We start from the raw sequence: 60,948 nt of genomic DNA, 5'->3' as shown, positions 1-60,948 counted from the left end.
CATGGAAACGCAATGGAGTATGCCCATAGTTTTAATTAAATTCAACCAATAAAATGTCTGGTTTATACATTAATTTCATTAAAAACAAATTCTGCCTAAGTAAGATTTATGGAATGTATTATTTGATTGAAAACTGCTTCGCATGAAAATCTTTAAATTGAATCCAGAGCCTACTACTGATAATGCAGTTCAAAATGAACCACAGTGAATTTGTTTTAAGAAGAGCTTTTTTTTCCACACTCACCCTGAATTTAGTTGTAAATCTTCAGTGGGCTTCAGTAGTCTCCACGTCTGGCAATAACACACAGAAAATCTGAATGACCTTTGTCTGTCAATGACACCATTCAATTATAGAGATGACTAACTTGAAGCCTGCAAGCATCAAAGTTGACAAACCAGTTAATGGAGGGAAAATTCACCTGTCAGGCTTTTCATAAAGAGCACTAAAGAATAACTTCGCTGGTGTAATGCATTACATTAGAAGATTTAAATGTGGATTTAGAGATGGTTTTTAATCTACTTGGTTTTGTCAGTTCAATGTTCCACCACACACATCTTTGCAAGAAGAGATGTTTCCATCCACATCACCTGAAAGCTGCAGCTTTAATACTGTGGTTATAAATCCTGGGACCCATGCTGGCACTGACAGACTAAAGGGGACCTACAGAGATGGTGAAGGGAGGGTGTGTAAAACAAACGGGGGGCGTGTAAAAACACACCATTGAACGGGTTAATTTTGAGTCATACCAGACTCCGAGAAGTAGAGAAAAAATGAGAAAAAAAAAATTCCTCCGCCGCGACAACACGGTCAACGAAAACTTTAACTTCTACTCCTTTGTGCTCGCGTCCAGGAAACTAAATACAATTCGGTTGATATTCCTTCCCCTCAAAAAAAGTCTAAGAGTCCAATTATTAGCGATGTAGGGATTCTGAAGTTACTTTTTAAAAACCCAATTCCCCCCCCCCCCCTCTCTGTCTGAATATAGTTCCTGTGTGACTTCAGCGGAAGGATACTCGTTCTCGCCTCCTCCCTCGCTGTGACTCTCATGTCTGCGGCGCTGAGAGGAGGGAGACTTTTACAGCGCAGTGTGACCAACACGAGTTATTTTATGACTACACTGGACACTTTTCTCAACATCGCAGCTCGTAACAAATAACTCAAATGTTATAACCTCCTTTTACTGATGGTGTTTATCCCTTAGAAATTTGCGTCCGCATCGAGACTTCTTTTTTTGGGGGGGGGGGGGTGTAGGTGGAGTGAAAAAGGGGGGGTTTGAGAACGAGTCGTCCACCGGAGACAGTTCAACTCTTTTGGCTGGCGACCTTATGTGGATTCTACAGAAAACATGGAGAAGATACCCGGTTTCTCCTCGGGAAAGTCGCTCGTCTTTATCTTCTGCTTCGTCCACCTCTCTCTGGGTAAGTTGAGTCACTTTCGGGAACGTGCGTTTGCGGGTTTTTTTGGGGTCATAACTCATAAGCTGCTGTCACGTCTGGTGAGTTTGACTCTTGCATCTGCGGGACGCGAGGCTGACCTCGCATCTCTTCGCATGAACTTGCGAAAAGTACGAAATCTTTTTAGAAAAGCGAGCAACATGTGACCTTAGACAGAAAGATAACTTAAGCCTGGCGTTTGAAACGTTTTTCTGTGTCTTTCTTGCTCCCATTTAGCAGGTGATAACTTCAGGTCTGGCCTCTCACCCAAAAGCCATGTATGTTTAAGTAACGTCAGATTTACGTTTATCCAGTGATTGTATTCGTGTTTAAAATACACACAGATCTTAAATGCAAGCAAAAGTTTATATTTGTCTCATCCAGAGCGGTAGGTTCTGTATAATGTGGATACTTGTGGCCTACTGCTGGGCTGATCGCACCGCTGCCCAGATGTTGATGAAGGCTGAGTTGGTTAAGGAGCTCAAATAGTAAATCATGTTTAGACTACGAGAGGCTGTGAGTGATGAAGGGCTGGATGCAGTTTGGATCTGGTCAAATATCTACCATTATCACTACTGTTGTGAGGTTAAGTTTGAAGGCCCAGAACTTAAATCGATTTTTTTTTTTTAACGTGATTTTTGGGTGAAGTCTCCATGCAAGTGGACTCTGCAGAAAATAAAGTACCATGAACCCCCCACCAAAACAATAGGGATGACCTAAAGGTGATTTAAAAAAAAAAAAAAGATCAGTAAACTTAAGCACAGGTGTTATGCACAATAAATGCATACACAATTCTAGCAACAACAAAAAGGATGTCATTGAAATCACAATATGTTGTCGCACTTAAAAGGAGACATTTATATCTGGTCTGAAGGACATATAGGCGCTGGTAAGCTGGGTTTGATTTTAAGGGTGAAATAAAAATGCCTGGAAATCACAAGAAAATACTCAATAAGTCTATTAGGGTTGAATTAAGTTTGATTCGTTTTTATAATTGTTTTGGGTTTTTTTTTGCTCGAAAAGATGTGTTTGCTGAGATTTCAAGTTTAATTAAAATACTGATCAGCCACTTAATGTGTTAATCTTGAAACTCATTTGGTCCAGCACAACAGCTCTGCCAGAAATTCGTCCTTTGCAGCATAAAACCTCTTGTTTTAAGTTGAGCCTGTCATTAGGTATTTATCAGCGTTGTAGTTTGTAATGGTGTGGAGCTGATGATATGATATAGATGTAAGTTTCTAGTATTTAGTATCTGATGTTTTCTTTGCTCCATTGCCATATGTGAGGGAAGATTGGATCGATCACATTTTCTAAGTTGTAACTAACAGAGTGGTCTGCGTAAAGAGAAAGGATTGTTTTAGGAGCACTGGTCCTCTGTTAAGCACAATTTTTAGTTCAGAACTCTGTGTATTGCATAAGTTTGCAGAAGTCAATGATTTTGAATAATAATAAAAACAAAAATAATAATTATTATATTTTGTTAATTATTACTCATATTTACAGATACAATATTTTGGGGAATGTCAGCGACCAGACCAAATTAACTGATCATGCAATATTTTTGTTACGGAATAATTTCTTGGTCATTTTTCAAATAAGTAAAAACTTTAAAACAGTAGTGATTCTACCAAGGCTATGTCCTTTTATTTTCTTGTTCCCCGGTGTTTGCATAGAGCTTATCCTTGACAAATGGAATTTATGGTAAAGAAACACATGCTTATGTAAACACCAATGCAATTAGCCTCATGTAACAATATTTTACTAATGTCTGACCAAGATAAGATAACGTGTCAAATTTTCATGAGATCAGTCGGAGTAGCTCTATCTGCTTTCATGTCATTTTAAGTTAGATTTTAATGTCGTCCACAGTAATATTAAGAATTTACAGGGTTTCTCGATATTTGAATCAGTAGCTGTTGTTTTTTGGGGGGAAATATGAGAATGCCTGTAGCTTTTTCAGCTTTTACATAAGGGTGCTAAAGCATTGGAATTGATACTCTCTCACGTGCTTTTATTTCAAGCTTTGCTCGGGGTTGATCTGTTCAGCCCTGCTTTTCTTTCTCACGTTTTCTCATTGACTATAGGTGACTTGTTAACAGTGACGTTACACAAAAGAAGAGGAGACAATGTAAAAGTGCTGCAGGCGGTGCAAGAAGAAGCATAGGAATGTTGTTGGTGTTTGACATTCCTCCCTCCCTCCCGCGCTCTGTCTATGTCGCTCCCTCACTCTCTCACTCACTCAATCACTCACTCACGCACGCACACACGCACGCACACACGCACACACGCACACACGCACGTCGACCTGCCTGCCCACATGCACATATGCACTTCTTCATGCACGCACACTCAATATTCAATTTTGTGCTGTCTTGTCTTCAATCTTGTCTGCTGTTTTTCTTGCAAATAATGTACTTGAATATACTGTAGTTGCTACACTGCACAGCTTTTGATGTGCACAGTACATAAGTATTTATTCTAACCATTCCCATACTTATGCATTGCAAAAGTTGAAATAGTTTTGCATCAGTTTCCTTATAATGAAAGCCTGACCTGTTGGTTATAGGTTTTGATGGAAAGCATTATGCATGGAAAGCTGATTTATGACTGGCTCACTAGAACAGTATTGCAGTAAGCAATACTGTTCTAGTGAGCCAGTCATAAACAGTCTGACCATTCTTGAGGAAGCGTAGGTGCCATTGTTGTGGCACACGACATAGTGTTACCTCTACAGTGTGGGCATGTGGATGGTTGCATATATTTGCCCAGTGCAAACTGCAGACGGCTTACATGGGTGTGCGTATGTAATGGATTGCGGATACAAACAGACAAAGGCTAGCAATTGTGCCACCCATGGTTTACTTGCATCTGACCCAAGTTGGAGTCTGGTGTGAAATGTGATTTTTCTGCACTGTGCTTCACCCTGCATTCAGAAAACAAAAACAATTATTGACCAGCCTACAACATTGCCTTATTAACAGATGATTAGCTCCACCCACAGCACGTTGGCTTTGTTACTAGTAGCTGTGGTATTAATAAATTGACTGAAAAGATCTTCTCTGTCACACCATCCAACTTTTGCTTTTCTCTAGTGTCTCTTGGTTTAAGCACCCCATAGTCTTAGTAACATAAATCTGCCAGTGCTTTAGCACGTTCATGTTTCAGATTATATGCACTTTCAACTTTCTCCACCCCTTGAGTAGTGTAGGTACTGTCAGACCTCACATATAACCATTATTATTGTTGTGTGAAAAAGTAGTAAATTTCAGTTCAATTCAATTCAACTTTATTTATTTGAATACAACAAAGTCATTTCAGGGCAGTCTTACAAAAAAAACCCCAACAAATCCACATGAGGAGGCATAAGTGATTGTGAAAAGGACAAACTCCCATTGTTATAGGAAGAAACCTTTGCAGAACCAGGCTCAGGTGGCGACTCTCTGCTATTCCATTTGGGATCTAAGGAGAGAAAAGAAGGACTGACAAATAAGACAGAGATTCACTCAGTGAAGACGGATCAGGGCAGGAGGCTTCAGACCACAAACTTCAGTTCCATTGTCGGAAGATTCTGCAGAGGAAAGAGAGAGAGCGAGAGCGAGAGCACAGACTGATAGAGAGGCAAATGTCAGTGACAGAGTGACACATGGTGAGAGAGAAAGGAAGGTAGCTCAGTGTAGGTCCTCCAGCTGTCTAAACCGATGGCAGCTTAATTAGAAAATGGTCCAGAGTGACCTTAACCAACCCTAACTGTAAGCTTTATTAAAAAGAAAAGTCTTAACCCTAACCTTAGAAGTTAACTGAAACTGGGAGCTGGTTTCACACGAGAGGAGCCGTTCTTTAAGATATGATGGAGCCTGATGGTTAAGAGCTGTAGAAGTCAGAAGGAGTATTTTAAATTCTATTCTAAATTTAACAGGAAGCCATTGAAGAGAAGCTAATATTCGAGTGATGTGATCTCTCCTATTGGTTCTTGTCAGGACTCTGGCTGCAGCATTTTAAATCAATTGAAGACTTTTTAAGTAGTTATTGGGACACCCTGATAATAGGGAGTTACAATAGTCTACTCTGGAAGTAACAAATGCATGGATTCGTTTTTCAGCGTCACTTTTAGTTAACATGCTCCTGATTTTAGAAATAATTACGCAGGTGAAAAAAAGCAGTCCTGTAGATATGTTTAATGTGGGAGTTGAAAGATAAGTCCTGGTCAAAAATGACTCCCAGATTCCTCACAGTGCATCTGGCTGTCAAAGTAATACCATCTAGTCTTACTATATCTTTAGATAATTTTTCTCTGAGATGTTTTTGGCCAAATATAATAACTTCTGTTTTATCTTAGTTCAGAAATAGAAAATGACGGCTCATCCAAGCCTTTATGTCTTTAAGAAAAACTTCAGTACAGTATCATCTGGTTTCATAGATAAATTGATTTTTTTGTCATCTGCATAGCAATGGAAGTTGATGGTGTGTCTCCTGATGATATTCCCTAAATGAAGCATGTATAATGTGGAAAAGTATAGGTCCTAAGGCAGAACCTTGTGGAACTCCATGTTTAACTTTAGTCTGAGGTGCGGAGTCATCATTGACATCATTAACTGTCTGATAAATATGATCGAAACCAGTTTAGTGTTGTACCTTTAAGCCCGATGATATGTTCTTGTCTCTGTATTAGGATATTATGATCAAAAGTATGAAATGCTGCACTGAGCTCTAACAGGAAAATCATACTTAACTTTGACCAGAGCTGTCTCTGTGCTATGATGGACTCTAAAACCTGACTGAAAAGACTCAAATAGGTTGTTAGTACAAACATTCTTACATCGCTGACTTGCACCAACTTTTTGTAAGATTTTAGAAATAAAGGGAAGGTTGGTTTTGGCCTTTAACTTACTGAAACACCTGGATCAAAGGTGTTTTTTTTTTGTTTTTTTTTAAGAAGAGGTTTAACAGCAACCTTAAAGGCTTGTGGTACATAACCTGTAATCAAATCAAATCAAACTTTATTTGTATTGCACTTTTCATACAATTGTTGTAGCACGAAGTGCTTCACAATTGTATTAAGTAATTATTATTAAAGATAGGTTGATCGGATCTAGTATTGATGCACTAATCAGGGGGAAAATGTCTTTTCACAATTTTGTGGATTTAACAGGACACGTTGTTGGTTAACTTTAGATGAAGCCACAACTGAGGATATCTCGGAGAGCTCTATAGGATGGAGACTGGATAACTGTAATTCAGGTTTTGTTGACAAATCTGCAGATGTGGTTGACAGGTCTGTGACAGCATTAAATAATCTGGAGAACAGTATGAGTCACTGGGCGAATCTGTCTGACCGCAATCCAGATGCACGAGTATTAGTATATTCATATGTTCACTCTGTACATGTATGTAGTCATGTCAGCGTAGAATAACTACATCCTAAATCTAAAAACCGATTGTGATGATGATGATAGTAGAATTAAAGCTGCATAATAGACCAAGTTAAATATTGATGGGTCTGTCATCACTTTGCTGCATACAGCTAATACAACATCAGTCCGAACTTGACCAGTTTGTTCCTGCTGATTTTAATCCTACCAAGCAGGCAAAATAAAAATGATGTGAGATCCATTGCTGCTGTGAAGGTCGTGAGGATTACAAAGTGTTGTGTCTTGCACTGTTCAATAGGTTAGCAAATTAACAGGGAATTACTGGTGCCTGCATTCCTTGGCCAATGCAGTCCCGTAATCCTGGAGACAGGCAGGCAGGGCGCATGGAGTAATGAGCAAAGTAGGGCACATTAGGTAGGAAAACTACATGGAAATGCTTAAAATTAGATTCTCTTGAATAAGGTTCAAGTTCTTAAATAATCTATTTCTGAAATAGAAATCGGTTAACAAGCAACTTGATCGTCTCATTTTGTTATTTGGATGTCAATCAATTGAACTATATTTAGGGGTCTTAACAGTTATTTCTTAACAGTTGGAAATACATTTGGACTGGTCGGGCAACATCTGGTTAAAATTAATATTCAATAGCCATTGATGAATCTAATCCATTACAAATTCTTGACATGATTTGAACAAACAGTAGACCGATAGCAATTATTAATAGTCTCCTGACCCTCAAAGTGATTTACTTTATCTGTATTAAAACATCTTGATGAACCTTCGTAAAAAGAAACAGAACATCATTGGAGCAATATATAATATACTACAATTTTTTTAATAGTTTCCCAGATCTCAAGAGTTAAGGAGTTGATGGGCAGGTCCATCTTTGTACGCACACAGAAAACAAAAACAGCCAGTCAGTTAGACTCTACCATTAAATATCTAACTTGAGCAGTTTTACACTCATTCATCGTATCAGTTTTATAATTTAGCAGTTTATTGTAATTGAAAAGATTATGGTAGACTGAGGTTGGACTTTTAAAATCATGACTGAATCATGTTTGATGCCTCTTAATTTTGTATTTATCTATAATTGGCCTCTGTAAGCCCCAAACACCCTTCAAGTTTTATGGTCTGGTAATTCACTTGGATTTTCCAGATATATACTTATTATCAAAAATAACTTCTTTTGCTCATATTTTCATATTCTCTTGTTGTAATTAATACATATTTACTATGTTACTGGAACCTTTGCAGTAAATACAATCCTTTTAAGACAACATTAATCGCATTTACCCTGTGTTGAGATCTCAGTACCATAAAACACTGCTCAGTTGATAACGGCAAAGTGAATATCTACAATTAACAATCAACTCAGCACAGCATACATACAATAGGTTTGTAGTATTTAGGGGAAAAAAAGTATATGTGTAGGCCCCCGGCTAGCGCAGTTGGTAGAGCATGAGACTCACAATCTCAGGGTAGTGCGTTCGTGTCCCACGCCGGGCGCCACCTTCCCGTAGGCTCACCACCTGCAGGAAGGTTCTTAAATGGTGCGATGTGATCTGGGTGACGGTGCTCAGACTATCACCCCCACGACCCGGAAACGGATAAGCGGAAGAAAATGAATGAATGAAAAAAGTATATGTGTATATTAAAATTTCTGTATATCAGACCATAATGGAAAACGTGAACCGACCAAAACATAATGCAATAAAGGTTAAACACATTATTTTTTGTCACAATCAAGTTTGAACCACAACAGAGATGAAAGTAGCCAGATAAGGATGACTTGTGAACTTTCTCAGTCAGTGAGCTTATCAGGAGGGACAATGACAGCCCACAAGAAAAAGAGAAGCAATGAATAGAACCGAAATACTTAAATATTTTTCTAGTTTTATAATTTGTAACTAGTCACCGGGGGAAATTTTTGCAACATAGCTGCAAACAAAAAAGAATATAGAATAAATAGAAGTAAAGTCAAGACGAGACCTCGTCTCTCAGTGTTGGCCAGTACATTAAATTTGTGGTCTTGGTCTTGAAGAAATGACAAAGAAATTAAGTTGATTTCTCTGTTGTTACACAATACAAGTTAGATCAGGCATGCTTTGAGCAAAGATTACAGAGAAGTATGAAATACATTGTGGTAAACCACTGTATGTTTGTTTGATTGATTGATTGATAGATTGGTTGCCTGTGAATTGATAGTCTTGTTATCACTACATTCACGGCTGAGCCTTAAATTAATATATCCTCTTACACGAATAAATCGAGCAGCAAAATGCAACATTTAGAAAAACTGAGCACATCAGTAAACACATTTTCTAGTAAAATTAGCTCGATATTGATATATTAATGTTTCTACACTTGAAATTTATGGGTGTAGGTAAGTTAATTAAACGTATTAATTTCACAGGCAGGTTAAGAGACATTTTGGGTCAAGGTTTGGATGAGAGGAATATATTAACTCAGGGATAATGCTTTGATATGTGAAATATATTCAGATGTGGAAATGCTTTTGTTTGGCACCCAAATTATTGTTTTTCTTTCTATTAAAATGACATTTTGAAAGAGAAAGACAATCTGAATGTGAAGGTTTGAGGGAAAGTCCCTGAATATTACTTGTCTGCACTGATATCCTTGTTTCTGTCTGTCTCTTTTCACCCTCTTCATGCACACACACACACACACACACACACACACACACACACACACACACACACACACACACACACACACACACACACACACACACACACACACACACACACACACACGCACACACACTAAACAAGCCAACAAGCCAGCGGTGTATCCTGCTCTCCTGCTGTACCAAAACAGCTCAGCCCTGCTCTGTACACTCAGCTGAGACTCTCCCAACTTTTCAAAGCAATTCCAACACAAAACAAGTGCGTTGTCTATAGGAACCTTTCTGCACCAAGAGATTTATATCTTAACCACATTTTCATCAATTTAAAATCCTTTAAAACTTTTGGGGGTTGTCAGTGGTTCCTTCTTTGAATCGGCTCTTCAATGGGTTTTTAGAAGGCTGTAGGCTGTGTTTGACAACAGGTGTACGAGGAGTACTAATTTTATATAAATATAATAAATAGAAATAATTCCACATTCCAGATAATGTTGCATTTAAATATACTTTCACATACTGATAAAAAAAAATTGGGAGATTTGAGACATCAGTATTTCTTTTGGTATTGACCTTAGTCTTTTAGTGAGATACCACCCTTAAACTGAAGCTGATTTTGGAGGCTAAATCCTAAAAACTCATGCTTGGTTTGTCTACTTCGTACGTCCAGTGTCTGTGTGGGCCAGTAAAGCTTCCCTCAGGGTAATAGTGTTTAGTTTGAGCTTCGTCTCCCTCCTTCCATGCTGAGCTAAGGGTATTTTATTGCAAGTTACCATGACAACTGTTTGGCCCGCTGGATATAGAGGCTTGTACAGCAATTCCAGGAAATGGGGTTACTTCCTCACTCAGTGCGAACAACTTCCTGCCCTTCGTTGTATGGATTTGTGCCAGGATTCAGGGACATCCATTCGTGTGCAGTCTTTGTTTGCAGTTTCGTAATTACTTCCCCATATCAATCCACAGCTATTAGCTCAAACCCTGTCCTCCTTTCTCTCATCCCCCCTAACTCCTGTTCATTCTACCTATTTAAAGGTCTTTCTGTTCTTCTCATGACACGCTGGAGTTCTCTTGGGACATGTTGCGGTCTCTGCAATAAAGCAGCGGCTTCATAAAGTGTTAAGGGACATGAGCCCAAACAACCTTCTCGTTTTTTTTCTGTCTAGACCAACAACAACTAAGCATTTTACTTTCACTCTTTTTTTTTTTTTAGATTTTTATGACACTTAAGGCTTTGCATTTTCTGCTTTTATGTGTTTTCGCCGGAAACTACACAAATTTAAAAGAGCAACTTGGTTTATACCCGTTTGACCTTTGTGACCATGCATTCAGTAGTTGTTTTCTAAAAAAGAAATATTTCCTCAATGCCACTGCCTTGGTAATTGCATGTTGCCATACAAAGTGATTAAGTTAATGGATAGCCAAACAGACAAGGCGCTCATTATGCAAAAAAAAGAGCTTTAAAGCTAGAATAAACAAAATTGCAGGATTAGTCGTTAGTAAACTAGTTCTGCGAGACAGTCATACGCCAAAGCAGTGCCTTCAGCCAAAATGGAAACACCTCGCATGCTCAGGTTGTTAAGGCGAGTGTGTTAACATGAGCTACTATAAGAGTTAAGTGGAAAATTCAAACTGGGACTGATGAAAAATGACAGTATTTTAGTTTTCACAGTTCATGTTTATATTATTTGTAATTTTTTTCTAATTAGATTATTGAGTTGTTTTATGGAAAATCACATATAAATGGCCATTCAAAGCTTCTCTCATTGTTTGCCCCAAATTCACATTACAGCGTAACAGCTATCCCAAATGTAATATTTAGCCTAAGTTAAGGCTCTTCCACAGATCTATGAACTTTCAAAGACCGATCTCAATAGTGTGAAGGCAGCCTGACATTGGATGAAATGTCTGATACAATAAAGCTGCCTAATCTCTGAAGAATGTGGCAGGCTCTCTCAGATGATAGCTTGGGTTAACATACCAAGGTGCAGGGCAATGCAGCTTGAATGACTCAAAACAGTATAAATACACACTAACACAGGCACCTACAGCATTGCTCTTTTTAAGTATTGTTTTGTTATTTTCACCTCTAATATTTAAAAGAAACACAGAGACTGCAACCTTTCCCAGGTTTCTCCATTGCAAAAATGTATTTGCTCATTCAGTTCATATTTGTGAAGTGTTTGTTTTAAACCTTTGGAGATGCAGTGTTGAAGCCAAATGTAATGTGAATTAATTGAATCATGACATTATTTTGCATTTTTGTATTTGTGGGCCTTCGTGGACCATCGCAAAACATGTGGCAATTAATAAAGACTTTACAGTGTTAGCCCATTTAGATAATGAGTGTCCCTTTGATCTGATCTAACAAGCGAAAATAATTATGGTCTTTAAAAATGCAGGTTGGAAAACGTGAAATCATATGCTTTACAGCACTGTATGGAGAACCTTGTAAAAATTTTCCAAAGGTCATAAACAGATGGATGCTACTATTGCCTCGTATCTTAGTTGGTAAAGAACCAAGAACTTTTTTTAATCTCGATATCGAGAAGTGTTTGGTAGTCCAGCAAATTTCACTATAGTCCTAGGTGGCCTAAAGACATTGGCAGCATTTTTTTAAAAGCTTGTCTTTTCACAGACTGTATAATGGTCCAATCTGCAGGCACAACTTCCACCAGCAGAGATGAAACAACATTCCCAGTCTCACCAGACCTCAGAATTGTCCTCCTTTTGATTTCTTCTCCTCAAATTCTTCTATGTTCACGTTCTCACACACACACGTTGAAACACACAGCTGGAAGATAGGGTGATGTTGAGTGAGAAAAAAACAACACAGTTTTAATCAGGACAGGTGTAAAAAACAATCATCACTCGGCCAGGTAACTTCTGTGTTTCTTCTCAGCTCACACCATCTGGCTGTAGTTTCATTGTTGACTTTGTCGATCCAGCCTTATCAAGGCTTTCATTCCTGGGAAGTGTTTCTGTCCGTGGCTCATTGATAGTAAAGTGTGAGAACAGCTCGGCAGGGAGGATGTACTGTTGAAGTGACCAGTCTGAATCACAGTTCACAACTCAAGTCAGCTAAACACGTACGAACCTTTTGTTTGTTTTTAGAGAAAATGATCCCAACTTTTAGTATGAGAATTGGTGAATTGCACTCGATAGGCCTGTGTGTGTTGAAATCACACAGTAGAAGGCAGGCTGTCCCATATCTGCTAAAATCATTTTCTGACATTGTGACAGTGTACGTGGGAAGCTCGTCAAACCAGTTGAGGGTTTAGAGCAGCTCTTTTTTTCATTCTTTCTGCTTTATGCATTGGGCTCCACTGCTCTCCATTTCTCCAGCCTCTCAGCTTTACTGTTTAGCTGATTTGGCAGTTGTGTGCTAGAATACTGGCATCCTGTCAAGCTATGCATAGTTCTGCTCAGATTTATTACCTTTAATAGTTGTTTTTTTCTTGACTTTAATAAAAATGTTACAAAGTACAGCTTTGTATTAATGTGAGCTTGATTCAAAACCAAGGTGAAAGTTCCCCATATCTCTCAGGTCTAACCTCATATGTGGAGACGTGTGTTATGTTATGACAAATGCATGATGTCCAGGCATAGGCTTACTGTGTCTACTCAGTACCAAAATAATCGCAAAAAAGCACAGTATTTTCAGTAGGGTTTTCTTTGTACTGCAGCAGTAGTCTGATATCATCTAACACTTCATTACAAATGTCTGTGCAATTGTGCAGATAGTGGACTCTGTGTGTGTGTGTGTGTGTGTGTGTGTGTGTGTGTGTGTGTGTGTGTGTGTGTGTGTGTGTGTGTGTGTGTGTGTGTGTGTGTGTGTGTGTGTGTGTGTGTGTGTGTGTGTGTGTGTGTGTGTGCGTGCGCCTGCTGGGGTTATGAATTTCACAGTGGTTTATGTATGGTATCCCCGTGCCTAATGGACTATGTCTGTCAGCCTGGGTCTAAAGCATTCGTCTGGCTTCACTCTCTGACCAAGTGAGCTCAGTGACGCTGAAAGTAGAGTAACATAAAAATAGACCATGTGTGTTCAACATGAACTGTGTAAAATCTTCAAGAGTAGGGTTCTCTATAGTTACCGCCTTTGTAATGACTCTTCAACTGGAGTGACACAGTGATTAATCTAGGTGCAGGAAGCAACACCACTGCTGAACACACTTCCTGTAATGCAATGACTGTTTTGTACAAACTTTGTTGGTATTTCTTTGAAATCAGCTGACCTACCCTCATTCTATACCCAAGCTCTATTCTGTTTAGGGGAGGCTGCATCTATAAATCTCTTGTCACGTGAGGCTATGAGATAAAAAGTTTGGAATTATATATCCAACCAGTCTTAATGGTGTGTATTAACTTTCCTTAATTAATCAGCCATTCAATATAAGCTTTGTTTCACCAGCGTATCACATTTATAGATAAAGACTGAGAACACACACATCTGTTTGGCTTGTTGGACTGGCATAGTGTGCGTGAAGACCTCTTGAGCCATGTATCTATGTCGGCTTGAAGCCACACAATGGCGGATGTGTCTGGCTGCGAGTGCCTCACTAGTGCCTCACTAGTGGGGAGATAGTTGGACTTTGTTGTCCCCTTCAAGGCTAATTTTTGTCTCCATGCCCATCCAGCTAGCCTCTTGTCTGCTGCCTGATTTCAGGCCAGTTTTGTATGGCTGGATAGATAGGTAGCAGCCGCTCAGCTTCATTGCTCCCTAAAAATGGAGGGAAAAAGAACAACGTCTGTATTATATAGACGGTGCATTTGCCTTTGTATATGTAGGAAGAGGGGGGTTCAGCACTGATAAAACACCTCAGCCAAAGCACAGAATTTAGTGAGGAGCATTTAAAGCATTTCAAATATGTAAACAGACTACTTTTCATATACCTTAAAAAAAAAAAAAATGTGGTCGTTTTTGTGAGGCTTGGCACAGCACTGGCAAAACAAGGTCTCAAAGAAAATCCTATATCAGACCCCTTGGTGGGTTAAACTGATGAGCATTTGGAAATGTTTTTTCTTGATAGACAAAACTTTGCATTGTTGTAAATTGTTGATTGAAACATTTGTTCACTTTTTTATTGTCTTACATGTCAACAGTATATATAAAAGAACATTTTGATGTCTTCATGGATAATTGAATAGCAATTTTTAAAACACAAATGGTTAAATATTGCTATTACATATTTCTTCATGTTGTCTGACTGTCATCTCTGGTTTCTTGCAGCTCTACAATGTATGGATGAGAAGGCGCCTTGTGTAAACAATGCCACATGCCTGACTTTCAACAATGGCACAGAATACTGCAAGTAAGACACACTGAATGGGTTCTTGGCTTTCCAGTTTATACTATGTTCTGTACACACTCGTACAAAACTGCTATGAAAATGTAAATGCTGCAACAGAAAGATCTCATGAGGGAATCCTGCATGTGAAAGAAAAGACAGAAGGAAGATTAAAACCGATTTTTTATTTTTTTTATTTTAAATCAACCCCCAGCTCTTCATGGAACCATGAGGTTTTGCTCAGGCACGAAGGAAGGAATAAAAGACTGCTCTGTTTTACAAAGTGCATCAGTACTGGGAACAATACCAATACACACACTTTCACTTCCAACATTTCATTTTGAGGAGATTTTATGATTTCTTACTTATTCTCTTGTTGCTATAGAATAGCAATGGCCTGTGAAGTTGCCAACATATTTTACTACCCAATGATTGTAACTGCTGTAAATGATTACCAAAAAAAAATCAATTTCTACCTTGGCCGACTGACTCAGAATGACAAGCAGTTAGTGATTGTTCATCCACATACGAGTATAAACGTTTTTTTTGGGCCCATCCAAGTTTCTGTTGATTAAGAACTTGAAAAAACTCATGGGAACGTCTCTTTGCTATTCTGGGGGGGAAAAATAGCCTTTGGGTGTAGAAAGTGTAATGGCCACTTTGATATAAGGCTTCCACTTTCTGACAGCTTAGCCTCGTTTGTAATTAACACTTAGCCATCATTTTAATTGTGCTACCACTCCTTTGCCAAATTCCCAACAAATAAAACACCATCACTGGTTCATGAACCTGATCGTATTTCATAAGATGCGATGAGAATTCTACCGTGTGTCTGTTCCCAGACTATGTGGAATTTTAGTACTCTAGTACGTATTTAAAAAGGGACGAAGGAAGCTACATTCCTTAATCGATGTTTGACATTTCTCAGTCTAACAGGCAACTTGCTGCAGGTGCAAAGATGCTCATTCTAAAGTATGTTACTGAGTTCAACAGACTCTTTGAAATGTTGAGAAACATGAGCGGTATTCCTAATAGCGCTGTGCAGCGTTACAGGTTTCATGATTCAATTCGATTACAATGACTTTGTCTTCGAATTGATTCATCATGAGCCGAGCTCACTCTGTGCCGCCACACACGCCAGCTCACTCTTAATGAGTGTATCAGTGATACTTTAATCATATTTAGCATGTAGCATCGCTGGTGTGTGAGCCCCGAAACCCTTTGGCACGTAGCATGTAGCACGGCTGGGATTTACGTGCTGAGCAGTTAAACTAATGAGCGACATCGGGCGAACTCTGCTGTTTCAAATGCCACTGGTAATTACGTTGCTGACGTTGTATGAACAGAGTAAATTGAGACAACAGAAAACTTACATGTCAAGAGGAGAAGGTTACAAAAAAGTTACATTTGGAGATGACGTTTAACCACTTGAAAAAACAAAACACAGGAGTACAAATGTATTAAGAAGTGGTGCCATTTTAGTGATCGCCAACCCCCCCATATTGTGTAAATTTTCGTACCCTCCAGAAAGTAAAATGAAAAATTTGATAATTGTACATGAACTTTCCTATGTTTAGTATGATAACAAGTGGTTTGTATTTCATTTTTAATTCAGAAAACTGCTGTAGCTCCCTTTGTTAACCTGCAAAACACTGTAGCTTCATGAAAAGTGCACTGAGGATTGCACCTTAGAATTTTTGGTTAGCCGTTTATCTTAGGTAAATTTCTTGTGTGATTTCTTGAAATTCACTCGGACAGGTGAAAAAGAACCTTAAAGTTTCCTTTTGACGATGAAAGATTTACACTTTGATACTTTGACACATTAGTGCAGCAACAATGGAACAGGAGGCTTTTTACAAAGTAAATTATTTTAAGTCCAATTAAAAATGTGTTTTCCTGAAAATAATAATCATGATTGATAATTGTTATTTCATCATTGATATTGAATAATCCTTAATATTATTCGAGCTGTAATCATGTAGCTCTTGTAGCACGTGAGGTGACTGTATTGTGTATACTTTAAGGTGCACAAATGCAGGTGAGTGTCCATACAGTTTCATGATTGTGTTGCAAGATCAACTAGATTTTGCTTTTAAATGTTTTTGAAGTCAAAGAAACACAACTGGATTGTTGCAGTGACACAGAATTAGAGCTATGTCGGTAATAGGGGGAGACAAGAGCATGTCCTCACTGGATTCTCAACCATTCACACCTGACAGGAAAGCAGCTGGAGGGGTGTCATGAGCTCCTGAGTACATCTGAAGCTTAATGACACAGTTTTTGTTCAAAACACAATCCTGTTATTATCCCCAGTAAGAAATGATTGCCTTCAGAGGACGATACTTCCCATGAACTGTAGTTGTTGGTCAGAAAGCAAAAACCTTTTTTCAAACTTTATGATGAGCTTAAGTTACGGTGTAAATATATTGAAAGCGTTGATGAGAATGGCCGCTTTGTCTCGAGAACCATTCATACTGAAACCTGTTCACACAGGCCTTGCTTTGATCTGTTCATTCATTATTAAAGCTGTGGTTACTGAGGAGCCATTACTTTTTGCCATTACATCCCTCCGCATACACCAAGAGTAAGTGTGTGTGTGTGTGTGTGTGTGTGTGTGTGTGTGTGTGTGTGTGTGTGTGTGTGTGTGTGTGTGTGTGTGTGTGTGTGTGTGTGGGAGTTTTTTGTAATTGTTTTTATTCCAGCGAAGATATCAATCGATTTCCTCTTCCATGTTCTCACTCTTTTACTAAGTCAAGCTCCTTCTTTTGTGACAACTGAGCGTTCTTTGATTTTGTTCTTTGATTTGGGGCGATGATAAAGACACTACAATGAAAAGTGTGGGGAGGCTTTTTGCCTTGAGGATATACAGAGAAAAGCCTCTCAGTTCAGAGAAGTCAGCTGACAGAGAGAAGGCTTACTGTTAAACTGATTAAATAGTCAGTCAATTATTTTTTTTTTACTGTGTACAGACTGCAAACATGAACAGCATGCAGACAAATCGTGCACACGCGCACAAACAGACAAATGAGTAGATCTGTGTGCTCATATGTCTGTCCAGCCTCTTGGGTCTCATACATCTGGACATCGTCGTCGGTCAAAAGGCCCATTGTATGTAAAATCTAATTATGTGTCTATTAGTCTCCTCAGTGTATTGAAGGCACTTGTATGTAAGTAAACAGTCACTGTGGCCCTTCTGCCCAGACCAGCCAAAATATGTCACATGAATTAGGTCAGGGGCCAGACAGTTAGTGATTGGATTATCAAGGAGATCATTAATATGGCAGCAATTTATTATTTTTGTCAAATATTTGTATTCCTGCAAAAAGGTGCAATATTTATGAAATTGCACTTTAAGCTCTCTTGACTGTTTCTCTATGTAATACAGCAGAATATTGGCAGCAGCTGCTTGACTTTGACAGAGAAAGATTGATATGATTTACTGCAGCCCAGCCATTTTTCAGCACCATTTTGAGAATAGAAAACAGTGAATGAACTCTAAAATAAGTTTCGTTCACTGCGATATTTCATTGGTTAAAAAAAAAAAAAAATCTCTTGTCATTCCTATTTTCTTTCTCCCTTTCACAAGGTGAAACTAAGTTAAACAAAATATTACTTACATGTAAATACACATTTTAAATTGTTTCTGTTATTCAGGTTTACTTTTCTGTTGGTTGGTATCTGATAAGAAACCCTGAGCTGAGTTGAATAATCATGTTTCAGAGTGCCAACCAGACGTTGTGGGCTACTGTTTAAAAAAAAAACATAAATCTATATATATTCTTTGATATGCAGATAAACATGGTCATTGACTGATCCAGATCGATGCATTTAAGACCAGTATTCTTTTACTTTTTTTACTTGATAGCTGAAATAGCCCTTACTTATATTGCCTCCAGCGATCCAGTGATCCGATACCCATCCAAGTGTTGTGGTCATGTGGACATTTTTCATGATATGACGGGTTTACTACGTTTTTCTGTAAAGACACACAAAAATGAGATGAAAAAGTGTAAAACAGAATCTTTTCTCAGTGGGTTCAGGTATTTGACTTTGGACACAGAGAATGTTATGAGAGAAAGTTGCAGTTCGTGGGAGAGGTCGATTGGCTGCCTCACAGAGCAGGGTGCAGAGAAGCTGTCTAACCGGTGACACTGCAAGCCATCAGCTTTGGGTGTGTAGGGTGTGAGTACGTTACTGTGCGCATTTGTCACTTTGCTTGGCAGACATTTGTAACTCGAATCTGAGCTGAAGGGAGACGTGAATATTATCTCCTGATACACTGGCTAAGTGAAGAAAAAAAACCTTAAGCCTGGTTCGTGTGCCACCAAGGATCTTTGTGCCACACACGCAAAGTCAGTCGGACTGACTTCAGTTGATAACTGAACAGTTCAAACAACGGCGAGGCTTCAATGCTGTGTTCTCTAAAAACAGAGAACAAGATCTCTTTGTGCTTTGCATGGCTGTGGTGCCAAGTTTTTAAGTCTTCCTGCCGTCCATGTCTGCTTTTTGCTTTTGGTCTTGAAGCTGCTGTTTTGCCTTATGTTTAGAAAAAAAAAACAACCTTTTCATAAAAGTGAGGGGAGAGAGTTTCTGTGTTGTGCAGACGTGCTGCCTGTTTGATCTGACAGCTAGAATTAGCCTGCGGGGCTGACAGAGGAAGAGAAAGGGCCAAAACAAAGGAGGATGTCTCTTTTCAGGTAATTTGAGGAGGAATACCTTGGAGCACAACTCCTTACTAATGATGAGAGAGCGGTGAGGAGGGGGAAGGGAGACGAAGGAGAAGCAGCGAGAGAGAGGAGTGTAATTTCCCTCTTTCTACGCCTCCTTCATCAAACTGTCACTCATCCATCTGTGCCTTAGTCCCTCCCTATGCTTCAGGGATTTGAAAGCTTCTGGACACAACTCACCTGGTTTCTCGATTGTTCATTTTTTTGTCAGCTCCTTTATTTCATTTTGACCAGGAGTTAATTTGTCATTTCCACTACTGTTAATACCGTAAAATTTTTAGTCTAGTTAGTAATTGTTACAGTCACATTTGGTTATGGTTATCGCCGAGATCACATTTAGGTGCTTTAGCTTCCGTAAAGGTTGTGGTTGTTCACTGGTAACTCAACCTAAGGTGTAATTTCACATCCGCCTCACTCATCAAACTCTTACACCTTCAAATTTAGTTTCAAAGCCAGCCACTGTTTCACTCGGCTCTAGCTCTGACTCTAACATTAGCCACAAAGTCACGCAGAGTTTAACTGGGTTAGGCATATGATCCAAACTAAAGTCAACAAACACTAGAGTAAGATACTGAAACCCACAGCAGTGATTTCCCGCGTTAGGCTCTCCAAAGATTTATCTGCTTCCCACAGGCCAGCTGACGGCATTGTAGCTGTGGTTGCAACGGGAACCACAATGATAAGAGTTTCTTTGTCCATAATCTGGTGGATGTGCTCTTTCCATTTGTGTGAAGGTCAGGGGCACCTTGAGCCGAGGGCGAGTTCTCATGGTGGCTCAGGGAGACCTGCAGTTCATTCAATGTTGTAAATTTTGGATGGTGAAAATATAATTCTGTGACTTGTAAGCATGGAATGAAGTTGCTCGTAGGTAACAGGGAGACTGTCGCTCAATACCAACATAAATGTGAAATTATTTTATTGATATATTAAAGTCTTAAATTTAATGTTGAGCCCGAGCAATTGGCACAAAATGAGGAAAATAAAATTGTAATCTGTTTTTCTGGACAATAAAACACTCAAAATTTGTAAATAAAAGACAAAAATAAGCAAGCATCATACATATTGGCTTGGGAATGAACAGGAAAATTGTTGAAATATGAAAGTGATTTACTTTTCTGTTAAGTGATGTTTTGGTAAATTGCTTGCAGGCAGCATGGACTGTGAGGTCCGGGAGTCAATGTAATTTGACTCTTTTGAGGAAATTAGTAAGATATGAAACGAAAACCAAGCAGTAAGTTGCAGATTGTGGTCGCTTGAAGCCCTTGAAGAGATTAAAAGCTCTCTGACACAAAGAGGAAGACTTTCAAAACAGTGGGGAATGTAGCAACCAGACCATAAACCCACACACAGTATGGTGACAAGTGGCTCTGTGTAGCGCACTAATGTGGCACCATGGGGTCAAAAGTACCTCACTTTGTCATAACCTCACGTTCTCCATCCATACTGTGAGATGTCAATTGTTTCCATTAATGCTATGTCACCTTGCTGATAATATTTCAAAATGTGTTGTATAAAGGAGAGCAGCTGTTATCGTTTCACTTTGAATAAACGTCACTTCATCTTTGGTGAACATGAGAGATTTAGTTTTAAGCATCAATAATTCACACTTGGAAATTTTGATCTCATCTTAACTTTGTTCCGACACTGTCATGATGAAGTTGAAGATAGTACATATTTTGGGAAAAAGAAATCAAGGACACCATATTCTACCATTATGTCTGAGAACCTAAATCATATTTTCACTGTTATTTGCAAAGTAATATGTTTTTAAAGAAGCTGATGATGAACTATACATAGTGCAGACCTAGATGTTGACCTTTTATAGGCAGGCGGAGCTATTGTTGGAGAATCCACTTAACCAACCACAGGATAATGACAGAACAACATACTGAGGCCGCTGGAAGGAGCTCGCAGGAACAGAACTGGTCCTGTGCTGTTTGCCACGCAGATTAGTCTTTTTAGGTTTGTTTCTAAACGCAGCCTGTGATTTTACCACATGACCCGACTGTGGACTCCACCCTGCTTTGCTCTCCGTTTTTCTACGCTGATGCTTTTTGGTCACGCTCCCTGTCTTCCTTCTGTTTCCTCTTAGGTTTTGCTCCTTCATGACTTTATTTCCACCTCTTTGCAACTAAAGTTACTTAATCTGTCTTCCTCTTTTTCTCTTCATTTCCTGTACAACTTTTCTGATCATTCTAAAAGACTCATCTGGTCCTTTCCCTCTGTTTTGTAATTTTATGTACTCCAGGTCTCCTTTGCTCTTCTTCTAAAAGACAGAACTAAATTCTGCTGAAATTATGAATGAATTAGTGTAATTGCGGTATTTGTTATTTTTCCTTCTAAGTTCAAACTAAAGAACAGACAGAATTTGTTATCATTCAGTGGCAGGACAAACAGCCTCTTTTAGGCTGAGGTGTCACCATTAGTGAGGAGTGTTTTTGTTTTCACCATACAAACTTAGGATTTATTACAGTTCATATTACAGTTCAAATTCTGTCTGCAAGCACAATTGGAAGGAAGTAGGGAGGACGAGTCAGCTGCACCCACATGCACTGCTTTTGATCTATATTTTGTCTTTTCGTGTGTACAATAGCAGCAGCAGCAGTTGACTATCCTGGCTGCACAAAAATCCGAGTCAAAGCATACATGTTAGGTGTGTCTGCCCTTTCCTGTATATTAGAAGAACTATACTATTGGATCCCCAATAGCCGCTTTCTTCATTCTACTCATGCCTGGATCTTGTGCAACTATCACCATCATTGCGCTTAGGAGTTTGTTAATTTTCCTAAAGATGTAAGCTTTCTAAATGGTGATATCCAAAGACTGTCATTATATTCTGAGATGCTGTCTGTGGATGTTTGTGATGTAATTTAAATTTGTTCATCTGCTGAAGTTGCTGGTACAATCTAAATGGCAGCAGATATTTTTTGAGAGTGAACATCAAACAAAAAAAGTCCAGAGATCTTGCAGAACATTTGCTGTGTTTAAGTTGGGATTCTTTGCACAAACAGTAAAGCCAGTAACCTGTACTGCAATTGTGTAGCGATGTCCATGCATGCACACACAGGAATATAGTACTGTCAATAGGCCACCTATGCTGTAGCCAAGATGGGGAATGATCCAGGGATTGAAATGTGAGCTGGTTTAAACTCTCCCTCTTTTTCTCTCATGCTGTTTTTCTGTGATAGCCGTAGGGATAGATCACGATGGAGTGATTAAGCGTCGCTGAGACAAGAATAGTGGCTAAAAGAGAAGGGGGAGGTGGGGTTGTAGGAGGTGAAGTTGGAAAGGTAGGAGCGGGAGGTCAGTGAGTAGGAGACCTTAAGCTATAGGAATTAGGAATGAAAGGAGTAGGGGGGTCATTATATGAGCCAGTGAGAATCAACCCACCCCTGTTGCCCATTGAAACCCCCACAGCCAGTGAGCACAGACAGAGGTCAGCATGAGGTAGTTATGGAGGTGGAGGAGTAGGAAGAACGAAGGAAAGAGAGAACGGGGTGTGCACGGGATGGGGGCGCTAATGTGAACCAGCTGTAGAAACCTGACACCTCGAGAGAGGGTTAGAAATAAGAGGTGGAGGAGTGAGGGAAAGAGGGGCTGAAGGAAATTGCACATAGTAAGAAAGGATGGAGAAAAAGAGAGGAAAAAAGTCCTCATGGAACAAAACAAAGAATCCCATAGATTAGTTTGGCTGCAAAACCTCTCTGCTGTGTTGCTCTTGAAAACAGAGGTGACGGTGTGTGTGTGTGTGTGTGTGTGTGTGTGTGTGTGTGTGTGTGTGTGTGTGTGTGTGTGTGTGTGTGTGTGTGTGTGTGTGTGTGTGTGTGTGTGTGTGTGTGTGTGTGTGTGCGCGCGCATAGGTATTTTCTGCAATTCTTGCTCGAGTCCTACAGTGTTTATGGTAACTTTGTCAGTAGAACCAGCCCGGTTGTTTCTAGTGACACACTAGTATGTCAGTGTCTTGGGTTATCACTTCCTCAGCGAGACACCACTCCCTGAAAATAATGTGAATCATGCACAGCCTTGTCTGTTTGCCTCTGGCTCTAGTGGTACAGCCAGCGGCTAATAATGAGCTCTCTATCTGGCAGTGAAACCTGAAGGACAGGGTATCGCGTCCTGATGCCATTTCATTTGGTACTGTCAGCAGTGGTTAAATTGCAGCAACTGAAATTAATAGAGTTGACCTTGTGTCTTCCATGTTTGCAAATCTTTAGATCATAAAGAGACAGAAAAGTCTCTCAAGCTTGCAGAGTGGTAAGAATTTCCAGAAAGGTGTGAGAACACTTAAAACATTCAAACTCTTGCAACTCAGTTCTAAAGAAATTGTCTTGAAAATGCTGCTAAACAGTACATCATTCCATACTCTCATTAAATGTCTTTCTGAATATGCGTATCAGATTCTCCAATACTTTAAATGTTAAAATGCTCACATTGAAACATAAACCTGGCATTAATGTGGACACGGTGTACTTTGTCTGACAGACTGCTAATGTGAGGGCAGGGGGCTATGTCATTACTCTGAGAGAGAGAAAAAGAGCAGCCCCAATTCCCAGGATGGCCATTTTTGTTGTGATATCATGACCAAGCTGTGTTTGTGTTGAGAATGGAGAGGGACATTTCTCTCTCTTTCTCTCTCTGACCCTCCAACAATTAGGCAGCTCTGCTCTGGCACATGGCACCGCGAGAGAAAGTTCTTCCTCCTCTTCCCAAGATGGGCATGTGTGGGCGGAGACAGTCCAGTTCACACAGACATAGCAGATTCTGAATGCAGCTGTTATGATCCAATATATAGCAATCCATATGCTTACCTTTTTTTTTTTTTTATAAATCAATGAATACTTTAGGTTATGCAAACCGATACATTGGATTACCACCCATTTATCAGTTAATTATGTAACAAAATTACAAATTCAATTCATGAAAGTGAAAGATTACTCAAACTCAGTATAATGAACATATTGCTTGTGTTCTATTTGTAGCTTTATTTATTTGTTTTGTTTTGTCAGTCCACGTCAACACATTTGTGAGCTTGCTATGGAAGAATGACAATTTCTTCTTAGATGTTGTTTGTCGTCTTTAGACAGACATTTGGTGACTCAGACATCATAACAGGCACAAACTTCACAGATGTGATTGATCTGTGAGACTTCACTTTGCATGATTCATACCTCTCCAGTTTTCCCAGGCACATAACTTAATATCTTCAAGCTGCTTTGGGGTGGAGTGGCCAACAGTAAATAAAAAGATAGTAAATGTTGTCTCTCAAGCAGTTCTCCATTCAAACATTGTGTTTTTGAATAGGGTAGGGTAGGCTAGGGCAATACATTGTTAAATACTGCCTGTCTGTATCTATCTCGTAGGTTAGTTACTGTGTCTCTTTGCTGTCTTATTGTGTTACCTGAGCCCCTCTGGGGAAGCAGGTTTAGAGGCCTTTGTAAGAGACAGCAGGTTTCTCTGTCACTTGCAGCCCCCAGACAGTGTGTCTGCCATGTGCCTTACACACTCATACACACGACTCCAGATCAAAATAGCATGAACAGGAAATTACATGACAAATGACATTTTAGCTCACTAAGAAAATACAACCACTGACTGAATCCTATCACATAGAGAAGTGACGATTGAGTGGGGGAGGGACTGAAGAAGACTGAGGAATAGAAAGTGATAAAGGGAACATCGCTATTAATCATTTTGTAAGATTTCATTTTCCCCCTCTGTGATGATACACTGATTCCGAAAAATACAAAAAAAAAAAAAAAAAAAAATCTCAATCGTCATGAAGTAGTGTTGTGTAACAGGAAAACACCATTTTTAGATCAACTTTTGTCATTTAGTCCAACTAGTTTTTTTTTTTTTATTTGATTGTACAGTGTAGATGTTTCTTTTTTTTTTTTTTTTTAATCAGCTGCCAGCACTATTGCTCATCTTTCACTTAACCAAGATTATTGTTGGTGCTTTTCGCTTGTTTTTAGTTTCTGCCAAGCATAGGTCAACAACTTCCAGATAACGCCACCTCACATCCTTCTGCTTCTGAAGTTCTGCTTTGTCCTCATTGACCCCGGTATAACCCAGCTTCTGCCTTTCCTCGGAGGGAGGTTCATGAGGCAACAGCTCCAGGTTCAGAGCACTTCCTTTAGTAATCTTTGGGTTAGCGCCTCAAAGCTAGTCTCATCCTTAACAGCTCATTGTAAAGGATCTCAAGAAAAACGCAAACTCCCAGATTCTCTGAGGGAGTTTGCAGTCATATGAATCTTAATGTGTGCGGATGAGCAAGTGGTCTGTTGGTAGAGACAGTTTTACATCCCTGCGAGCAGAAAACAAATGGAGTCTATTGAAAATGATTTTCATAGCACTTTTAACAGTCACTTATTTTTTTGCATAACCACACATATTGCTAATCCTCCTGCCTCGTGATGTGGTTCCCCACATATTGTTGTATAGATCAGCGTGCAGCTCTAAAGAGGCCGTGTGTCAGACAGCAGTGTTTGCTTTTGCTGCTTCATTTGATTCTTTGATGTATGTGTATACTACAACTGTGCAAATGTTAGTCTGAGCAGTCAGCCAGTGCTCTCAGTAGCAGTTGTCTGATGTGGTAGATTACAGCCACTTGACTGAAACTCACTCTTTTCTTTTGTTTGTTGGCACACATACTGTAATTGTCTACTTGTTCAGGTCATCTTTCCAGTCTATTGTCTGCGCTGAGTGGTGGCTAGCCGGGAATCCCGAGAGCCTTTGCTTGCTCTCTTTCTGATTTCTGTCTGTTTGGCTCTGTTCAGATGTGCTGCAGGTTTCTTGGGTGAATACTGCCAGCACAAAGACCCATGTCACCCCGGCTACTGCCTGAATGGAGGGAACTGCTCTGTGTCAATGTCGGACGGTGTGCCTGTGCCAAGCAGCGCGACCTGCACCTGCCCTCTTGGCTTCACCGGACAACACTGCCAAACGCCCCAGAATTCCACGTGCTACCCAAACAACCCTTGTACCAATCGAGGCGTCTGCACCCTGCTGTCTCTTGAAAAGTACAAGTGTGAATGTGCCAGAGGTTGGACAGGTATGATACTAATAAATCACAATTCATTATAAGGTTGTTTTTTTTGCCTAACTAGTTTTTCCTCAATGTTGTTTTTCAAGTGAACTAAGCCAGTAAAGGTTTTAAAGCTGTTATCTAACCCTAAGTCTTGTGAGAGGCCATCAAATTAATGTGCTTGTGAAATGCTGAAACAGTGGAAAATGTGCTTTATTTGTGAAATCGATTTACTTATTACCATTAAACTAAACAAATCATAGACAAATGACAGTGACAGAATAATTTATTATATTGCTTTGTCTAGCTTGAAACCTCTGGCCTCTGAGCAGCTACTTTCTCAAAAGGCACAGAAGGATAGTTAAAGATTGACCTCACCTTTGCGTTGTCTCTTCTATCTCCCTAGGTCCACGTTGTGAGCATGAGGACAGCTGTCTCTCTAGTCCTTGTGCCAATGGTGGAAAGTGCAGCTCTCAGTCTGGTGGTAGCTACACATGTTCCTGTCCACAGGGCTACAAAGGTCCTCGCTGTCTTAATGACACAGATGAATGTGAAGACACACCAGCTTTATGCCAGAATGAAGGAGTGTGTGTGAACACCCCAGGCTCCTACAAGTATGACTCCACTTAACAATTACCAAATGTGGAAAAATGCCCCTGAGTGCAATATACAGTACAGTTCTTTGTTGAGACTTTGTTGAGAAATTAAACTAACATAAATGACTCTGCCATGGCTACAGGTGTAACTGCGCACCAGGGTTTACGGGCCAGCACTGTGAAAGTTCATATATTCCTTGTTCACCATCACCGTGTCAAAATGGAGGCACCTGCTACCAGAGTTCAGAAACCTCCTACACATGCCACTGCCTGCCAGGTAGGATGTTCCAACCTTGGAATGATGGGTCTTTTTCTTGTTATTTTACAAATACTAAGAAGTGACACTATATTAGCTAACTTGTCCAACCACCTCATATAAATTTGAGGTCTGACAATAAAAAAATAAGGAATGGAAGGAGATGAAAAGTGCAGCTATGACAGCTACTATACCAGATTTACTACAATAAATCAATGTAGTTTTTAGTTTCTGAATTGTTACATTATGTTGTTTGAGGTGAAAACAGACTGATCCTGCTGGTGGTGTTATAATAGACTCACTGTATTGTTAAACTGCTACAGTGAGTGTTCAACAGTAGACACAACAAACAAATGCACACACAGCTGCTTCCTGTTCCTCATCAGTATTTGTGATCCATCATACCAACACAGGATGATTTTGAATGTCTTCCCTAATTAACACATCAATTATAAGGTCGACAGATTTTGCTCTCATTAATTTTTTCCAGGTTTTAATGGAAGTCAGTGTGAGAACAACATCGATGACTGCCCTGACCATCAGTGTGCAAACGGAGGAACCTGTATGGATGGAGTCAACACCTACAACTGTCAGTGTCCTCCAGAGTGGACTGGTAAGAACTGGAGAGCTGGGTATTTGCACCCACTGTTGGTTCATGATTGTTTTGTTTTATTTACTGGTTCAGTCTATAGAGTTACCACATCCTGGCTGAAAATCATGCAGTATAATCATGGCTCTCCTAAGATGGTTATATTTATAGATTAGAATTACCTAAGCATACTTAAACAGACCAGAAAAACCCATAACTTTGTATTTTTAATACATGTTCTCACAAGGTTTTCATTAATACAAATATTAATGATTACAATGTTTACTGCTTGCTGCAGTTAATTATTTGCTAAATATGTAGTTCAATTCTAAATATTTCATTCACAAAATATACTTTTTTATCATCATATTTCATCCCTCTTTTTCTGCATCACTGAGATGGATACTTTCAAACAAGACATGCCTCTGCAAATACAATTATGTATTGTACACACCTATTTTGTTTACAAAGCAAACATCCAAAGTTCAGCTTCTTTGAGCCTCTGAGGCTGTGTTTACACATAGGCGGGTATTTACAATATCTGATATTTCCGCCTCTACGTTTTGAAGAATATCATGGTTAGCACCAGATATATTTTTTTTAAATCATTAATTTACACAAACTGGCTTAAAAAACCTTTTCAAGAGCTACAATGAACCACCTAAACGTGGTGTTAGAGTATATAACAAGTAAAATACAAGAAAACATTGGCTGGGAATCGTGTCAGTTGAAGTGTACCGGCCTATTGGCATGGTTTTTAGAACAGTTAGTATAAACACAGGTCGCACACGTATAATGCTGATCCTTCTGTCGCATACTGTAACGTTAAACTTCGTCTCCCCCTGTCAGTTATTATCGTTTTCGGTGACTTGTAGCTTTGTTTACGTGTAAATGAAAAGCACAAACTCATTGAAATATCTTTGTTTTTACTCATTTTTGTTGTTGTGCAAACAAGGCTTGAGATTATGTAGTTCTAATCTAATGACCAAAATGTTTTTTTTTTAATTATATAGTAAATCCTTAAAATAGTTGAGATCTTGGAATATGACAGGCATTGAACTTATACGTTTAAGGATCTTTTTCACCTTTGTTCCCTCTTCACAGGTCAGCACTGTACAGAGGATGTGGATGAATGTCGGCTGCAACCAAACACCTGCCAGAATGGTGGCACATGTAGCAATGTCATTGGGAGCTATGTTTGTGTGTGTGTTAATGGTTGGAGTGGACCAGACTGCTCTGAAAACATAGACGACTGCGCTACAGCGGCATGCAGCCCAGGATCCACGTGCATCGACCGTGTTGCATCTTTTATCTGCCTCTGTCCTCGCGGAAAAACAGGTGGGACCATGCAGACATTTGTACCATTCGCTGCAATGCATTTGGCTCGTCATTACAAAGACATTCTGAGGTGAAAAGAGAAGAGAAATGTTTTCATCCTCTGGTTTAGGCTCCCTGCTAGTTCCCTGTCAAATGCAATAGTTACTTCAAACAATATATTTTCATCTTCACTCAGTTCAGTGGCACATTTCTGGTTTTGGTCATTGCTCAAAAAGTTGGTAACAAGTTTATTTTTCTCTGTAGTGGGCAGAACTTTGCCTCTTTTGGATATTCCTTTGACTCATTTTGTGTGATATGTTTTTATTTATTTTTGTTTTGCATCAATATCGTTTTTCTTAATCGCAGAAGACATTCCTTAACTCGTTTCTTTCAATGCTGTGCGCCCTCAGGTTTGCTCTGCCACCTAGATGATGCCTGCATCAGTAATCCGTGTAGAGAGGGCTCTCAATGTGACACCAACCCCATCAGTGGCATGTTCAACTGCAACTGTCCACCCGGATATGTGGGCAACACCTGCAACACTGACAGAGACGAGTGCATCATTGGTGAGACTCAAAAGTGTTTGAATAGAAGTTTAGCAGGGATTCACATTTCAATTACTTTGTAAACATCATTTCAAACATCCTTTACTCCCAGGTACCAACCCATGTGAGCATGGTGGTCAGTGTGTCAACACCGATGGCTCCTTCACCTGTAACTGTGTCCGGGGTTACGCTGGACCACGCTGTGAGCAGGATGTTAATGAATGTGCTTCAAGCCCCTGCCAGAACGATGGAACTTGTCTGGATCGTATCGGAGACTACACCTGCATTTGCATGCCTGGTAAATTTAATGAGAACCTGTAAATTACAGTATATTTGAAAGATTTTGAACATAAAACTGCAGCTTTTGACCTGATGGTGTTTTTCCGTGAGTTACTTTTTACTGTCAGGAGGAGGAGCTCTGTATGACATTGATAAAGAAAGTTATTTCTACTAAAGCATAAAGTGGCGTTCAGAATGCACAGTCTTCTGAAGGAACTTAATAGTAACCCAGACATCGACAGTATTGTCTTAGAATGCCAGTTATTGAATGTGTACTGGAAAATTATGTGAACTTTGACCTTGATCGCATTATTTTCACACTAAACTCTCTTTCTGTTTCTCATAATTTCTGCAGGATTTGAAGGGACACACTGTGAAATTCAGGTGAACGAGTGTATCAGCTCCCCCTGTCTGAACCAGGGTAAATGTGTGGACCATGTCAGCCGCTTCGTCTGCGAGTGCCCAGCAGGTTGGTGCACAGCGAATCAAATTTTAGTAATTTCTTTGTACTAGTGTCTCATCATTGTTCTCGTGCTATTTTGTGTTTGCAGGGTTCAGCGGTGAAATGTGCCAAATAGACATCGACGAGTGTTCCAGCACACCCTGTTTAAATGGAGCCAAATGTATTGACCGACCCAACGGATATGACTGCGAATGTGCCGAAGGTACAAGGAGTATCACGTTAAACTGTTGTGTTCTATTTGACCCAGAAACTAATCTGAAATTGTCACTTGAGCCATGATACAATAGGTTTGTATGTTGTTCTAAGCGAATTGTCTTCCCCAGGCTTCACCGGCCTACTCTGTGAAGAGAACATCAACGACTGCATGCCAGCTCCTTGCCACCACGGCGTGTGTAAAGATGGCATCGCTACCTACTCTTGCGAATGCAATCCTGGATACACAGGCTCCATCTGTCATATCCAGGTCCAGGAGTGCCACAGCAATCCTTGTCAGAACCAAGGACGCTGTATTGACCTGGTCAATGCCTATCAGTGTAACTGTCCACAGGGAACCTCAGGTAAATAATTGATGTGCCTGAAAAAAAACCTTTAAAATGACTATTTCATGTCAAATGGATTTTATCCAGACAGCTTTGAATGGATGTTTGGTGGAAGACACACCTGAGCAGTACAGATGGGAGAAACGTCCACCGTTTTCAAATATTTTTTTACTGAACAGTCAATACAAAATTAAATGATAAATTATAGATAATAATCCATTGTCGGTGGCAGAAGTTGTCACCCAGTGAATAATGTTGATCAAATTCTATGTCTCTTTGAAGTTCAGCATTGAACAGCTAAAACTGACTGTATGGGACCCCCATCCCCCACAGTTAGAGCTTCCTGAATAGTTTTCAGTGTACTGTGAAGTGTACAACACATCAGTGAAGTAGTCACACGTCCGGATTGAGCTGTTCTACCCCATTTTGCTTTGTGGATTAGTAATCTCAGTTCAGTGGGTTGTACCACCCTGAGACTTGGTACTGAAGCCTGTACTGTATGCGCATTACCAAAATTGGTGTCGCTGTCACGTCTCACTTTCAGATTTCATGCCTCACTTCCTCTCCTGTGATCTGCCTTTCACAGTTTGTTTTTTTGAATTTGGTTTTCTCCTTTCTTAATTTTCTTCTCTCTCTCTCTTCTACTTTCCACGTTCAGTGATTGTTCTTCTCCTGTCTGTCGCTGTATGTTGTGGCATTCCTGTACTACATTAAATGTGTGCCTCTTGCATTTTCTGCAGTTTTTTTTATTCAGTTGATATCATGCTCCCCCTGGTGGTAAAACAGTTACTTTTCACTTGTCGCGTCATCTGCATTGACTTGTTTTGTCTTTTGAGAAGAATATAGTTGTATTGTCCTTTTTCTTTTGAATGGTTATAAATATACAACATTTAGGAATTCTGAAAAGGCCTACATTGTGAATTTGCCTTTTTCTTCTCAGGTGTGAACTGTGAGATCAACGTGGACGACTGTGCCAGCAACCCTTGTGAATATGGAGAGTGTCAGGATGGCATCAATGAGTACCAATGTGTGTGTGTGTCTGGATATACAGGTTAGTGTTACTAAATGCAATGTCATATTGAAAGGAAACGTAAATAGATAGATAGAAAGATAAATAAATAGATGAAACTAATTTCCTTTGAATTGCTCTTTCCTCTAGGAACTAAATGTGATGTGGAGATCAATGAATGTAATTCAAACCCGTGTATGAGTGGCGGGACCTGTGTGGATAAGGTCAATGGGTTTGACTGCCTGTGCCCACTCAGCACCCATGGCCCTCTGTGCCTTTCTGGAACTGACCATTGTGCTCCAAAACCTTGTCTTCACGGAGAATGTATTGAACAACAACATGGGTTTGTGAACTACCAACACTTGATGTGAAGCTTTTTTTTCTTGCTCTCACACCTATTTCGTTTTGTTTAATAGTTTAGTGCAAGATTTCATGCTATAGTTTTGGAGTGTGTGTGTGTGCATTTTTTTTTTTCTTCCTCTAACTTTGCTGCTGCTCAACAATATACTGGCGAGTATCGTCTCACATGTCTGTCTTAAATGAAACTGCAATGACACAGATTTCCAAATTTTCACTTCTGCTTTCCATTTCTTCATGTGAAGGTACCACTGTGAATGTGAAGCCGGCTGGATGGGGCAGCAGTGTGACCAAGAAAAGGATGAGTGCCAGCCAAGTCCATGTCAAAATGGTGGTACTTGTGTGGACCGCCATAATGGCTACACCTGCCAGTGCCAAGTAGGATTCAGAGGTAAGACCGTTGTCATGCCCCCAAGTATTTGGGAAAATATATTTCTCAGTATTTATTTGAAGAAAAATGACAAAACTTCATAGAGTCCATCCTGCCCATTTTTATTGGATGGAAAATATATGTTACAGAGGGTTTGGTCCTCAAACAATAAAGAAGATCAATACTAAAAGTGTGTGTCGTCATGAAAATTGAAAATTGTCCATCAATATTTTCTTGTTTCTATTTGAATACCACACTGATTTTCAAAAGTGGTCTAATCTCCAGGATAAAAACAGCTAACTATGGAAAAAATGGTAAATCAGCAAGAATAGCTGAAATTACAAAAATGGAAAAAATACAGGAAGAAGCGTCAAACTAGAATGATTGAAATTGCAAGTGCAGCTTTTTTTCAGTACAAGAAAAAAGAGGAAAAACAAAAGAAAACAGAAAAACAAAAGATTACTTGCATCGCTCAAACTGCTCTAACAATTGATGACCAGAGCAGCTGTAAACACCTAAATGGCAAAAAGTGGAAAAATCCATGAAAAAAAGGACAAATCTCTGAAATTGGCCAAAAAAGCTAAAAGTATAATAGAATATATCTAAATTGTACCTATGACACTTCGTGAATACACCCTAAGTTTTTTTTGTGTGTAGCTATAATTTAAGATGTGTTTTTTCTTATTTTAAGATAATTGGCACGTTCAGATCAATTTTATTTAATGGAAAATCTTGAAAAATGGCTCTTTTGGTCATGAAGGTTGCAGACCTTTGGTATAGACCGCCGTTATAAAGGAGCGCCTGTCAACTTGGCGCAATTTGTGTTTTTGTCTAGTAATTTGACAGTTTGCACTCCACCATGCAAGAGAACTAATGTCTTGAACACATTTTTGATTAGAGGCAGACTTGCTAATCACTACTTGTCTTTCATTAGGCATAAACTGTGAGAAGAACATTGATGAATGTGCGTCTGGACCCTGTCTGAACCAGGGCAATTGTATCGACGGAGTCAACAGTTACACCTGCCAGTGTAGTCCACCATATTCAGGTACGCCATGTCACTCCTCCAGCTGTAGTGACTCATAAACACTTTTTTAAGGCCAGCTAAATATAATTTATAGTGAAAACGTCCTTTTACATGCTTCAATCATTTAAAAAAAATGTATATTTCAATAGGTAAACACTGCGAGGTGGAGCTGATTCCCTGTGCTTCTCATCCATGTGAAAGAGGAGGAGTGTGCCGTCCATCTGCAGATTACACCTCTTATACATGTCGCTGTCCCGCTGGTTGGCAAGGTACATGTGTGTCCAGAAACCTTTATGTTTATGTGTCTCTGGGTTGAATGTTGTTTATTACTGCTGGATTAATGCTGGGATAAAAGTTATTTTTTGTGTGTGTGTGTGCGTTTGTTTGTTTTTTTAACACTTGTTTAGGATTACGATGCAACGAGGATGTGAGTGAATGCAAAAAGAACCCCTGCAAAAATGGCGGTCGTTGCATCAACAGCCTGGGGAGCTACATGTGTAAATGTCAGCCTGGATACAGTGGACAAAACTGTCAGACTGACATTGACGACTGTTCGCCGAGTGAGTTTCGCTTGAACGTAAATTTTTCAAAGGCAGAGTCTGTGGCTGGTGGATATTAGTTCACCTACTTTGTTATAGTCAATTCTTAAATCCCATTTGAACTTAAGTTGTAACTGTGCAACACTGTAAACAGATTTCAATAATTTTCCCAACTGACTATAGATTTATTTAATACATTATACTTATAATGCCAATGTACTCTGAAAACTTTCACGGTATAAAAGTTGTTACTTTTGCACAGTTTGTGCTGGATGCTTGAGGCTGTTGCGTGTTCTGTACCAACACGTAGAGCAAAACAGTCACAGATACATGCACCGACACACTTTCACACCAATGGGCAGTTTCAGGTCACCAGTGTGTCAAAAGAGTTTATTTCATATGACTGAATGAGTTTCTTTTTTTAGTATTTATCGCTGTCAACATTTTGAAATTGTTTTAGAATCTTTTAGTTTATATGATGCTCGTGGAAAAATAAAACAACAATTTGTTTTTACATCCACCTGTATACAATATGACTGGTTGTAAAATTATTCAAGATGTATTAGACACCAAATTCTGTAATCCTAATTCAAGATTACCTTTGTTGTCATATTGAGTAAGATTTTTTTCTACTGTTTTCTTTCTATTTCTCGTTTCTCAGATCCCTGCCTTAATGGAGGCTCTTGTGTGGATGATGTTGGGAGTTTCTCCTGTGACTGCCGTCCAGGTTTTAAAGGGGAGCGGTGTGAGACGGAGGTGTATGAGTGTGCCAGCCAGCCCTGTAAGAATGGTGCTATATGCCATGACTACGTCAACAGCTTTGTGTGTATGTGCCAGCCAGGATTTGATGGAATCTTATGTGAACATAACATCCCTGAATGTACTGAAAGGTGAGCCAATGACTCGATTACCAATCTGACTCTGTTTCTGACTCTGACTCTTCACATAAATACTGTTTTAGAATATATCTGTTTAAACAGTATTAGTTCATGGTATATTTACAGTTGACCTGAATCAGGATGTAATACGTACAATTGTTTTTTTTTTCCCTTCTCTCCAGTTCATGTCTGAATAATGGGACTTGCATTGACGACATCAACACCTTTTCCTGCCGTTGCCGCCCTGGTTTCTATGGAACATTCTGTGAGTACGAGCAGAACGAATGTGACTCTCAGCCCTGTAAGAACGGCGGAACCTGTACAGATGGCCTGGGCACTTACCGCTGCACCTGCCCTGTGGGATACAATGGACAGAACTGCCAGGTAAAAAACAAAAAACAAACTGTCACTGTGTACTCCATACAACGCACACACACAATTTCTAACACATCAAAGCAGGCTTAACAAAATCCCAAACGTACTGTATGTGCATCCGACTGACAATATTTGACACAACCAGGTACCAGGCACTTTTTACACTCTTTCAACTTCCTTATTTCTGTGCAGAACTATGTGAACCTATGCAGCCAGGTGCGCTGCCACAATGGCGGCACCTGCTCGCAGACCGCAACATCATGGACGTGTCGCTGTCAAATGGGATGGACGGGACTTTACTGTGACGTCCCCAACATGTCCTGCCAGGACTATGCTGCCCGAAATGGTAAGTGCCTGATTCCTATCCTTTCTTTTTTTTTTTTTTAACCCAAAAATTTGGGGTGTCCCCATATTTCAAAGTATTATTTAGCTGGGGATCCTGTTGGCTTTCAACACAGAAATGTTGAAAGTAAACAGGCTTAACTAAACTCAACAAAATGGCGAAATAATTGTTGTTCACAACAATCCAGATTAATCCATGTTAATAAAGTGTATGCAAGCTGACAAACGTAAAACAGCAAAGATGGCCTTCTGTATTTACAATTCGTGCATCTTTTTTCATGCCTGCAGGCCTGGAAGTGGAGAATGTGTGTAAGAATGTGGGACGATGTGTAAATGTGGGTAATACACATCAGTGCCAGTGCCAGCCGGGATACATGGGCAGCTACTGTGAAGAGTTGGTTGATGAGTGCCAGTCAAACCCCTGTCGCAATGGAGCTACATGCAAAGACTATCAGGGCACATATGAGTGTATCGTAAGTATATCAAGCAGCTTTTCCCACCTCTTGTTTTTAACATACTGTAGTGGACCCTATATATGGTGATTTAACTTCTATCTCTTGCGAAACTCTTTAGTGTAAACCAGGCTATCAGGGAGTAAACTGTGAGTACGACGTTGATGAATGCCACTCTAAGCCCTGCCACCATGGAGGGACATGTATCAACCTCATAAATCACTTCACCTGCGCCTGCCCACCTGGAACACATGGTAAGTCCACAAAAGTTCAAAACTGGCTGTCTTGTAAAATGTGGATCACACTATTGACACCCATCTACCTCATGTGCTACTCCGTAGGTGTCCAGTGTGAAATCAATGTGGATGACTGCGCCCCAAAGTCTGGCTCCGTGGAGCCTCGCTGTCTGAATGGAGGACAGTGTATGGACGGTATTGGCCGTTACACATGCTCGTGCCCGCCAGGGTTTGTGGGCGAACACTGCGAGGGGGATGTCAACGAATGCCTGTCTGAACCCTGCCAATCTCCGGGCAGTCATGACTGCGTTCAGCTTGCCAATGACTACCGGTGCCTCTGTCGCCTTGGATACACAGGTAAAGGACGCATAAAAGCTACGCTGCCAGTCAGGTTGTTGGTATATTCAACTGTGTTCAAGTCTTGTAATTATTTGGATATTTAATTAGAGTTGCAATCTACCATTACACTGCATTACACTTTATTTCCTATGTTTGATTTCTCAGGCCGCCATTGTGAATCAATGGTGGATCTCTGCCTCTCTAAGCCGTGCCATAACGGGGGCGTTTGCTCAATGAACATGACGTCAGTGCATGGTTACACATGTGCTTGCCTTCCTGTAAGTATTTATCATAAAACATAGCATGCTGAGAATACATTTCCCTCTCTGTCTTTTGCCCGCTGTCATTGCTTTTTCACGTACTCAACATGCATCTGCTTGCATGCAGTGTTATGCTACATTTCCATTATCATAGCTGGTATTTAAACGCCTTCGGCTGAACTTCATGCTCTCCTTATTGTTTGGAGTTAGTCTGTACTGCTTCACTTTTTTGTTTTGCTTTTGTTGATTGTCTATATGCCATGTGGAATTTATGCAGCCTGAGGTCTTCAGAAACTTGTCAAGGAAATAACTCTGACAAAACTGGCAGTGATTGTCACAATACAATGACAACGGATGGCAGGGATAGGCTGCTTTCTTCATACATTTGAAATATTTCACAAACTACCACTGTCAGTCTGTTGTCTGCCACTATCTGCTGTCAAGTATGAAATGTTAGCTTTGTTAAAAACATGGTTCACAGCCAGTATATATATATATATATGTGCAGAATTGTGAAATGTGCCAGTTGCATAGTGTTGCCGGTCCTTTATCATCCTCGTTGACAGTGATGGTATGTTTCATGGGTCTAATCAGATTAAAGTCATGAATATGTATGCAGTGAGTGACGAAGGGAGATTTCACACACAACACATTATATTCCTTCTCTTTGCTAGCCCACTTGTGTCTTTACACTCAGTGCCAGTTTTTCTCTTCACTAACATCTTGCTCCCTATTTATTCTCATGCTTGCTTCCGAAGGCCACCCCATGGCTCAGGTACGGTAGACTGGCAACAGATCTGTCGGAAATGCTTGCTGTGAACTTCCTCTTCCAGTTTATTTGTTTGGTTAAACGTCTCCTGCAATCGAACAATATCACAATTTTTTTAAGGGCTGTATGAATAGCTGTATTACTGCGTCACACTCACACAAGCCGTTTGCTTTTAAAGGGCTTCACTGGATTCAGCTGTGTTGAAATTGAAGGTTACAACTGTGGAAAACTACGTTGCCAGAATAATGGGCGCTGCGTGGAGTCACCAGGTGGCCACCTATACTGTCACTGTCAGCCAGGTTTCAGTGGGCCACACTGCGAGAATGAACAGAGGTGCCCCTGGCCCTGCCAAAATGGAGGAACTTGTGTACAAGACCAATCCAACACATACCAGTTCAGCTGTCGCTGTCCTCTGCGTTTCTCCGGACGATACTGTGAGAAACTGCTTGCGCTACCCACTCCGACCTGCCCCTACCCACAGTGTGAGCTGCACTCAGGAGATAAAGTGTGCGATGACCAGTGTAACAACCACGAATGTCAGTGGGATGGAGGAGACTGCTCACTCAACTGGAAGAAGCCTTGGGAGAACTGCACTGCCAGTGTTGCTTGCTGGGATCTCTTCAAAAATGGACGGTGTGATAAGGAGTGTGACAACTCTGGGTGCCTCTTTGACGGCTTTGAGTGTCAGGAGCCCTCGTTATGCAAGTATGTGACTCTCCGTGTTGTCATCACAGTCGCACACACAATTGCAACATTGGGTTCAAATCACAAACCTGCATTTTGTGTTTATCTTTAGGTATGACAAGTACTGCGCAGACCATTATCGTAACAACATCTGTGACCAGAGCTGCTACACAGAGGCTTGTGGCTGGGATGGCCTCGACTGCTCTTTAGAGACTCCACCTAAAGTTGTTGGCGGCACGTTGATCCTCGTTGTTCGACTGCAGCCTAAGGAGCTGCTTGGAGACATAAGGGGTTTCCTGCGCGCCCTGGGAGCCCTGCTGCACACTAACCTGCAAGTGAAGCTGGATGACAACAAGGAGCCAATGGTGTACCCCTACTATGGAGAAGAGGAGGAGCAAAAGCGGAGGATTAGAAGCAGGCGAGAATTAGACAGAGAGGTTATTGGGTAAGGATATTTATAATAGCATATTCTGAATATGATCTGTCTCTACATTTACCATGTGTCACTTGAATTTGAATCATGAATTTGCTGCTTATTAGTAACCTTTTGTATTTTGTTTTTATTTACACACGGGCAGCTCTGTGTTGTACCTGGAGATTGATAACCGTGAATGCTCCCAAACCTCCGTTCACTGCTTCTCCAAAACCGATGAGGCTGCATCCTTCATCGCAGCTGCACACATCAAGGCTCAATTGCCATACCCCCTAGAGTCGGTTAGAAGTAAGTACACCTGGAGTACAAATGGACAAATGGAGTTTTACTTGCTTGTTTTCAGGAAAAACAAAATCAAATGAAGCTTGAAGTATTTAGACCGGTCTCTTTATCGTCTAGGTGAGCCAGCGACAGCGCCACCTGAAAATTCGTTTCTGATGTATGTGGTTGGAGTTGCGGTGGTTGTTATCCTGCTCATCCTCGTGCTCGGGATGCTAGCAGCCAAAAGGAAGCATAAAAATAGTGTCCTTTGGTTGCCTGATGGCTTCTTGGCAACGAAGAATGACAAAAGGAGAGAGCCTGTTGGACAGGACGACTTTGACATGAAGTAAGTGACTGACAAGTCTGTAGACTGCCTCAAAAGCTGTAGGATTTTACACTCAAAACAACAAGAGCACCTTGTTTTAGCTTAAACATATGCAGGTGCTTTCCAGAAATATTCATTATGGTAAAATTGCATGATTTTCAAATTTTTGTTCCCACATCAGAAATTTCAAGACACAGGATGGATCTATTGAAGGAGGTCAGAGTCAGAGGTGGCTTGAAGATGAAGTACCATTCAAAAAGCCAAGAGTGAGTGCCTAATAAAGATGACTATCGATTGGAATATTTTAGAATAAATTGAACAGGAAATGTTTGGTATCTATGGGGTTTTTTAAGTTGCTGTTTATTTTGTTTCTTGTTGCAGACTGAAGACAAACCACTGCTTCCCATTCCTATGGATGGAGATGTTGACCGAAGAGAGTGGACCCTCCAGCATCGCAAAGCTGCAGACATCACCCTGACGCCGCCACAGGCCGACCTGGATGCAGACTGCCTGGATGTTAATGTCAAGGGACCCGGTGAGCAAAAGATTACTTACAGATTTTTGCATCTGACAAAGTTTTTAACAACTTCATCTAAATTAATAACACATTTCTCCCCGTTTAGATGGCTTTACCCCTCTGATGCTTGCATCACTGCGTAACGGCGGAGGCCCGGACTGCAGCCTGCATGGAGAAGAGGAGGAGGAGAGTGGTGGAGATGAACCGGGGCCGAGCGTTATTTCAGACCTGATCTCTCAAGGAGCCTCTTTGATGGCTCAGACTGATCGTACCGGAGAAACTGCGCTTCATCTGGCTGCACGATACGCCAGGGCCGACGCTGCCAAGAGGCTGCTGGATGCTGGAGCGGATCCCAATGCCCACGACAACATGGGTCGAACTCCTCTGCATGCTGCTGTGGCAGCTGATGCTCAGGGAGTCTTTCAGGTGGGAGCAGTCTCTGACCAGAAGCAGGTGTCAGGTTTCTTCATGAAGTTGAAACTTGTGGCAGTCACAACTGTTGTCAATAATAACGATTAATTCCATCAAATAATTCCATTAATTGTAAAGTCTTCATCACAACAGTTATCTCATCATGTAATGTGTTTATATTTGTGATTTTTGTTCTCTCCCAGATTTTGATCCGTAATCGTGCAACAGAACTGGATGCCAGGATGAATGATGGCACCACTCCACTGATTCTGGCAGCGCGACTGGCTGTGGAGGGCATGGTGGAGGAGCTGATACATTGCCATGCTGACATCAATGCTGTTGATGACCACGGTCAGAAAACCACTATTGTCAAGATTTTGTTGTCTATTCAGACCTTTCAATAAATCACGCACTGTGACAAGCTCCCCAGTTATAGCTGTACAACTATGATATGGAAGGTGACATTAAAATCCATTCGGCAATACTTTTTTTTTTCCTTCGTTTAGAAAAAGGAAAGATTTATTGAGCTCTGATTAGTAGCTCAAATAAAGTTAAGGTGTAGTACCAGAAATTACCAGTGGTAGTCATGCTGTCCTGTTTTTTTTTTTATTCTCCCACTATTACAGGTAAATCCGCTCTTCACTGGGCAGCTGCAGTTAATAATGTGGAAGCCACACTTGGGCTTTTGAAGAATGGAGCCAACCGTGACATGCAAGATAACAAGGTGCATACTGATCTTTTGATTTCACTCAATTGTTATGCTATTTATATGCCAATCATTGGAACCAATGGAGTAGTTTTTGATGGTTCACATATTGCTGTGGACTATGAGATTGTTCAGGTTGTTGTGTACTCTTCTGTACTATTGCTCCTCTAAAAGTGTGTTGCACATAGTCTCAAATGTTGTTCTGCATGGATTCACAAGTGTGTTGCTTTGGAATAAATTCCTCCCAAAATGGAATTAAATTTATTGTAAAAACTCCCTAACCAGTTTAGATAAGTACAAATACTTTACATCCGTCACTAAAAAACTTACCTACGTGTGTTCACTTCAGGAGGAGACCCCATTGTTCCTGGCAGCACGAGAAGGCAGCTTCGAGGCGGCACAGGTGCTCCTCGATCACTATTCCAACCGGGACATTACTGATCACCTGGATCGGCTTCCCCGCGACACTGCTCAAGAACGCATGCATCACGACATCGTGCGTCTACTGGACCAGTACAATCTAGTCCACAGTCCGCACAACGGGCCGAACCATATGGGCGGAGGAGGGAACTCCTCCGTCATGTGTGGGGCCAATGGAGCCGGCTTCATCGGCATGCGTCCCGGACCGCAGGGGAAAAAGAGCAGGCGTGGTGGAGGCGGGGCAAAGGTGGGAGGTGTTGGAGGCGGGGCTAAGGAGCTGAAGGACATGAAAGCAAAGAGAAGAAAGAAGCCAGCCGGAGGAGAAGCACCAGGTTTGGCCGCAGGAGTCGGAGGAGCCAATGGTGGAGGTGCAACAGGAGGGAGCACTAATGGTGGCAAGGCAGCTGCAGGACTTCCGGAGAGTTCTGTCACCATGTCGCCTGTCGACTCCCTGGAGTCTCCTCACTCATACACAGGTGATGTTTCTGGAGCTGGCACTACCACAGCAAATTCTCCTCCCCTCCTGAGCAGTCCCACCTCCAGACAAATGCTGCCCCCTGTCAGCCACATGCTGGGACAGCAGCAAGGCTGGGTGGGAGTGACCAAGCATGGCTACGGCAGCCACATGTTTGGCCTCGTTCCACACCAGATGGGAGGATCCCACCCTGGCATGAGCCAACATCACGGCCAGAGCCCGATGCTGACCCCCATGAATGTCACTATGAGCAGGGAGCAGCTGCCGCCCATCGTCACGTTCCAGATGATGGCCCCCGGGGCCGGCCAGGCCATGATGAAGCAGCCGCAGCCGGTGCAGGTGCCAGTCACACAGGCCCGGAGCCAGAGCCAGAATCAGAGCCACTCCCACCAGGGGCCGGGCCACCTCCACTGCGCCCAGGGCATGATGTACCAGATGCCTGAGCAGATGGGCATAACACACGGGCTCTCCCACACCCTGCAGCACCCCCATAACATCAGTCAGGGTGGGCATGGAAGTATCGAGGGCCAGTCCCGACCACTGCCCTCCTATCCTCCCATGCAGAGCCCTGTGGATAAATACCCAACACCCCCGTCTCAGCACAGTTACACCACTGTCGGCTCGGAGGGCACCACGCCTGGCCACTCTGCCCACCCGCCCAGCGAGCACCCGTATCTCACCCCCTCACCCGAATCCCCCGACCCCTGGTCGTCCTCCTCGCCACACTCCAACTCGGACTGGTCTGATGTCACCACCAGCCCCACCCCTCTGGGGAACTCGCATCACACACTGCAGTCGTCCCACCGCACACACATTCCTGAGCAGGGGCAGCAGCACCCACAGTCACAACAGATGCAGCAGGCCCCTCAGCAACCACAGCCTGGAAACATGCAGGTGTTTGGGTAGACCTGCCAGAGGAAAGCAGGAACAGACTGAGTTTGGAGTTTCTGTGTCGTGAGATGACAACACATCGTAACACATTCAATGCTTTTCTCGTCTTTCTCTTGATTCTCTTTGTTTATCCTACCATATGATAATCAGTCGCCTCCCTTTTTATATTTTCCCTTTTGCACTTAAGAGACTTTGTATAGTTACCAAGACATTTTTGCGTACGGTCAGCAAGAAATCGAAAGTTGTCGAAACCGAGAAGCTCTGCGTTGGCTGTCACAAGCTGAGGCCACTTCACATTGTTGTTCGTTTGATCCCAGCCGAGAATCCTCTGCTTTCTGATGGTCGAGTCGAGACTTTCCTTTTTTGTGACTTGGCACCAAACACACAAACTGTTTATCGACGGATCATCGAGGAGCTGCAGACCAGATGGTGCTCAGCTGGTGTTGCACCAGAGAAACAGACTGTGGAGACGGACACCGAGACGGGACTATGGACGACGTTGTTACTTCTCTGGGCTAAATGCTACCTTCAGATGTTGCTCAGCGTAATAAACCAGCCCGTACTAACTCCTCATTGAAAACCACTTCACTGTTTTAACAGGATGGGTCGAATTAGTTGGTGCATTCATCCTCGAAGCAGAACTCCCCATTTGTTGCCTTCTGTGTTTTATTCTGGTATTTCTTGTTATTGAGCTAAAGGAGATTTGTGCCGTACGACAAACACCAACAGAACTACACATTAAAAACAGATGCACACCGGGGCAGTGTGTTGCAATGTGGGTCAGTGCTTCTGGTGTGAACATATTGTTAGTAGTTTGATTCCAGCTGACAAATGATAGCGTTTCAAATCAAACACCGCCAGTCCGACATGCAGTCATTTGCTGTCATGCTGTGGTTGCGGCCATGTTATTTTTTTTCTCCAGCAGTTCCTCTTAGAGAAATCCAAGAGTTCATCTGAAAACCAAATAATACTTGTGTGGATGTTTCACCAGAGGCAGACCGTGAGTTGTTGAGGAATTCATTCATAAACTTTATGCAAGAAGCAAATCATTTGTGTGTCACATGTTGTTACTATAGTATCGCCAGGTTTTATATGTTGTATGATGAAATGTAAATACACTTATAGAGCACATGTTGCTTCTTATAACTGAGCTTCATTTTTGCAAAGATGATGTTGACTTTTTTTATTTTAAAGGTTTTTATACTGTTCGCACTTCCTAAGTGATTCTGAATGTTACAGAGGCAGTTTTTTTTTTTACCTTCGGGCTGCCCCCATTAAGTAGTTTTTCTTCCAGAATTGTATAACCAGCTTTGCTTTGCTACAATCAGATTTATTTTGTTATTCGCACTTTTGCAATGATCATGATTCATAAACCAAGTTCGGAAGGTGAGTGAGGAAAAAAAAAAGCTTATCTTTGTCTTTCTTTTTAAAGTAGATGCCGAGTATAGCTTTGTGTGACTACTACGTAAACACAGACAATCATTCACTGTATATCCTTTTAAACTCACAAAAGAAACATCAGTGTCTCTAAGACCAAATTTCTATTTAAATGTCAGTCAAATATTTTCACCATGTCCAAATTTTGTTGATCTTGTTGGCAAAAGTTTTGCCATGTATCAAATGTTGGAAACAGCCTGTCTTTAAACAAAAACAAAAAAAATCATGTGTGACACTTCGGAAAAGTCCTCGTTTGATTAAAATCCAGTGTGTGATGCTTCACGGCTTTATTCTACATCCTTTAATGTCCTTGGAGTTTTACACACAAGTGCTCCACATGTCAGCATTTTAATAGGAACTGTGTCAGCTCCCATATATAAGCAAGGCTATGAGTCCATATTGTGCGTGTGTGTATGTGTGTGTGTGTGTGTGTGTATGTGTGTAATATTACGTTTACTATTTCTCTGTTAACCAAATAGCCTCTAATATACATTAAATATGGAGTAGTCATCACCATGTTTGCATACGGTAGAACAAAAACTGATGAAATAAATTTTGTTGGAAAAAAAGTGATCAACCAAATGTGTTTCCTCTAATAAAAACCAAATACCAAATCTTTATAGATGTTGTGTTTGTACATGTAGATGTAGATGTTGCAGGATTTTGTACAATGATGGCCTTTTTGAAAATTGAATTGGCTTTTTTTTTTTTTAGCCGAGGTGTCAGACTCATTTTGATTCATTGGCCACATACAGCAGAATTTGATCTCAACAAAGTGAAATATTATGAAAACCTAAACACTCTTCTCAATTGACTGAACGCCCAGGTAGTTTTTACCCAGATATCTCAGCGGAGAGCAGCAATGTGTGACTTGTAGTTGAACTGCAGCTGTCTGACAGATTTTGTTCTGAGACCTGTAAACATTCCGTTGCAATACAGTATGAATGCTTCAGTGCTGATGTTATTTAAAGCCAATACATCTTTAAGTTAAAATGTGTTTTCCTTAAAAAACTAGCTGTAATTAGTCTTATCATTCTCTTGGTCCACTGAATTGTAGTTGTTTATTTACTCTATTTAAATTGTACATACAGTAGGTGTGATGAGTGTGTTTGCCCTCTTTATTTCGTAGTGGATGTGCTCCAACACCCTGAGTAACACCATGGAAACCATGACCAGAACTAACTATCTATCTATCTATCTATCTTTCTTTCTTTATTAGTTTATTTAAGAGGGACAGAACAGAGAGCATTGTTACAACAATAGCAACCGATGCCATGTCCATGAGCCATCTAGCCAAAGGCTAATTTGCAGACCCGGTCCCCAACATGAAACAGACACAAGCAAACAGTTATACATAGTTATACATAAAACATGATATAATATAAATAGTTTACAGATTTAAAGATCGATCTATCTATCTGTGTATCTATCTATCTATCTATCTATCTATCTATCTATCCATCTATCTATCTATCTATCTATCTATCTATCTATCTATCTATCTATCTATCTATCTATCTATCTGTGTATCTATCTGTGTATCTATATCTAACATATCTATCATATAAGGAACCAATGTTATAATTGGTATATAATATAATGGTTATGAAGATTATTGATGTCGTGGAATGATCAATTGTATAAAATAGAAATACTTTTTCATCCCAGAGGAAAATTCTGAAATCATTATTTAATTGAGAATAGAAAAATTAAATTAAATTAAATTAAATTGGAGTTGCACTCCGCCAGCCCGGCAGGTGGCGCTGGGGGGCAAAAAGAGGACCTGTCGAGTAGCTGAAGAAGAGACGTGAACAGGGAAGTCCTCCAGGATCTGTACCTGTACACGCATGGGGATTTTTTCACGGATTTCCTCATTCCCCGGTCCTCCTCGGTGTGTTTCGGGGTATTTTTCCTGGCGCCTGCTGCGGCCGTGATGGCAGATAACGATGTGACAGCGGCAGAAGTCCGCGTTGAGCTGTGAGCTGTGCGGTCTGGGTCGATGGACGGCAGGACTTGATGCTGTTTTGACAGCTGGGCTGAGCCTCTTCAGGGACAGCAGAGCTTTACGCTGCACACGGCGGCACATTGTATGCTTTCATAAAGCGTCGCTAAAAGAAGGAAAAGGTTAGTAAAACCCCCTTTTCAGACCCCCTTTTTCGCTCGCTGTTAAACTTGTAGACGCTTTGTCCCGCCTGTAGCTCCCGGTCTCAGTCTGCGGGGTCTCTTGTGCTCTTGTGTCCAGCTGCCCCCTCCACCCCCGTGGCCATGGCCTCGTTCCGGCTGAAGTACCTCTCCCTGGGCGTGCTGGTGTTCCAGACCACCTCCCTGGTGCTCACCATGCGGTACTCCCGCACCCTGCAGGCTGAGGGCCCCCGGTACCTGGCCTCCTCGGCCGTGGTGGTGGCCGAGGTCCTGAAGATCTTCACCTGTGTCTTGCTGGTCTTCAAGGAGCACAGTGAGTCCTGCTGCACACTGTAAACAAAAGAAACTGCTTAGAACTGTTAGTGTTACTATGAAAGTAACCGGAAATATTCACCTCTCATCCAAAAGACCTCATACCACCTGATTGAAGGGTGGTTCTAATACAGTACAACCAAGGAAGCCTGGAAACATCTTCAAAACCCAAAGCAAGTCCAGAATGATATATGAATTTAACCTGACCTGAGTCACTGACAACCTTCTCAGTTGGCTGACTAACTAAGCTTTAATAATCTGCTTATGGAGAATCCTTCTTCTGCATTTACCCATTTTATAACTAGGATGTCTTAGACTGCCTAAGTGGTGATCTATCCCTTTCCCTTGTGGGATTCGAACCTGCAAACATCCAAGCCAAAGTCTCCTTCTCTTGCCTCTGGGCTACCAACTGCCCCAACCTCAGCAACTCAACTCAATGAAAATAGTATTCTCAATGTTTCATGATTTTTGCTCAGTTTATGAACGCCAGTACTCCTATGATATGTCATTTAGTCAAGCAGACTGTCAGAACATCAGTATAATTAACTGAATTCTACGGTTTATATGCCTTTAGCCCAGTGGTTGCCAAAGTGTGACGCAAGCCTTCTATAGGCGACCATCAGAGAGCTTTAGAGAAGCAGCAGGGGGATACTTCTTTCTCTGTTTGATCTCTATCCCTCCTCTGCCTGTTCTGCTTGGCACAAATCACACTTATTAAGACAGTCTGTCCTTCGGCTGATGAAATTGTTTTACAACCCGTTTAATACCCATACATGTATGAAAAACAAACACTGCTGGAAACCCAAGATCAGCAACAGCCAGGTCAGGGTTTTTATAGTTCCAACACCCACGTTGGTAGTTCAAAATCCTCCCGATTTACTGAGCCTTTAAAGTGACCAAGTAGTTAAAAAAAACAACAACAACAGTTTCTTCTTTTATTCCATCCATACAAGCCCAGTTTTCTCCGTGCATGGCTGAAATGCATGTTTTTACTTGGCTTATGTCATGGTGAGCAGACCCTTCATATTATTATATTGTCTTAGACCCTTATCAGCCAGATCTTAAGACACCGAAAGCTGAGTATCAGCTGTGACACAGAGGCCTGATGCTGTTAAACCTGCCATGTACACTGAAGCGGTAGAGACTTAAATTATTCCAGGAATTTCTTTCTAAGGCTTTTTTCTTCAATCACAAAGGCTCATATGACAGGCTATCAAACTGGAGAACCGCTTTGTAAAATAATAACCAGACAAACAAGAACAGTGTGGGTTTTTGTTACGGTCATTAAACCTTCTTTAAGCAGGGCACACCCTGAGCCGTATATACTGAACTGGTGGTGAGGCTCATCAATTCAATTCAACTTTATTTATGTAGCACCAAATACAACACAGTCATTTCTAGGTGCTTTTTTTACAGAGAGAAACCCAACAGATCATCACTGACAAACAATTAAACATCTTCAAATTAAATAATGACAGAAATCAAACCTGCATGTCACTTTGCTGTACTGAAAGAAAAAAAAAAAGGCTGTAAGGTTAAAAGCTCTACTGTGTCTCAGCACAAGATGGCATGACCTCCACATGCACACTTCGGCTGCCGCCTAACTCAGACATGGCGTTCCCAGCTTTGGCCACGAGAACAGTGAAGGCTAAACAAAATGGAGCAGTCGCAGACTCATGTGACTTGAGTCATGTGAAGATAACAAGTCCTGATAAAATGCTCTGTAATGTCTTTGTTTGGAGCCCCTCGCGGTGTTAACAGCTAGAGACTTCAGCCGGGACCACTTTACATCTGACTCCATAAAAGATGAAATAGATAGCTGAACATGAGACCCGATCACTTCTTCTCCTTCTTCCAAATCCAAACACGCACAAAGTATTGTCTTCATGTACAGCGTCTTCTTTTCATAGTACAGCTTTAACCTGCATGTGTGTGTGTGTGTTGCTCAGTCAAACGTGTTCACAGACGTTGATTTCTCGAAATTTGGGAATAAGGCTTTTCAGTGTGAATTAAACGTATGAAGTGTTTGATTTCTTTGCTTTGAAGTGTCACCCCATTAGCATTTTTTATCTTTCTCTCCTTTCTGCATACAGATGTATAATAGAAACTTCTCACAAACAGTTAATGATGTTTAGCTTCTGGGTAAAAAAAAAAATATGGAAAAGGGAAAAAGTTCATGCTCCAGTGATATTTTTTAACACGAAAGTAGGGGAAGCAACTAGGCGGGGCAAGTAGAAGAATGCAGTGGTGATTTCCTCATCTCAAACAATTTATTGAAACGAAAGCCAACACCAGTGGGGGGGTATATAACTGCATAAAATGTCATGGTCTCCATACCTCGTCATGTTGCCCCTGAGCATCGATTGCAGCTCGACTACGACGTCTCTTGCTGTTCACAAGTTGACTTATTGTCTGCTGAGGCGTGGAGTACCACTCTTCCTGAACAGCAGCCCTCAGGTCATTGAAGTTTCGGGGTACAGAGTTACAAGCCCATGTGCAGCGACTCCGCTGATTCCAGAGGTTTTCTATGGGATTCAGGTCCTGGAGAAAGTGCAGGCTGCTCCATTTGATGTACCAGAGTCTCCAGCAGTTGTTTCCTAATGATCAGAGCTGGAGCATCGTCGTCCATGATGATGAAATTAGGCCTGTGTTGTTACTGCAGTGCCACAATGACTGGAGTAATGATGTTATTCAGGCAGTGTGGTCTCGTCACTGTACCTTCATAAATGCTGCCCGGCCCGTGTAAGACCATGTAGCCCGTTCCTGGTGGTGTGGTCCGGTACCCTTGCTCGTCATCTGGCAACACGCTGATGGAAACGGCTCTCACAGGTCTGACGTGACACTTGGTGACTCTTGCCTCACTTAAATGTGGCTGAAGCTGAGTGGCGTTCCTCATCCGGTTCCACAGAGCAATGTTCACAATGAAGCAGTCATCAGTGTGGGCTGTGGCCACAGTACGTCCACTTCTGTATCTGTTCGTCACTCTTCCAGTCTCTCTGTATCTCTGATCAACCCGCTGGTGACACTGTGACACTCTTAAGCTCAGCAGCCACTTCCGTCTGAGAACATCCTGTCTGAAGCGTTGTAATGGCGAAGTACCATTGATCAGTCGTTAGGCATCGTCTTGGTGTCATGATGTGAAAATGTGAAGATCATGATGAGGACCGTTTAAATACCAATTCTAATTGAATCTGCTTTATTTTTGGTCAATTCATGGATCAAACACTTGTTGTGAATTTTGCCGTTAAGCCCCTTTTATTGGAGAACAGCAAAGTTGTGCAAAAAGGATTGAAGTTGTACGTGTAGGAGTTAGGAGTGTAGAGAAGGTCACAGTAAGTTCACCTCTAAATTATATAGTGAATTTTAGAATCATTCTGAATTATCCCTAACTTTGTGTGAGTCTGGTTAATGATGAATGAGAAATGAACACAGTTCACTTTTTTTCTTCTTAAAAAATGGGAGAGGGGGAACACTTTGTAACATTTTGTTAAGTGATTTAGAAGAACTTACTTAGATTTTTAATCTTCATTTTCAGAATATGAACATTTTGGAATAATTGCCTTATTTTTTCATTGACCTGGTTGCCATTATTAAGTAATATTTTCGAGGTTAAAGTAGATCTGCATCTGGACTCTGTAGTAACATGTGTTTAAAGTTGTTTGAGGATGAGAAACAATATGACGTAACCTGCGGAGGGCTTTTCATTTCTGGCGGGACGTCTTCTCGTTGGCAGCAACGTGAGTCATCCAGGAAAACGCTGCATTAGCCTGTGGTTACTGAATATTTGGGGCGTAACTGCAATGAGATAACATTGCACCATGTCCTACCTGTTCAAAGGATAGTAACCTCGGTTTTAAACTACAAGTCAAGCAGTGTTGTGGATTTAAATTGCAGCCATTAAGAACATGGAAAATTATAGGCTATCACGGTTTCATCACAGATTTGTGTGTCTTAACTTCAATTTATTTCAGGTTACAGCATGCGAGCTCTAAACAGCATCCTGCGCCAGGAAATAATGCACAAACCCATTGAGACGCTGAAGCTGGCGATCCCCTCTGGGATCTACACGCTGCAAAACAACCTGCTGTACGTCGCCCTGTCCAACCTGGACGCCGCCACCTACCAGGTGCGCCGAGATGACACTCGATGAATCACTTTGCAAAGTCTGTACAACTCCAACGGGAGCTGACGCATCTTCTTGAACTTAGCATATCACTGCTAATTATTTATCCCCCCCTCCCCGCTAGGTGACGTACCAGCTGAAGATCCTGACCACGGCTCTGTTCTCCGTGTCCATGCTGGGCCGAAGGCTGGGCGTCTACCAGTGGCTCTCGCTGCTGATCCTGATGGCTGGAGTGGCTCTTGTGCAGGTGCAGTGCATCTTTGCAACACAGCGTCTTAAAATTAACTTAAACCAACATTATTACAGACACACACCCTTTGCTCAAATCTTCATTTTAAATACCCGTCCAACCCCTTCAAAACCTGCACACGTCTTCTCTCAGATGTTTTCGTTTCGTTGTTAGTTTTCGCTGTGTCAGCCAGAGCTGCAAAGCTTCTTAGCCTTTCTAAAACATAACGGTCGGTAGTGATGGCGTGTGTCACTCAATCTGTCTAAAACAACCTTCCCCAATTCTGAGCTGCTGTTTTGTGTTTTTCCATGCTGTTTAACTTGCAGCTCAGGGTTCAATGCAGAGCTTTATTTGCACGTGCTCAACACCTCGTCCAGTTCTACTCTACAAACTCATTTAAGTCAAGCTAACATGTTTGCGTGAACTATTTTAGTCCCAATTTTATCAATGCAATTTTATTTATTTTAAATATTTTTTTCAATTACTTTAGTATTCTATTTTTTTTTTCTCCTTGCTGTTTGATTGAAACCACACATTTTGAATTCAGCATACAAGAATATGTAAGTCACAGGAACTTTTCTTTGTCTTGGAACAAATATCTATTTTACTCTGTAGGTAATGACGGTGAAACACTGAAAAACCTCACAATACTTCTTGTAACGCAAGAGGATCAAGGATAGAATATATGGATAATTCTGCGAACATACTTTCTGGGAGCAAAATGTTGTTGAAACTCTTGTGATCTCTGAGCCACACTTACTCAGCTTTGTAAAGGTTGAATAAATAATGAGGCCCAAAGCTGGAACATTGAATAAATATTGGCTTTCAGCGGTTACGAGAGATGCATGAATGAATTCCGTCTCAGAAGAGGAATGACTGTTTTTGTGACACCTCCTCCTGTTTCTTGGAGGAAGATAAAGTGCAGTCTGCCGGATTGCACTTGGATTTGATCTGAATGCTGGATGAGCATCAAGACAGAAAAGCACATTAGTGAAGAATATGCCCTCATACGTCCACAGGGACAGAAACAGTGACTCCTAGACGGTTCTCAGTGGGCTCCAAAAGAGTGCTGAAGTGACTGTGGTTTGTCTCTGACGCCTCCCAAAGGCTCAAGCTCCACATCAACACATCCAGGATGATGCTATGACACACAGTCGTAGCAACTGTTCTGTGTGCAAACTGCATCACCTACAAATGAGCAACAAGACCAGCATGAATCCGGGAGAAATTATTGGTTGTTCTGCATTCATTGCATTTATTTCAATATTTGTGCTGCAGGGGTTTATTGTGGGACAGATTGGACTGCTCTAGCAGTGGAGGACGAGCTGTATCTTCCCCTGAAAAAAATGTCTTTATTAAGCAGAACTCCACTTTGTTCCGATCTTTTATTTATTTATTTTAACCAGAAATAAAAGTGATATTGTACCGGCAGATGTGTTTCCCTGCACAACCACAGAACGTCATGATCTTTTGCATTAACGCCCGTTTTCCTGCTTACGGCAGCATGTCACTAACCAACTCGCACTGCGCAGCACTTTTGCAACTCAGCCGAGCTGTGAAGACTTCTGTGTTTGAGCTTCAGGTACCTACTGTCCTCGACTGATCCGACTCATTATTGATCACTGCATTGATCCCTAAAGCGCACAACTCGCAATCGTTTCACTGGCATACAACTCGCAGCACAGACCGAACAGCTATACTGTCTGCTGATTTGAATTTTCTTATCTTGACACCTCTGTTGTATATTGGTGCAATTTCTGTGCTGCAGAGCGTGCACTTATTCTCTCACTTGCCTGGAGATAAACAGGATAATTTGTACCGCTCCTGCTCCCCACCGTTAACTACAAGGCAGCAGCCTGCAGGTGCTTTGCTTTGCTTTGAGCACCGACAGAGAGGAGTGGGAGAGCGCGAGTATGGCTTTGTCTACCAAAACCAAATGAGCTTAACAGCGTCTCTCAAGCTCACTAATGAATTTTTCATATCTTGTTTGTTTACTTGATAGGAAAAATTAGAATGTGAAAACAAGCAGCTGTGTCATCGACCTCTGGTTCTGATCCAGCTTTTAGAAGTGTCTTTTTGTCTGCATTCTTATTTGGAAAATGCTTTGTGTTGTAGGTTTTAGCTGAAAATGGTGAAAAGCTATTATCGATATGTTTTTATACTGCCACTCCTCATTTCTTGAACAAAATGTCTGTCAAATTTTGTTAAAGTTCATGAGTTTGTTCCCCCCAAAAAAAACAAATATTTAGTGTTTAAAAGTGAGTCTCATCTCCCTTAAAAAAAAAAAAAAGCTTGTGCTTTTTAACAGTGAGGTGCCCATGAGATTTGAGGCATTGCTGGGCTGTTTGCTGCGTTTACTTTACTGGCTTTGCACAGGTCCCGGATCCTTTTTCATTGTTTGAGCTGAAGGTTTGTTAGTGAAGTCATTGACCTAAAGGTCTATGCAGAGATGTTCCTGGTAAATCACTGTTTTCAAGCCTGGTGTAACATATTCTAGTGTCTTGTGTCATATTCTGCACTCTCGGATGACAATAGATCACATTTTGTGACCAAATTAGTAAGACAACGACGACATTTAAAATGTTTTTGTTTGTTTGCTTTTGGTACTTTAGGAGTTTGGCAGATGTCAGTGTCATATGCAGCTGTTCTAGTGTCAACATTAGGAGTCAACTTCACATCTGAACTTTCATTTTTTGTGCATGAAATTGAGTCTTCTGTCTGCCTGTGCTTGCAGTGGCCCTCCGAGTCTGCCACAGCCAAAGAGAAGGAGGCCCTCTCTGCGGGGTCACAGTTTGTCGGCGTCGCAGCGGTCCTGGTGGCGTGCTGCTCCAGTGGGTTCGCTGGTGTCTACTTTGAAAAAATCCTGAAGGAGAGCAAACAAAGTGTCTGGGTCCGCAACATCCAGCTCGGTCAGTGTCCACCTATCGGTCCGAGTCGGCACTAATTATGAAACATATAGTTATGCAGAATAAATCACGACGATTGATTCCAGCTATTGGCCAACAGGAAATAGTGACGTGAGCTGATGTTACTTAAAAATACCTTTAATATGAGGCCACTGTCACAGAGGCAAAGTCGTGTGTGTGCCTCTGTGTCCTCGTCCTCCTTGCACAGAGAGCCAGCTGGGCTTTTTACCCTCCGATATGTTTCTGCGAAGATGAATGTTCCTGCCTATTTTTCCTGTTTATTTTTACCCTGGAACGTGTGAGGCTTGTGTTAAGTCTCCTGTGATTCCTGGTGCGAGCTTTGAGTTTTTCCCACCTGCTTTAGAAACGCTGGAGCTCAAATCTGCACCAGGAGCCAAATAAAGAAAATGCAGAGGCTATTATGTGTCTAGTAGTTATATAGTATATAGTAGTCGTTACCACTTAATAAAAATACTATATGTGGCCATTGCATTGGATCCATTAGCTGATTAATAAATTGTATTTTATGCTTTTATTCAAAATATAATTGATAATCATACTTTTTGGAGGATTTGAAAGCAGAGACGGTTTAAATATCTGGGGTGGAGATCACATTTCTATGCTCCCGTGTAATTCATTCCAAAATAGACTCTTTGTACTACGCTAATATATTTTTTTTTATCAGGAGTTTCATTCAAAAGTTGTAAGAAAAAAAAAAAGAAGAAAAAAAAAAAAGCCAATTAGACTTTATTTAGGCGTTTCCAGGCTCAGAAAATTACCAAACCTTTAAACTTCCATGAAATATATCAGATATGCGGCCCCTCCTCCCATTATTTGCACAAACACATTTTGCAGAATAAAATTTGCTATTAGTTTCACAGGTTGTTTTTTTTAAATCATTTTAAACCTGATGTACTCTGTCGTTGCAGTAGTTAATTTAAATAAAAAGATTTACGATTACAACTTACGATTCTTAAATAATAGAAACTGGGATAATTTGGCTCACTGGTAGTGAGGCTTTTTTTTGGGGGGTATATTTTGTCCCCCTTAAAATAATCACAGTGAACTGTTTACATTGATGTTTTATATAAATGCTACAATCATTCCTCATTTCACATATTCTTTTATGTTAAAGACACATAAAAAAAAAAAAAGTAGATTTCTGATCTGGGGAAAAATCCAATCTCTGCCTCATTTTTAAGATTTCACACAAAACTAAAGAAAAAGCAATCAGCGAAATAGATGCATCCTGAATGGAGACTATTATTCCTGTTCCTTTCAGTCAGTCCACATATTTCTGAGAGCAACTAAAAAGTTAAATTAACTTCTATAAACACTCTAGAGATCTTGTTAGCGAGACCTTATTACCAGTCAGACATTAAGAAGAGCTTTATTCGTCGTAATTGGTTTCTAAACTAACTCAATTTGTTTTACTGTTATCAGTATTTTAATACGTTAATTTACATATTTATATATATATTTTAATGAATATTAAGTTGATATTTAATTATTCCACCTCTTCTTTAATGTTTATTTTTTGGGTATGTACCGAGTTAACCTGGACATCAAATGGTATTTAGTTTCTTCATGCATGAATTTGGGTTTGACACCAACTTTTACTCGGGTTGCTTAAGAGAGCAGATGAAAATTAACCGTTTGGGCTCGTTTAAAGATTCATTTTCTGTTCATTGATCAGCGCTTCATTCATGAACAGAAAACAAACATTTAGTCAATTCAGGGCCAACAATTCAGCCCAGTTACTGTATAATGACTAATGCAGAATTTAAAGCAGAAATCATGAGCGTTCAAGTTCTAATACATGTAACTTGCTCATGTGCCTCGGCGAAATGTTCTTCCCACGTAAGTCACGGTAGTTTAGTATGGACAGACATTCAGCTCACTCTGGTCTAACATGGTTTGTGTGTTTCCAGGGATGTTTGGTTTCGTATTTGGCCTCTTCGGGATGCTGGCCTACGATGGGGAGCGAGTGAGGGAGTCGGGCATGTTTCAGGGATACAACTCCGTCACCTGGACAGTAGTAGCCCTGCAGGTAAACTCGTCCCTCCTCCGCCACGATGACTCAGACCGACATCTCCCACCAGAACGGTTAAATATATTGCTTTGCCGGCGATCCCGGGGGAACAGAGTGTTTAATTTTGTGGATCAGACTCCCCGTCGTTCCCTTGCAGGTCGTGCCTTTGTCCATCTGTGTCTGTGTGTTTGTTGTTCCTCCAGGCGCTGGGTGGTCTGGTCATAGCGGCGGTCATCAAGTATGCGGACAACATCCTCAAGGGCTTCGCTACGTCTCTCTCAATCATCCTGTCGACTCTCATCTCGTACTTCTGGCTGCAGGACTTCGACCCCACCAGGTAGAGAAATCCGTCATTGTCTTTGTTGTTGTTTTTCTTCCTCGTTGTCGTGATCACTCTCTCTGACCGTTCTTTTCTGCTGTCCATCTGCAGCGTCTTCTTTTTTGGGGCCGTTCTGGTCATCATGGCCACTTTCCTTTATGGCTACGAATGCAAGCCGTCCCCCAACCCCAGCAGGGCGTAGGACCCTCACCGCCGACACGGCAGCAGCAGCGGTAGGAGGTCGAGGAGAGGTGGAGTGGAAGAGGAGGACACGTGAGGGGAAAAAATGAGGGGAAAAGTTTTTGTCATGCCTTGTGATTTCAGAACTAGAATGGGGCAGGTGAACGTGAGGTGAGGAGAAGGTAAACGGGTTGAAATGAGAGGAAACAAGCACAACGCTGTGATTGGTCTCACACCAGAAGTGCCTCAGCTGAGAAAGACAAGCAACAAGAAAAGAAAGCGGGGACTGTGTTTTTCCCCTTTCTTCTATTGTCACTGCTGTCGAGCGAGTCCTGGCTGCCACACCTGCAGAGAAAGACAGAGGACCGACTGATTGTCTTCATCAAGGACTCATTTTGACTGCCAGTAACTGTTCCCGTCACATCGCTCACACCGCGACCATCAAGGATTCGAGAGGTGGACAGCGGGAGCTCGTACGACTTCTTCCTTCAAGGTCGCATTTCTTACATATAAATTGTAAAACCTATCCTAAATTGTTGACGCCTTCACCTCACGGCGGCAGTATTTTACACCCGGACAAGCTTTCCTGTCCACGTGTGACCACTTAAAGCGAAGCGCTTGAATGAGCGTTCTGACGCTGCGTGCCGCTCATGATTTGACAGCCACATGGTTCCTGGTTCGAAATGGTTGCTAGTCTGCTCCAGAGCTATGATTTGTTCGCAGGTTATAAACTCTGTGAACATTCTGGGTTAAAGTACTTTGAATTCTAGATGTGATTGACCTTTTCCGTCGCCAGTCACGCTGAATGTAAGTAGTGATTGAAGTTGACTATGGTGTTGGTGCAGAGCATTCAAATCAGCATTTGTAATTTCATGACTGAATTAACGCTGTCCAGCGCAGGATGAACCATCAGATGTTTGACACTGTGTGAAATTCCTAAATGGGGTGACCTTGATTTGAAAATGCTCCATTGAACAATTAGTGCGTAGACACTATTGGAAAGCAAGTTTTTATTTCATGGGGTCTAAATTCTCTGGTTATCTCTTGGGGAGGTACGACTTAATATCGAAACAAAAGCAATCGTTTAGTCTTTGGCAGTTGCAGTGACCAGAACTAGTATTGTTTCATTTACAGTGCTCGTGATTTTATTCAGCCATTGTTGAAAACGGCTTGAAATCACGAGGGAGTCTGATAACATTTACAGAACTGTGAGTCTTGGTGACGGGACGTTTACACTGTGGACCTCCTATCTGTCCGTCTGATGAAGTAAAACATTCAATGGGGATGTGATTGTGTGTTTAAAATGCTAAAAAAAAAAAAATTATAATAATTAAACACCTGAGAAATACTGTTAATTGAAAATGTTGATTTTGGGGCTTAAAGCTAGTTTGTCTATTTGTAAGATCATTTTTGTTCAATGTGTGATTTTCGTTCTCTTTCAGTGTAAATAACAGCAACCATGTTCGCTGTTTTACACTCAAACAAAATGAGCTGGTTTCACTCTGGTTAGATTTGAGTTTTCACTTCTCAGAGCCACTGTTGATTGTCTTCATGTCTTGTGCTCATGTATCAGTATGTTCCGCTGATTCTGTGGCAAAATAATCAAACGTTACTGAATGTAGCCCAACACAGTCTGAACTGTATGAGCAGTTTGGACCCTGATCACACAAGACTGTGGTGTCCTATCCTGGTTCTGGAGGACCACTCTCCTGCATGGTTATGATGTATCCTGGCTCAACACACTCAATTCCCAATTCGTGTCTTTTTTCCAGATTGACATTGAGTCATACTGAAGCTTGAACACATCTAAATCATGCAGGGTGGCGGCCCTCCAAGACTCCCCACTGACATAGGACATTCACCAGGCATTATTTTCATTGGAAGAAACCTTAGGCTGTATGATTTCTTTGTTTTTCTGGAGATAGTTCTTTTTGGGGGGGATAAAGCGGGTATAATTATTAATTTTATTTCAATCACCGACATGTGAATCTTTTATAAAAGAAAAATGTTTAACTTGAATATGGTGTTATGTGCCTCTTGTCTGTGTCCCGTCCCCCCCCCCCCCCCCCCCCCCCCCCACACACACACACACACACACTTTTTGGGACAAATAACAACAACAATCAAATGTTAAGTGTTATTTTATGACATATAAACTGAAGAGATTTGAGATCATTTTTTCTGTGGACCTCTGGCTAAAACTATAAGAAACAACATGGTAAATGGATTTCACATATATAACGCTTTTTAACTGATTCAGCAGCCCACAATGCGTCTTGCACACACACACACACACAGAATTGTTCTGGCTGCCATGCAAAGTGCTCAATCGATATTGGGAGCAATATGGGGTTCCGTGCCTTGCTCATGGGCACAAGGGGAAACGTGGATTGAACCTGCAACTCTGCTAACTGAACGACAACTAAGCCAGAGCTGCCAACATCTAATCTTGTGAAATATCACACTATTTTTCCATTCACTGTATTTTAGATCTCCAGGACATTGAGGCTTAGATTATAAAGAATATATAAAAATTAAGTCTCTAAACCTGCAATAAATGGAACATTTACAGCTTGAGTTGATTGGAAACCTTAACCTTTCGTTCTAATTGCTTGCCATGCACCTGTACAATGCAAATAATTTAACAGCATCTCATACCCATTTCAAGCTTTTTACACCTTTGTCTGGTTTTGTTTATTTCAATTGACTTGAGCTCACTCACACCTCAACCGTCGCGTCTTCAGTACTTGTGACATCACCTCGGTGCACTAAACCTCAGGGTTGGTTTTTATAGATTCACACGTTGATATTTTTGGCATTTCTTTTTAATGAGTTTAAAAACACTGCATGCAAAAGCCAGACAGTCGGAGACAAAGGACTGTAACACGGCAGAGTTTCACGTCGGTCATATTGTAACACTGTTAAACACCATCACCCGGTCACTTGGAGACAATCACTGCGTCAGGGTCAGCGGAACGAGTCGGAGCTGATGGGTCAAACTCCCGGTGTCCTGCCCCGCCCTCCAGTTCACAGGCACAGCTGTTACTGTTAAAGACACTTGAGGCCCTAATACACATAAATGGTGGACTGGATGACCTCGTAGTCAAGTAGAAACATTTTCATCATAATAACGGAGTTCCCAGTTTGTGCCGCACTAAGAAAAAAAAAAAAAGCCCAATTTTCTGAATAAAATCCCCAGTCGAGTGAAGCTCTCCTACTTCACTCGTCGGCTAAAAGTGCTGTCCGAGGGGTTTCCCTTGATTGTCAGCGTGGGCCGGCGGATGCATCACAAACTGCTTCTGTGACACGGCTACAAGAGGCAGCTTATCCAGTTTCCTTTCCTCAGTGTGATTTGTGTGTGTCAGGGCCTTACAGTTGCACAGGCACAACAGTCCTTCCTGGTGGTCATGGCTCGAGATGAGGAGTGTGTGTGTGTGTGTATGTGTGTGAAAGCTCGTTCAGCTTGCACCAAGAGTAATGACCTGCAGACCTGTAGAACGATAACGTGGTTGCATCATCCATCTCTGTTCTCTTCATTTATGTCTCATCTGTACCAGCTCAGCGGTTCATTCTGAGCTGTATTTTAGTTTTATCTACTTATTTATTTCACTGGCCGACCGTGTGCTGAGACAAAAAGACCTGCCTGCAAAACCACACACAGCATTTCTTACCAATGAATGTGAAATGTGCCGTGAGCTGCTCCCTGGTTTGTCTTTTCAGTTGTGAGGATTCCTTTATACACACAATATAAAAACATATCGGCACAATAGTCTTATGTTTGTGTAAACTAAAGACTGGACCAGCGTTTAAAGGGATTTTTCACCATGAGATCAACAGTTATGTAGAGAACAGATTCTGTGCCACCCGAAGCTGAATTTTAACTCAAAACTTAATTGTAAACAGGATATCTTAGGATGGAAATCAACTAGTTTGAAATTGAATTAAAGTAAATGAATCGCAATGTATATCTCTAAAGATTCCGAGTTTTTGCCCATCATATTTTCTCTAAATCTTTACTGATCTTAGAAACTTCTGCAGAAGGTGTCCCTGTATTCAAATCAGGTTCATTTTCAGTGGTCTTCTATACTCCATATCAAAGTTAGTATCATTTGTACAGACACACAT

The 60,948-nt window shown here is 41.1% G+C and overlaps 2 protein-coding genes across 2 annotated transcripts; both read left to right on the top strand.

Moving 5' to 3' along the window:
• The first annotated feature begins 1,027 nt into the window (after window positions 1–1,027).
• Window positions 1,028–44,613, top strand: notch2 (notch receptor 2). The gene is made up of 35 exons (XM_080474101.1): window positions 1,028–1,419; window positions 14,675–14,756; window positions 26,236–26,510; window positions 26,890–27,097; window positions 27,223–27,356; window positions 27,826–27,948; window positions 29,029–29,262; window positions 29,652–29,807; window positions 29,899–30,084; window positions 30,421–30,534; window positions 30,617–30,730; window positions 30,852–31,085; window positions 32,008–32,118; window positions 32,227–32,419; window positions 32,679–32,824; window positions 33,738–33,851; window positions 33,980–34,099; window positions 34,238–34,390; window positions 35,031–35,259; window positions 35,430–35,631; window positions 35,815–35,968; window positions 36,253–36,437; window positions 36,538–36,670; window positions 36,758–37,009; window positions 37,157–37,269; window positions 38,199–38,725; window positions 38,817–39,149; window positions 39,283–39,425; window positions 39,537–39,744; window positions 39,905–39,989; window positions 40,105–40,258; window positions 40,347–40,666; window positions 40,855–41,002; window positions 41,278–41,375; window positions 41,707–44,613. The coding sequence occupies exons 1-35, from the start codon at window positions 1,347–1,349 to the stop codon at window positions 43,156–43,158; spliced, it is 7,506 nt and encodes a 2,501-aa protein (XP_080330227.1). The 5' UTR covers window positions 1,028–1,346; the 3' UTR covers window positions 43,159–44,613.
• Window positions 44,614–46,368: 1,755 nt separating this feature from the next.
• Window positions 46,369–57,143, top strand: slc35a3a (solute carrier family 35 member A3a). The gene is given in 10 exon segments (XM_080474106.1): window positions 46,369–46,704; window positions 46,823–47,035; window positions 51,006–51,160; window positions 51,282–51,404; window positions 54,121–54,295; window positions 56,224–56,342; window positions 56,528–56,661; window positions 56,755–56,810; window positions 56,813–56,876; window positions 56,968–57,143. Coding segments are annotated over 9 exon segments (1,047 nt in total). The 5' UTR covers window positions 46,369–46,704; window positions 46,823–46,845; the 3' UTR covers window positions 56,999–57,143.
• The last annotated feature ends 3,805 nt before the right edge of the window (window positions 57,144–60,948 follow it).

The sequence above is a fragment of the Lipophrys pholis genome (assembly GCF_963383615.2).
Source record: "Lipophrys pholis genome assembly, chromosome: 10".
Taxonomy (NCBI): Eukaryota; Metazoa; Chordata; class Actinopteri; order Blenniiformes; family Blenniidae; genus Lipophrys; species Lipophrys pholis.
The sequence above is the reverse complement of the archived record's forward strand: the minus strand, read 5'-3'. Positions and strand labels throughout refer to the sequence as shown.

Coding starts and splice junctions, on each gene's coding strand:
- notch2 (XM_080474101.1), top strand. CDS start 1,347: ATGGAGAAGATACCCGGTTTCTCCTCGGGAAAGTCGCTCGTCTTTATC. Junction 32,825..33,737: donor GTGCCAAGTAGGATTCAGAG/GTAAGACCGTTG, acceptor GTCTTTCATTAG/GCATAAACTGTGAGAAGAAC. Junction 39,745..39,904: donor CAGGACGACTTTGACATGAA/GTAAGTGACTGA, acceptor TTCCCACATCAG/AAATTTCAAGACACAGGATG.